At 41.6% G+C, this 72,089-nt stretch overlaps 1 protein-coding gene and 1 pseudogene across 3 annotated transcripts; one reads left to right on the forward strand and one right to left on the reverse strand.

The window, feature by feature from the left end:
• Window positions 1–17,813: 17,813 nt before the first annotated feature.
• Window positions 17,814–44,073, reverse strand: LOC128578045 (motile sperm domain-containing protein 1). 3 transcript variants are annotated; one of them, XM_053580461.1, is made up of 7 exons: window positions 43,938–44,034; window positions 31,564–31,625; window positions 31,159–31,412; window positions 30,968–31,043; window positions 29,277–29,494; window positions 22,129–22,290; window positions 17,814–19,609 (listed from the first exon to the last, which is right to left on the reverse strand). In XM_053580461.1, exons 3-7 carry the CDS (start codon window positions 31,310–31,312, stop codon window positions 19,578–19,580), a joined length of 642 nt encoding a protein of 213 aa, XP_053436436.1. In that variant the 5' UTR covers window positions 31,313–31,412; window positions 31,564–31,625; window positions 43,938–44,034; the 3' UTR covers window positions 17,814–19,577. The 3 variants fall into 3 exon arrangements, with proteins under 3 accessions (XP_053436436.1, XP_053436437.1, XP_053436438.1); XM_053580462.1 differs by lacking the exon at window positions 31,564–31,625 and having other exon boundaries at window positions 43,938–44,073; XM_053580463.1 differs by lacking the exons at window positions 17,814–19,609; window positions 22,129–22,290 and adding an exon at window positions 22,315–22,699 and having other exon boundaries at window positions 43,938–44,037.
• On the forward strand, window positions 22,711–24,771 carry LOC128578046 (60S ribosomal protein L27a-like; annotated as a pseudogene).
• Window positions 44,074–72,089: the final 28,016 nt, after the last annotated feature.

Below are 72,089 nucleotides of genomic sequence, written 5' to 3' on the forward strand. Positions count from 1 at the left end.
GGAGAGTGTTGTTAGTTAGCCTGAGAGAAAAAAAGTAATGTGGTGGGAGAGCTTGCCCAAAGGGCAAGAGGATGACCCTGGGGCCCAGGGCAAGAGAAAGCAAGAGGAGGTAACGCCAAGGGCATGAGTGGAAGAAGGAACCTGGAGAAGGAAGTGTCTCATTGCCATGAGGCTGGGGGTGGAAGGAGGTGCCCAGGCATGGGCCCCTGTGCAGAGAAGTGGGGAAGGCAAGGGGGAGAGGGGAAAATTGAGGGTGTTCTTGCTTAATAACCTATATCATTGAAATCCAAAACCAAGCCCTCTACTGAGGGGTCTGGAGCAAGGGTGGGGTAGGACATGTGAGGAGAGGGAGAGAATTTGGAACAATTGCTGAGAGACATTTGATATAGATATATAAAGGGATTGCCTCGCAGCCCCTGGGGCCCAGCTGAGGCTGGCAGGCCTGGTTTTGTAGAGGAGCCAACTTCATGACCTTCTCTGGCAAGAGCTAGCAGCTCAGGAGTGGGCGATGAAGAATGCATGGTGGGGTTCTCGCAGGGCTGGGGATTGGCAGAGCAGGTGCTGCTGAAGGTCACGAGGAGAGTAGGTCCAGGCAATCAACAGTAGCACAGCTAAAATGGCTGATGGTGGGGCCAACTGGAAAGGAGAAAGGGAAACTAGGGAAACTATGGTCTCTGGGAAAGGAGAGAGAAGGAAAGACTGACTGGTAGCTGGTAGCTGGTAGAGTGGCAGAGGGAGACCAATAGGAGGCCAGGGTTGGACTGGTGTTCCTGAGTTTGAGATGTTGAAGTGGTCCCTGACAGGACCCTGGAGTAAGTGGGAAGGAGCAGCAAGGAAACTGTGCATGGGGATGTTGATAGCATTCAAATAACTTTTACCTGATGGAGGGCCATTTGGTAATACCCATCAGAAGTACAAATGCACATTCCCTTCCAGCCAGCAATTCCACTTTGAAGAATTTTTCCTGCAGATACACTTACTAGCTTGTGTACAAGGTGAATGTGTAAAGTGAAGTCACTGCAGTGTTGTCTGTAGTGGCTAAAAGATCATCAGGAGTTATTGGATTAGTTGAATGCATTCTGTTTCATAAAACAGAATGCTAGGTAGCTGTAAAAAAGGAGGCTGCATGGGCGGCGCCTGTGGCGCAGTCAGTAAGGCACCGGCCCCATATACCGAGGGTGGTGGGTTCAAACTCGGCCCCGGATGAACTGCAACCAAAAACTAGCCAGGCGTTGTGGCGGGCGCCTGTAGTCCCAGCTACTCAGGAGGCTGAGGCAAGAGAATCGCTTAAGCCCAGGAGTTGGAGGTTGCTGTGAGCTCTGTGATGCCACGGCACTCTACCGAGGGCCATAAAGTGAGACTCTGTCTCTACAAAAAAAAAAAAAAAAAAAAAAAAAAAAAAGGAGGCTGCGGGAGGTGCCTGTAGCTCAAAGGAGTAGGGCATGGCTCCCTGCGCCGGAGGTGGTGGGTTCAAACCCAGCCCCTGGCCAAAAACTGCAAAAAAAAGAGGCTGCTCTTTACATACTGATGTAGAATAATCTCCAGAGTATATTGTTAAGTGGAAGAAACAAGATTCATTGTGAGTAGTTTGCGATCTCTTTATTGACATATGCATAAAACATTTCTACACAATTATTTAAAAACTATTAATATGGGTTGCCTCTGAGGAGAGAGAGCTGTTGGCAAGTGAGCAGGAGTTGGAAGGAGACTTTTTATTTGTCCTTTTTTGGGTACCTTTTGAATTGTGAACTATGTGTATATGTTACTTAAGAATATAAAATAATGTACAAATAATCAACACATTGAATCCCATAATGGCATAAATGTATTTATGATTTATGTACAAATGACTTAATACAAAATTTTTAAAAGGAATATAAAGTAATTAACTAGAATGTTATACATATAATTCGAATCTCTTAATTTGGATATTATAAATATGTAATTTAAATCTCTTTGGTAGATATTAAATCACTAAAACAGAAGCACAACAAAAACGTGACCAGAGATTTGCTTGAGACCAGCCAGGTTGCTGGGGTAAAGGGTGGGGATTTGGCTGAAATGAAATTGATCATGTGTCAATAGTTGCTGATGGACCTATGTACATGTGGGCTCATTTTTACTTATAACACGAAATTGCCATTTTTGTAGATCAAAAATGGGCAAATTTTGGCAATTTCGTGTTTTAAGCTAATGCTGTTTTCACTATTTTTGTAAATTTTTCACATCACAAAAGTTTAAAAAGAAAAAGAAGAACTCCCACTAGGCCCTTGCTAAGAACGTTGGTGTACTTTCTCATCCTGACTCTTATATCTCATAATTGAGTGGAAATTCCCATTCCCACATCAACTTCAGAAACAGCAGTACTGCCTTGCTGATTTCCCTTTATTAGGGGACCCAGTACTGTTCTCAGGATTTTTCCTATTAACGACAATCTCTGCCTATCCTGTTGTGTGTTAATTGGCTACTACCTGATCCTTATTGCTGGTAAAGTTCATCCTGTTCTCAAAAAAATTACTTCTTTAGTTTCTCATGATCACTTGATATTCTCTTCTTGCCTTGTAGTGTATTATTAGCAACTCTAACATGGGGCCGGGCCCTTATCCGGTTATTTGTACTTATCAATCTGGGGGCTGATGTCTCTGGGACATTTAGTATACATCACCACAAAGGTTGTTAGTAAACACACTTGTGTTCAGCCTTCAGCCTAGAGTTGTTTTGCTTATGCCTGTGCTTCTTATGTTACCTCAAAGGCTATAGTGACCTCAGCCTGTCCCCTGACACCTGCAAATCCATGCCTTGTTGTCTGTCCTTAGGAAGCAGGTGGCTTTCTGTTGTTGCTTACGGGGTTCAGACTTCTTCCCTGTGTCCCACAGTCTGTCAGCCATCTCTGCTTGCATGTCTCACTAGCACCCGACACTGAATAAGTTTTCCCAACTCTAAGCCTCCTCTTTACCTCCTCTGTAGAGAGCCCCTCCGACCCCCCCTCCTTTCCTGGGAATTCTGGGTTTGGCATACCTCTCATGTGTGCTCACGGCATGCTTTGTCACATGGAATCCAACTTGCCTCTTTATTTGTCCCTCTTGCCCTGGACTGTGTGCTAAAGATAGAGACCATGTTTTGCTCTTCCTTGAATACCTCACACCTAGCATAGCATTGGGTACTTAGTTAAATGTTCAAAATAATTTATTTTTAAAATTTTAATTTGATATCCCGAAGGTGGAGGGTTTGAGCCCGGCCCCAGCCAGACTGCAACAAAAAAGAAATAGCCGGGTGTTGCGGCGGGCGCCTGTAGTCCCAGCTACTTGGGAGGCTGAGGCAAGAGAATCGCCTAAGCCCAGATGCTGGAGGTTGCTGTGAGCTATGACGCTATGGCACTCTACCGAGGGTGACAAAGTGAGATTCGGTCTCTAAAAAAAAAAAAAAAAATTAATTTGAAATACTTTAATACTTTTAATTTACAGAAAATTGTATATAAAAAATAGTAAAAATTTTCACATGCCCTTTTTCGAGATTCATCTGTTGTGACTATCTTGTTATAGTTGGCTTTATAATTCTTCTTTCTCTTTCTACACACATGCACACACACAATTTCTTCTGAAACACTTGAGAAAAAGTTGCAGACATCATGTCTTTTTGCCCTTTAATACTTTAAAGTGCATTTTCTGGCTAGGCACAGTGGCTCACACCTGTAATCCTAGGACTCTGGGAGGCTGAAGCAGGAGGATGGCTTGAGCTGAGGAGTTCGAGACCAGCCTGAGCAAGACCGAGATCCCATCTCTGCTAGAAGAGAAAAACTAGCCAGGTGTTGTGGTGGGCACCTGTAGTCCCAGCTACTCGGGAGACTGAGGCAAGAGGATTGCTCAAGCCCAAGAGATTGAGGTTGCTGTGAGCTTTGATGCCATGGCACTCTACCGAGGGTGACAGAATAAGACTCTGTCTCAAAATGAAAAAAGTATGTTTTCTAAGAACAAAGACGTTGTGTTACATAAACACAGTAGAGTCACTGAATTCAGGAAAAATAATATGAATACAGTATATTATCATATAACCTACAGTTCATATTGAAATTTTAATTGTCCCAATAATGTCCTGCAAAGGTTTTTTTTAAAAAACTATGATCCGGGCGGCGCCTGTGGCTCAGCGAGTAGGGCGCCGGCCCCACATGCCGAGGGTGGCGGGTTCAAACCCAGCCCCGGTCAAACTGCAACAACAACAAAAAATAGCCGGGCGTTGTGGCCGGCGCCTGTAGTCCCAGCTACTAGGGAGGCTGAGGCAAGAGAATCGCGGAAGCCCAGGAGTTAGAGGTTGCTGTGAGCCGTGTGACGCCACGGCACTCTACCCGAGGGCGGTACAGTGAGACTCTGTCTCTACAAAAAAAAAAAAAAAAAAAACTATGATCCAGTCTGGTATCACACATTGTATTTTTGTCATGCCTTTTAATTCTCTTGTGTATCCTTAAATCTGGAATAGTCCTCAACTTTTCTTTACCTCTCATGACATCGACATTTTAGAAGAGTTCAGGACAATAGAATACCCCTCGGGTTGGGTTTGCTTGATTCGTCCTCGCAATGAAAGTCAGGATATGCATTTTCAGCAGGAGTGAAACATCAAAGGCACATGATGGTTGTTTGGTGACGTTAATGTTGATTACTTGGTCAAGATGAAGTCTGCCAGGTTTTTCAACTGTAAAGATACCATTTTCTTTTTGTATTTAATCACTAACATATGGGAGATACTTTGAGACTATGTGAAGATTATACTTCTCATAAAAATTGCATTTACTGGCTCAGCACCTGTGGCTCAAGGGGCTAAGGTGCCAGCCAAATACACCAGAGCTGGCGGGTTCAAATCCAGCCCTGGCCTGCCAAACAATGACAACTACAACCAAAAATGGCCGGGTGTTGTGGTGGGCACCTGTAGTCCCAGCTACTTGGGAGCTGAGGCAGGAGAATCACTTGAGCCCAGGAGTTGGAGGTTGCTGTGAGCTGTGATGCCACAGCACTCTACTCAGGGCCACAGCTTGAGGCTCTGTCTCAAAAAAAAAAATTTGCATTTACTAATTTTAGTATCCATTGATGACTCTTGCCTGAATCAGTTATTACTTTGGACATTGCCAAATAATATTTTTCAAAGTAATTCATATGTCATGCTTTGAAATGGGCTTGATGTGGGGAAAAAGTAATATGTATACACTGATTAAATGAATCACCTACGTGTCCTACAAAAGGGATGCCTTCTTTGCAAGGACAGCAGCCTGTGGTTGGCTACAGAGGCTGAGACAGGCTGGAAGCCCAATTGAAGCACATGATGCTTTATAGCTCTTGGAAACATTAGATGAGGCTGGTTCTCCCACAAGCCTTTATCAGGGTCCAGATGGACCCCACGACTTTCCCAAATTAAGTCTCCCTGCTGAGGGCTAGCAGCAGCTGTTGGCTCTGTAGGCTCCATGCCTGCCTGCCTTCTCTTGCTATTTTCCATCAAACTCGAGAGCAGAGAGGGTTAAGGGGACCCCTCTTGCCTTCCATTTTGACTTATTTGAAAATATTAAATATAACTCAGAATTGCACACAAGCTCTTCTGCCATTCTGGAGACCCACATTTTGAGGCGCGTGGGTCAAGGCATTGTTTTCATGTAGATTCATGTACAAAAAAAGAAAAAAGGAAAGGGCACCACGACCTCCTGGAGAGCGGAGGGAAATGCACAGCAAGGCTATTTCTTTTGGGAGACTGTATTAGTTTCCTGGGGCTGCCCTAAGATGGTACCCTAAACTGAGTGGCTCACAACAGAAGTCTATTCTCTCACAGTTTCAGAAGCTAGGAGTTTGAAATCAGGCTATCAGCAGGGCTGTCCTCCCACCAAAGCTTGTAGGGGAGGATCCTTCCTGCTTCTTCCACTTCTGGTAGTCCCAGGCATTCCTTAACTTGTGGCTGCACAACTCCAATCTCTGCCTCCATCTTCACATGACCCTATTCCCTCTGTGTCTGTCCATGTGTGTCGGCATCCAAACTTCCCTTTTCTTATAAGGACACCAGTCATATTGGGTTAGGGCCCACCCTAATGTTAGATCTCATCTTACTTTGATTACATCTGCAAAGACCCTATTTCTAAATAAGGTCACATTCACAAATACCAGAGGTTAGGGCTTCAGCATCTCTTTGGGGGCAATGTGATTCAGTCCATAATAGGGACCATATCTGAAATCGAGCCCACTTGAGTACACGAAGTGGAATGTTGTTCTCTGTAATGCTTAGCCCAGTATAGCAGAACTCTGTCCTGCTCACTTTGGTTTTGGGTGGCTTGTCAACATGTAAGAAAGGAAAATAATATAGGCAGAACATGCTCATCCCCCTTGAAATAGACTTAGGACATAATATTTTAGCGATCACAAGCTATTCATGTAACCATTACATAGATGACAATAGTAGAGAAGAAGCACAGTCTATAGAGCTCTTGCCCCTGCATTCCCTCATTTATTCTAATAATTGCTTTATGATATAAATATAGGAGTTAGCATTTGACAGATGGGGAGCAAGAGACCCAGAGAGGCAAAGTGACTTCCCATAAGTCACACAGCTACTGACTTAGTAAATTCCATGCAAGGCAGGATCATGTCTGGAGTACATAGAGCCTAGACCCATAATCGGCACTGAATAGATATTTGTTGGCTGAATAAGTGAGTGAACGACCTAATTTGGGACCACAGCTCTGGCCTTCGTTGCTTTTTCCACTGTACCTCACAAATAATGACAGATGGAGGTGTGGTCACAAGACAGTGATTGGGTTAAGGACCTTCTGAATTCTGTGGCAGTAAGCTCGTTAGTCTGTAATTGTTCCTTGCACCTGCTCCATACCCAATAAACTGATCAGAAAGCTATTTTGTCAAGATACTTAAACTATTGGCTTCCAATTTTACTTGAGCCACATAAGATTTGTCTAAAATTATGTCTGCACTAAAGGTGGGCCTTATCAGAAGAAGAGTTTTGCTATAACAATGTATCAAGGAAGTAAGTAAAGAATTCGGCGTGTCACCTTTGTATCTTTAAGATGGAATGTTGAGATTCCCTTATGCCCATCTCAGGTCCCTATCAGCATCACTGAGGCAGCCAGAGAAGCTCCGTTTAGCCTAGCCAGCAAGGACTCATTAACAAGCTGCTTGTGTGCCCCGCCTTAGGGGACACAGGGTACTAGGTGGGGGGAAAAGAAGAGAAAGAAGCTCTCTCAGGGAGCTGCCAGTCTGGTGTGTGACGTGCTCTCTGTATGGGAAACAATAAACAGAGCAAGTAGAAGGCTAACATCTGCTGAGCATCTGTTAGGTGCAGGTATTAAACCTTGTAAGGCAGGTATTAACACCCCCCCCATTTAGCATATGAGCAAACTGAAGGACAAAAAGGTTAAGATAATTTTCCCAAGATAATGTAGCCAGTAAATAGTAGAGTTGGGATTGAACTCAGGCCCCTGCAACTCCAGAGAGTACTGTGAGATAACTGATAGTCAAGTGCTAGGTTGCATGGGCCAGATGAGATGTACTGAAGAAGTTTCAGGGAGTTGCATGTAAATTATGAAGGCCAAAACGTGCCCCCTGAGAAACAGGGTATGTCAGGAATCTGACAGCCTGCTCCAGTGCTCCCATCCCAAATCCCTTTAATAACCTGCCTGTCAAAACCACCTGTTCTCACCGAAGGGCTCAGGTTTTGTCCATCTCCTCTTCTGATGCACTTGGGGAGGAGAGGAGGGGAAAGCTGGTTCAGATTTCTACATTCAACTCAAACTGCCCCTTCTGTGAGGCTAGCGAACTGTTAACTCTTTCAAATGTCTGACCTCCTAGGCCAATTTCTCCATATGTCTCAACCGCAAAAGCGCTTCTCCCTCTGAACTGAGAGAAGCCTCTCTGCTTTGTGTGGTAGCCTGGTGCCTCTCATTTCAGAACTGCAGGAGCCGCACCCTCCTGGCCGGCCCCTCCCTCCCTCCCTCCTACCCTGTGCTTCTATTCACATCCAAGGGGCAAATGGAATTTAACATGTTTCTGCTTTTCCTCTGTGGCAGGGAGAAGAGCTGGCTTAATCAGATATAGAAGCTTCTCAGTCTGCTCAAGTTATTACCAACAAAGTAGCTCCATCAGCATCATCGGTTCCATAGTTAAAATGAAAGAAATGTGCATACATTCTTTGATTTCTTTTTCCTTGTGGAGAAATTAAGATGTGAAAAGGACAAACTTGTTCCTAAGCCTGTTCTGGTTCTTAAGAGTCCAGGAGTTATGATATATGGGGCAGGAATGGGATAGATTTCTCTTGAGAGAAAAACTAGGTAAATGAAGGTTTTGTAAGGCCCTTAAAAGAAATGCAGGATTGTGGGCGGCGCCTGTGGCTCAGTGGGTAGGGTACTGGCCTTATATACCGAGAGTGGCGGGTTCGAACCCAGCCCCGGCCAAACTGCAACCAAAAAATAGCCGGGCGTTGTGGCGGGCACCTGTAGTCCCAGCTACGTGGAGGCTGAGGCAAGAGAATCGCCTAAGCCCAGGAGTCGGAGGTTGCTGTGAGCCGTGATGCCATGGCGCTCTACCGAGGACAATAAAGTAAGATTCTGTCTCTAAAAAAAGAAGAAAAGAAAAAGAAATGCAGGATTGTGATTGAGGGATTTAAAATATATTTTTATTTTGAAATACTTGTAAATTCACAGGAAGTTGCCCTTCCCTTAGTCTCCTCTAATGATTACATCTCCCATAATTATAGTATAATATAAAGGCCAGAAAATTTGACATAGTTACAATGCCATGTATCGGGTTCAATACCATTTTATTGCCTCTATAGATACGTGGCACTACCGCAATCAAGATACAAAACTCTTCCATCGCCACAAAGATCTCCCTCATGTACCCCTTTGTAGCCACCCCCCATCGTCCCTTGCCTTTGGTAACCATTAATTTGTTCTCCCTCTCTATAATTTTATACTTTAAAATGCACAGCTTCCTTAAGGAAATGGATCGTCGCCTCTTGTTTTTCACACAATCTCAGACTTGTAATCTGAGTATCATTTCCAGAGACTAAGATGCAGAGTTCCTAATGCCTGGTGATTGACATATCTAAGCTAGATGATTGGTTTAGGGCAGTGGTTCTGAACCTTCCTAATGTCACAATGTATTTTCATTGTTAAAAGCGTTGAGAACTGCTGGTCTAGGGGGTTGTCATATACGCTGCTTGACAACTATTATAAATTAGTGAAGCCAGGTGCAGTGGCTCATGCCTGTAATCCTAGCACTCTGGGAGAGGGAGGTGGGTGGATTGCTTGAGCTCAGGAGTTCAAGACCAGCCTGAGCAAACTCCAGACCCCATCTCTACTAGAATAGGAAAACTAGCTGGGCGTTGTGGCGGGCGCCTGTAGTCCCAGCTACTCAGGAGACTAAGGCAAGGGAATCATTCAAGCCCCAGAGTCTGAGGTTGCTGTGAGCTATGACATTATAGCACTCTACACAGGGCACAGAGTGAGACTCTGTTTCAAAAAAAAAAAAATTAGTGGAGCGGCGCCTGTGGCTCAAAGGAGTAGGGCCCTGGCCCCATTTGCTGCTAGTGGTGGGTTCAAACCCAGCCCCGGCCCCCCAAAAAAAAACTGCAAAAAGGAAAAAGAAATTAGTGAAAATGGATGATGCTCCCCTCTACTCCTTTTCCTATAAAATACTTGCTCTTTAACAATGATATAACCCTACTGGAGGAAGATAAACATATATTGTATTCCTTGGCAAAGGATGGCAGGTTAATTCACCTTCCTTTTCAGTTACTATGTTGAAAACCACGACAGAGAAATATATTATAGCTAAATGTTTTTCAGAGGTTTTAATTAATTCATTAGTTATTTGGACAGTGTAGTCAGTACACCCACTGCTGTAACAATTAATAATTGATGTAAGGCTCTTTTTTTACCATTATCCTAGAGAATTAAATGGGGATATAGTCTTTTAAAGTACCCGTTCATCTTCCAAATATTTTATAGTCAGCTTGTTTCAGCTTGTTTCCCCCCCCGCCATCACTTCTATGGATGTTAAATATGTACTTTTTGCTTTCTTTTTTCTAGGGATATTTTATTTCCTGATTTGCATGGTAGGTACAAATGTTTACCTGATAATTATCTCCTGAGATTTTTTTAATTGCGGTAAAAAAAACACATAAAATTTACCTTCTTAACCATTTTTCAGTTCAGTAATGTTAAGTATATTCACATGATTGGGCAATCAATCTCCAGAACTCTTCATCCTGCAAAATTGAAATGTTATGCCCATTAAACAATTTCCATTTCCCTCTTTCTTCAACCCCTGATAAATGCCCTTCTACTTGGCTGTTTCCGTAAATTGGGCTATTCTAGATAACTCACATAGTGGGAGCAGCTTCTCCATCTATGACTCATGTCCCATGCCCAAATTCCCTCCACCATGTCCCTGCCAAATGTCTGTCTACTCCCTTCCACATGCAAACCAGAACCTTCTCTGGGATTTTAGAAGTGTTGAAGAATTTGATAAAAACACATTTAGTGTAAAGATGTTGTTTCTTTCCATTAACTTACTCAGTAACTAACAAAACTCTTTACCTTTAGATGAACTATTACAACATGCCCTCTCACATGCCGATTCCCCCATCACACACTGTCCTGTCTCAGTGAAACATCTCCTTTTTCTGTTCCTTTGACCTACTGAGAGGGTGAGGTGTAGGAAGACTGGAAGGCTCACAGAAAATTCCAGAAATCCCTTTGTAACCACAGATTAGCAGTCTGGCCGCTAGCAATTGGGGCCTTTCAAATGAAAGTGGTTCATGTGTGGAATTTAGTTCCTGGGCTGCTTGTGAGTAGGTTATCTATGTGATATCTGCAAGGCTCATTCCACGAGATAATCCTGATTGAAGCCCAGCTTCCCAGGACTCCTTTGTGGATAAGAGAGCTTTGCTGGGCACTCTATAGCCCAGGTAATAACATCAGAAAGTAATGACTCGAAGTCATGCTAAGACTAGAAGTAAAGCCATGGGGATGCTGTGGCTAGGGTCAGTGGATTCCCTACTCTCCCCACCCCCCGCCCCAAACTGTTTTGACCTTTCCACTGTGCATGAGTGTCACTGTCTTCACAAAGAGAACAGTTCCCTCCTCAACCGGATAGCAGCATTTTCACAAAGCCTCGTTCAGGCCCATTAGGATGGTGCCCATTAAAAGAAGTGACTTCAAAGTAATGGCTCCCTCCACAACCAGTCCCAGAGGTAAAGACAGAAGCAGACATCTGCCTCTGAGCTGGGAGACACTGCAGTCTGGGCAATAGGGCCCCAGTACCCTGCCTTCCATGTAGGGAACCCTGCTTTCCAGAACACTCCTCATTTCCCCTCAGGTGAGAATAGGAACAATGAGGGAGGGTAGGAGGAGAGAAGGCAGCTCTCTCTGTGCTCCCTAAGCGCCGGTGCTCTGAGTCCACTTCACAGCCTACAACCAAAGGCTGTCGATAAGTATGATGAATACAGCTTCTCGTGTCTCAAGGTTTTCCTCCTCACCAAACAACCCATCAATGTCATGTGTAATTTCCAAAGTAAAAGATACTTTCAACTAATTGAATAATCTTGATAATCTTGTACTCAGCTGCCTTATTTTTTTTTTTTTTGAGACAGAGTCTCACTCTGTTGCCCTTCTTAAAGTGCCATCACATTATAGCTCACTGCAACCTCAAACTCCTGGGCTCAAGTGATCCTCCTGCCTCGGCCTCTCGAGTAGCTGGGACTATAAGTGCCCAGCACAATGCCCAGCTAGTTTTTTTATTTTTAGTAGAGACGGGGTCTCTCTCTCACTGAGGCTGGTCTCAAACTCCTGAGCTTAAGCAATCCATCCTCCTTTGCCTCCCAGAGTATTAGGATCACAGGCATGGGTCACCATGCCTGGCCTGCCTTATTTTTTTTAGGGGGTCGTTTCTGTGACTACCTTTGTACCATCTTTTTCTTCAGTCTATGGAAGTGGAAAGAACACAGAGCTAGTGCGCTGTCTGATGCTGGTCTTGGCTCTGCCTCTGACTTGCTGGGAGGCTTTCTTGCAGAGGGCAAGCAACTTCATCTCTCAGAGCCTCAGTTTCCTCAGCTGGAAAAGAGGGTTAAATAATAACTGCCCTTCTAATCTCACAGTGGCCATTGAGATAGAAAAGGGCTTAGAAAAATCTTTGTAGGGGAAATACAGTGATTAATACACTATTAAAAGACTATTAAAATACTGTGTTTTAAAATGTTCTTCAGGCCAGGCGTGGTGGCCTGTGCCTATAATCCTAGCACTCTGGAAGGAGTGGATAGGATAGGTAGGTGGATTGCTTGAGCTCAGGAGTTCAAGACCAGCCTGAGCTAGAAAGAGACCCCATCTCTAAAACTAGCCAGGTGTTGTAGCCAGCGCCTATAGTCCCAGCTACTCAGGAGGCTGAGGCAAGAGGATCTCTTGAGCCCAAGAGTTTGAGGTTGTTGTGAGCTATGACACCATGGGCACCCTACCCAGGGCAAAAGAGTGAGACTCTGTCTAAAAAAAAAAAAAATGTTCTTCAATGTTCAGAAAAACATTCTCAAAATAACTTTTAAAGCCTTATCTATTTTACCTTAGGTGTTTTTTGTTTTTGCTTATTTTGACTCAAATCTTAGTGTTGTTCATTACATTTTTTAGTATGAGGGCAAGGTTGGCCATAAAAAATTATTAAATCTATTAGAATGTGGGATACAGTGACCCAGATAATTATTTCCATGGCAGAAGAGATACACTAAGAATTTTACTTCATGCATAAAGACAGCTAGCTTTGTTGAACCAGTGGGTTTACTACAATTGCTGTTTCATAACAGCAAGTTGTGTTTAGATCATGTGGTTGTAAGGTAGAAAGTCAGTCTTAGCCCCTGTGGCAGCCTATCCCCAGGCCACCAGGCCAGTTTGCAAGACTTTCACCTGGTCTTTTTTTGTGAGGGCAGATTGTACTGAACTGGATCCCTGGGGCTTTGAGTTGAGAACTTCATCAGATTCCTGCTAGAGGCTAATTAATCATCAAATCAGCTCATTGCAAAACCAAGTAGCCATGCTGATCCATTAATGCAGGTCCCCGGTGTCATTAGGGCAGCAAAAGAGAAGGAAATGGCCTAATCCCCTCCCAGGATTAGAGGGGAGAAGTTCCCGAGATCTAATGAGTTCATGCTAAACCAGGGGTGTGCTCCAGGAGTTATGCTTTTTCTACCTTTTCCAGTAATATTCCTTTCAAAAAGCCACCGAGAAAACAAAAGGGCCTATTGTATTACCCAGCCATGCTCAAGCAAAGGCTTCCTTTTTGGTCTAAGCAACTCATGCAGAGCTACAAGTTTAGGCCGCCCAGTGAGTTGGAAAGTGAACTAGCAGTCAACTACTTGCCCTTCCTGCCTATTTGATGTCAAACTGGTCTGACTAATTTCTTCAAACGCATTTACCAGGTATTTTCATCTTGGCAAATCATCTCTTTGTTCTGGGAGAGCTTGTGATTTGCAATTTGGTTCATATTTGAGTTAATGGTTACTGTGAAAAGGGAGTAAATTTGTTGATTACTCCATTTTTCTCCCTGATTGCTCTGAAACATTTAGCTGTCCATATGATGTCATAGTAACTGGTTGAAAAGTGAAAAGGCCTTGGAGTGGAGCAAGTGATTGCTTGCATGATAGCCAACTATTTGATTTTCTACTGTTGTTGCTGAGATGTTTGGTTATTTTGTGTGGTGTATGCACATACAATGTCAGTTTCTTTATATTACTGAGTTTCCCACACAGTGAACACCCTAACTGGAAGGAAGCATGCTGTAAATCATAGCCAGATAGACCTAAGTTTATTAGCTGTGGAATCTTAGAAAGGACAATTAATATCTCTCCGCTGTAGTTAATCTGTAAATTGGGCATGGTGATATCTGCTTTGTGGTATTGTTGCAAGACTGTTAGGAGGTTACTGAGCCTCTACCCTATGCCGGGCAGTCAACACTTCTTCACTTTGAATACACATATAGAGCATCTGGGGATCTCGTTAAACAGCACACCCTGATTCATTTGGTTTGGTCATGCCATGTTTATGGGTCACACTTGGAGCACCAAGGGTCTATATATCATCTACAAAGTGCTTAGTACAGTTAGTGCTTAATACTAATACCCTGTCACTCCGGAACAATTTAATCACTCGTTTAAAAAATGAAAAGAAAGCCCTTTCCCACAAAAGTAATGCCAGTCTGCCAATAACTATGTTCCCATGGCCTTTACACAATTCATGTCATCATCACAATTGGCCATGGTTAGTAATTCTGAAGGCAGGTGATAGATGCATAGGAGGAGTATATTATACTGTTCTTTTGACTTTAAACATTTTATTAATGTTTAAAGTTTTCCATAACACAATCTTTAAGTTAAAAAAGAAAACCCCCAGCGGCGCCTGTGGCTCAGTCGGTAAGGCGCCGGCCCCATATACCGAGGGTGGTGGGTTCAAACCCGGCCCCGGCTGAACTGCAACCAAAAAATAGCCGGGCGTTGTGGTGGGCGCCTGTAGTCCCAGCTACTCGGGAGGCTGAGGCAGGAGAATCGCTTAAGCCCAGGAGTTGGAGGTTGCTGTGAGTGGTGTGATGCCACGGCACTCTACCGAGGGCCATAAAGTGAAACTCTGTCTCTACAAAAAAAAAAAAAAAAAGAAAAGAAAACCCCACCAGAGGATTTTTAGGGCAGTGAAATTACTGTGTATGCCACTGTCATGGCGGATACATGTCACCCTACATTTTTCCACACTGATAGAATGTACCAGGCCAAGAGCAAAACCTAATGGAAACTGGGCTTTGGGTGATAATGATGTGTCAGTGTAGGTTCACTGAGTGTAACAGATGTACCACTCCGGTGTGGGATGTTGATAGTGGGAGACACTGTCCGTGGGGCTGGGTTACAGAGAATAAATACATGGGAACTCTTTGTACCTTCTACACAATTTTACTGTGAATTCAAACTGCTCTCAGAAATCAAGTCTATTGTCCAGAAACCACAAACAGAAAACACCTGTTTCCTAACTGCCTGAGAACAGAGAGGTAACCTAGTACAGTGATAAGCTCTGAAAACATGTTCATTAGGAGAGTGAGTGCTTCTATTTAGATTCTCCAAATAGATCCATTCCTAATCTTGTCTCCCATGACTTATGGTTGTGCAAAGTACCTTACTGTGTGGCATGTGTGCACATGCATGCACGTTGTGCACATTTACCACATTTGCATTCTGCTTTCCATCCAGGGGTTAGCATACTTAAGATTAGCACAGCTCACACTTCATTTTGTCAAGATGGATTTTGCATTGTTTTTCTCTACCTTGGTGAGCTAAAAATCTGTCTACATCCTCATGACATAATTTCATTCTTCTTTTCACTTTCCCCACCTCTGGGATCACATTCTGAACTACCTAGCTCACGTGTTCATTATGTCAGGGTTCACAAAGCAATTGCCCAGCTAATTAGAAAATGCTCACTTAAGTGAGCTGCACATTCCCCACCATCATCCTCCTTGAACTGGGCTCAGTTTTTATAAGGTGCTGAAACTGACATAGCTCAAGGTAGGTGTCACTTTAATTTGAACATCTTTTGATTAACCAAGTGATGGGCAAATCACAGATAAACTAAATGAACAGAATAAAGGAATCAGCCAACTTGAGTTTAGTCCATCTGCATTTCTGCTCTTTGGTCATATAAAGCTTTTGTGAACCAGTGTCCTAATTTATTCCTCCTTTTTCCATCTCTCGCTTACTTTAAGGGTCTTTGATGTGACAACTGGACAAGACCTCATCTTAATGCCCAGTAGCTGGCTCAACCCTTTGTTATTGTGTTTGGTATTTAATCCTGGAGACTAATGTTCTGCTGTGGTATGTTGTTTATCACTTCAAGATTATAGGTGTAGCAAATATTTTCCTAATGAAATAATCACCAACTTGACATTCTGCTGCTGAGATGACAGATCAAGGCTACCTAGGTCCCTCCATTCGAATCTTATGATGTAGCTATATGGCCCTGGTTACCCCCACTTCCCAACTTCCTTTGGGTTTAAATTGTTCCTTTTAGGCACGCTTTCTCTAAATGTCAGGACTTTAGGTGCCATGTGCAATCTTAAAGCTCTTTCACAATAACAAAGTTTTGAAATCTTAGCATCTATTTCTGTGTGCATGTGGAAACCCTGTAGGTATCTCCTCAGCAGCTGCTGTAGCCTTTCCACTTATTTGTTCGGTGAATACCTAGGAGATATTTGTTTCCAGAATCCCTTCTAGAAACCCAAAACTTTACATGCTGACTTTATACAACTCCATTTGAAGTAAATTCGGGTGGCAGAACTGTGCTGGCTTAATGATTTTAAGGTAGCAGAAACACCTGCAGTGACAGATAATTACAGCTATTGCCATGTCTCTTGCTGTGTGTTTCCTGTTTGCTAGCTGCCTTCGGGATGAATCATATTTGTTTTCATGATGACAACTACTTCTTTACCTCTTCCCTGATAAAATTTTTTAAAACCTGTGGCCCTTTGGCTGGCTTCTTTGAGAGGCAGTGTTCATCCTTTTGAATCGTGGTAGTTTTCTTCACAGTAGGCAGGAAACAATGGCACACTCATCACAGTCTCAAATACCTCCCTAGATACTGCTGTGAAACTAACTCTACTCACCTCGTGGCACACTCATCCTTGCCTTTTGCTGTGAACACAACTCCTCCCTGTATGTGAATCAAAGTCACCCTTCCAGAGCCAGCTCAAGTCCCAGGCCTCTGACTACTCACAAAACATATATATATATATATATATATATATAGAGAGAGAGAGAGAGAGAGAGAGAGAGAGATAGATAGGTAGATATAATTTATATATTTTCATATATATTATATATATTTATATATATATAAAACTTTTATATAAAAGAAGTAAGTTGGCTGGGTACAGCTCACACCTGTAATCCCAGCACTCTGGGAGGCTGAAGTGGAAGAATCTCTTGAGCTCAGGAGTTGGAGACCAGCCTGAGCAAGAAGGAGACAATTAGCCGGGCGTTGTGGCGGGCACCTAGAGTCCCAGCTACTCGTGAGGCTGAGGCAAGAGGATTGCTTGAGCCGATGAGTCTGACCTTGCTGTGAGCTAGGCTGATGCCATGGCACTCTAGCCTGGTAACAGTGAGACCGTATCAAGAAATAGAAAGTACAATTTGAGCACCCCTATCCCCAAATCTGAAACTTTTTGAGCACCAGCATGCTGCTACAGGTGGAAATTCCAAATCTGACCTCATGTAATAGGTTGCAGTCAAAAGGCAGGTGCACAAGTTTACTCAGTGTTCTCAAGGGAAAAACTATTAGCTTCAGGCTATGTGTATAAGGTCTGAAGAATAAGTGAACTTTGTGTTCCCATCCCCAAGATAGTTCCTTACGCAAATCCGAAAATTTGAAACACTTCTGGCCCCAAGCATTTCGGATAAGGGATACTCAACTTGTTTGCGTCTTTGCATAAAGAAACAGTAGAGGTATATTTAAACTAATACAAGTGGTCACTTGTAAGGGGCTGAGTGGACAGGGATGGTGAGGAGTGATTTTTCACTGTAAACCTTTTTATGGTTTTTGATTTTTGAAGCATATACTTGTTATCTATTCAAAAAGTTAAATTTAAAAAAAAATTAATTCTCTTGGTAAATTAAGAAGACATATCTAGCTGCTGTATTTCACTGTTTTTTTTTTTTTTCCTACTTGAGTACAGGAAAATGAGACAACTTTAGGAAATAGAGCTAAAACTTTGAGCTCCTCAGAGGTAACCAAAAAAAAGTTGAAATCAGTGTGAAACGCAGGTCTCCATTTTCTTTTATTTTTTTAAAGTAATTTCTATTCTTTACAATGTGTTATCACACACATACACGTGTGTGTGTACTTACACACATGTGCAAACACAGAGAGGACTGGAGATGGATAGAGAAACAAAGAGAGCCTCCAAACATCATTTTTTACAAATTGAAAGATCACATTTATGTGCTTTTCAGACATTGCACAATGTACAGACATGATCCATTTAATGATTTATGCTCCCCAAGTGGTTAAAAAATGAGGATTTCCTATGAAAGACTCGACACACATTTTTAGAAGCAGAGTGCTGTTTCCTGCAAGAACCAACCTCAGGCTTACATTTATGTTTACATATATTCTTTGAGAACACTATGGTAGCAGTAGCAGTGCATAAGATCATTTTTGTAAAAAAGATCTGAATTATTTTCAAGAGACTCTTAATAATGCATTGTGCTTTTAGATAAAAATCCTAAGACAAAAGATCAGTTACTATGACAATAACAGTTAAAACTGCATGTATATGTTAGAGATCAGAAGAGGCTATAAAGAAATGTAAATAGTTGTGCTTAGGGGACATTTTTGGCAAAGTTTTAATAAAAAATAAAAACTTAAAAAAATGTCTTAGTGACTGATATAAAATAGATACTGCTATCAAGGGTTTCCTACACTTGGCTTATAGTTTAAAAGGTGAAAAGTCATCGCCACATAAATCACTTGGTATCTGGTAATCCCAAGTCACTTTTAGTCAGGCAGGCAAGGAGCTTGGTAGAAAAGATAAAGGAATTTCCCCCCTATTAACATAAAGCATCAACCAGAGGTAAAGCCTGGGGGAACCAACTAACTCAACAAATGCCTACCTTCCTTTAGAACTCTTAGACCAAATAGGCCACTCTACTTCTATTAGGTTTTTAATTTTTTTTTTTATTTTTTGCAGTTTTTGGCCGGGGCTGGGTTTGAACCCACCACCTCTGGTATATGGGGCCAGTGCCCTACTCCTCTGAGCCACAGGCACCTCCCTTATTTTTTAATTTTTTTTGCAGTTTTTGGCCGGGGCTGGGTTTGAACCCGCCACCTTCGGCATATGGGGTCAGCACCCTACTCCTTTGAGCCACAGGCACTGCCCTCTATTAGGTTTTTTAAAAAAACCCTATGCTTGGTGTCTGGACCACAACCCATTCTGTAGTTTACAAGATGAATTAAATATGTCTTGTCTTCTGTGCGATCCTAGGATAAGCATAATCCCTTAGTACCTTTTTTTGAATCCTCTACACATTAACTATAAAACTCCTATTTTAGAAACACCATGGCAACTGTTTATAATGATAGAGGGAAAGGTATAATTTTACATAGTAACATTGATGTTCTTAGGAAGTAAATATAATTTTATTCTTAGGCTGGTCAGTTTGTTCTTTTAGGCCTTTAACTTTGAAGAACACATGACCCTTAACAATCAAAGTAAATTGGAAAATGATGAGAAAATAACAAATGCTTTAATTAAAGTCTTTCATAGGACAGATACAGATAAAAAAGAATTTCTTCAAATAATTTCCTAGGTATCACTCAGAAGCATCCTTGCTGTCTGTAATACAATGTGCTGGAGTCCTTCAAATAAAATTATAGAGTAATTAAAAATATATTACACATTTGCAATCATTTGAAATCTTTTAATAGTTTGTAGCATGTTAATGGAGTGAAAGAGATTAAAGGCAGTCCACATTCATATTTTCAAGATAAATTTTCTTCAGAAGCCGGCTGAAATACTTGCTCATGTTCTAAGTATAGCCATTGTAATAAGACCTGAAAGAAGAAAAATGGAGAACAGTTGAAGAGATGCATTTTATATAAAATCTTCCATTCAATAAGCAATTGTTTGGACCTCAATGAACAAATGAAATGTAGCACATAGACACTCTACCAGGAACTCAAAGTCAATTTGAATTTACTTGATATTATGCAGAAGAAATCTAAGTTATAGCAATGGGCAGTCACTGGACAGATTTAACTAAATCACGAATATCTGGGCATACCTAATCTATCCATCAAACATACATCCTACTTTATCCAGTCACATCAGCTATAATAATAGCAGAAGTGCTGTTTAAAGTGTGTATAAAGCCAGCAGACTTTGTCAATAGAAACAAACACTGAGAGTCGATCTGTATCCCAGGGCCCTAGGGCCAAAGAGACAGGAGCATAGTATTACTGCTTCGCTTGTCTCTTTTGAAGATTCCATACAGAAAAACTAAAAAAAAAAAACTTAATGAAAGAATAGGCTCAGTCCTAAATGAAGGGTAAGAAAAGTGTGACAAAAAAGTACAGGGTAGGAGAATGATCATGGAGGGATGGAGAGGCCAGAAAAGTTTCCCTGAATGGTAGTAAATGCTGAGATAAGCCTTAGAAGATGGGCAGACATTTCAGGCGAAGGAATGGCATGAGCAAGGGTCTGGATGCAGGGGTCCTCAAACTTTTTATTTTTGAATTTTTTAATTTTTTTAAATTAAATCATAGCTGTGTACATTAATGCGATCATGGGGCACCATACACTGGTTTTATAGACCGTTTGACACATTTTCATCACACTGGTTAACATAGCCTTCCTGGCATTTTCTTAGTTATTCTGCTAAGGCATTTACATTCTACGTTTACTAAGTTTCACATATACCCTTGTAAGATGCACCGCAGGTGTGATCCCACCTATCACCCTCCCTCCGCCCACATCCCCCCTCCCTCCCCTCCCTTTCCCCCTTCCCCCTATTCTTGGGTTATAACTGGGTTATAGCTTTCATGTGAAAGCCTAAATTAGTTTCATAGTAGGGCTGAGTACACTGGATACTTTTTCTTCTTCAAACTTTTTTAAACAGTGGGCCAGTTCCCTGTCCCTCAGACCGTTGGAGGGCCAGACTATAGTTTTAAAAAAAAACTATTACAAATTCCTATGCACACTGCACATATCTTATTTTGAAGTAAAAAAACAAAATGGGAACAAATACAATCACACCGCCTCATGTGGCTCATGGGCCGTAGTTTGAGGACCCCTGGTTCTGGAAGAAGGACCAGGACTGTAGAAGAGCTTTTCTGGAATTAACAAATAAACTAATAGGCTCCGTACAAGGATTCATAGAGAGGAGCAGCTAGCCAAGATGAGCTCAAGAGAGATCTCAGACAGATTGTGAAGACTCTCAAATGCCAAACTAGGTATCGAGTTACACTTCATCCTGTGGACTGTGAGGAACCTCTGATGGCTTTTGAGTAGGAGCTGGTTGTGAAACCAACACGGAATGGGAATCAGTACCAGGGGTCCTCAAACTGCGGCCTGCAGGCCACATGAGGCAGTGTGATTGTATTTGTTCCCGTTTTGTTTTTTTTACTTCAAAATAAGATATGTGCAGTGTGCATAGGAATTTGTTCATAGTTTTTTTTTTTTTTTTTAAACTATAGTCCGGCCCTCCAACGGTCTGAGGGACAGTGAACTGGCCCCCTGTTTAAAAAGTTTGAGGACCCCTGACTGTCTGACAGTAATGTGATGGATGGTTTGGGGGAAAAATGGTAGGAAGAAGTAGTGAGAGAAGGCATACAGAAAGTAGGTAAACAATTTAGGAGACAATTTTAAAATAGAAGAGACAGTGAGTGTGCGAGAGGGAATACTGAAAAAAAGTTGGCATCTAAGCAGAGGTGAAAGGAAAATAGGAGAAAAGTCATTCATCACCAGAACCCTAATCCTTAAAACATGGAAGGTACTGAATAATTGTTTGTCCAGGTGCAATAATTAACTATAATATTTCAAGCCAGGATGACTGAAAGAATGATTGAACAGGAAATAAGGTAACTGGCTTAGAGAGGTAAGTTCATGATATTCAACAAGGCATCATTCTTCATCATCATCACTATATCCACTTTGCCTAAGTGTTTTCCCTAGAAGCAATTCCTAAAAGTAGAAATGCTGTATCACAGAATATACACTTTTTCAAGACATGATTGCAAGAGGGACTTTACCTAACAAATGCAATCAGTGTAACCTGGCTTATTGTACCCTCAATGAATCCCCAACAATAAAAAATATATATATATACATTTTTTATATTTTACACGTTATAAACCATTTTAAGTCAGCAAAGGAAAATAATTGAATACAGTATTCAGTAATAGACAAACTGAAAAGAACTAAACGTGAGCCAAAAATTAAACCTTCCTGTGTACCTGACCTTAACAAGCTCTTGAAGCAATCCATCTGTTCTTCCTAAAACAAACAAACGAACAAAAACACCCTCCCATAAAGCCCTATCCACATGCCCCAAAGGCATCTTTAAAACCCTTACCTAAGATATAAGCAGCCACCAATTTTTGATTCACACTTAATTGGAGGTAGAGAGGCACCAGCGATTCCACATCCCCCAGTGTAGGCAGCATCAGGGCTGCAATGCACACCACTCCCAGGAAGACGGTTAGTAAACTCGGTCCTGAGGAGACAGCTCTGTTCTCTGTAAAGACCAAAATTGCAGCGTTAGCTTCTAAAACGCTTTAAGACGAAGATTCCTTACAAATAATCAACACACTGAAATGGGCATAAATGTATTTACGATCTATGTACAAAGGACTTAATAAAAAAAAAAAAAAGAAAACACAAAGATTCCTTTGCACAAATTGGCCACCACTCACCAGGATTCTGATTTTGTCTAAATTCTCTGAGTCTTCCCCCATCGATCCCATTCCTTCGGAAATTAACTACCCGGCTAATCTGGAATCCCATGATTTAACTTCTCCGGAGACCGAGTCGTTACCGAGTCGTTACCGCGTGGAACGCCGCGAGGGCTTTGTGACGGCTTTGTGACGTAGCCAAGTTCTCGGTGAAAAGGAAAGTGGTCACCGCCTCCCACCTCCCACCGTGATCTGTGGGAAGTATTGAGCATGTATCATCAGTGCCTGTATAGTTATAAATTATGTGAGTTCTATACTATTATGTTTTAAAACATACAAATAGCATTTTTGTAAAATGTGCCAAAATAAATATAAAGTTCAGATTTTTTTTTTTCTTGAGACAGAGTCTTATGTCGCCCTTGGTAGAGTGCCGTAGCGTCACAGTTCACAGCAACCTCCAACTCTTGGGCTTAAGCAATTCTCTTGCCTCAGCCTCCCAAGTAGCTGGGATTACAGGCGCCCGCCACAACGCCCAGCTATTTTTTTGTTGCAGTTGTCATTGTTGTTTAATGCCCAGCCGGGTTCGAATCTGCCAGCCTCAGTGTATGTGGCTGGCGCCTTAACCACTGTGCTACGGGTGCCGAGCAGAGTCAAAAACATCTGATATTTTCTTCCTGTACCCCAATGGGTTGCTTCTGTGAATTCCATTTGAGCCCACCTGACTACAGTTCCACTGCCTCCTGGAAATATCTTAGGGAAGTCTCTAGATTGGTTTGGTCCTAATAACTTCAGTATTCTGCTACCAACTTTGAAAATGTTAGGAAACCAAAACAGCACTACTGGAACATTACAAAGCTGCCTCTGAAAAGTGTTTGCCCTCTGCTCTCTCATTTATAGCAAAGAGGAAAACGGCAGAAACAGTATCTGGCAAATATGCTAAGGGAAATAAGCCAGTCGCATGAGAACGAATAACTATGTGATCTCATTGATACGTGCTCTCCAAAATCATCAAACTCACAGAACCACATTAAAATGGTGGTGGCCAAGGGCTAGGGCAAGAGGCTAATGCATGTTGCTAATCATGGGCATAAGTCTCAATTACTCAAGATGAATAAGTTCTAGAGACCTGCTCTACAATAATGTCCCTGTAATTAACCAATACTGCATTGAACACTTAAACATTTGAGAGGATAGATCTCATGTTAAGTGTTCCTATAATAAAATGCAACTTTAAAAGCTTTAAAATAAAATAAAATATTGGCTCGGCACCCATAGCTCAGTGGTTAGGGAGCCCGCCACATGTTTTGGGGCTGGTGGTTTTGAACCCTGCCCGGGCCTGCTTAAAAAAAAAAAAAAATAGCCGGGCGTTGTTGGAGGCACCTGTATTTCCAGCTACTTGGGAGACTGAGGCAAGAGAATCGCTTGAGCCCAAGAGTTTAAGGTTGTTGTGAGCTATGACACTACAGCACTATACCGAAGGTGACAAAGTAAGACTCTTGCCTCAATTAAAAAAAAAATAGGCTTAGGTGGCCCCTGTGGCTCAAAGGAGTAGGGCGCCAGCCCCTTATGCCGGAGGTAGTGGGTTCAAACCCAGCCCTGGCCAAAAACTGAAAAAAATATAAATAAATAAATAAATAAAATAAATAAATAAAAAAGGCTCCTCCCCCTGTGTTCGATATCTCGCGATACTTCGCAGAGGCCATGGACTGGCTATCCAGAAGGAGGAAGACCCCGAAGCTTCCGGGCCACGTGAGCCACATCGGCAAGCACGGGAAGCACCCAGGAGGCCGAGGTAACGTTGGTGGCTTGCGTCATCACAAGATGAATTTCGACAAATACTGCCCAGGTTACTTTGGGAAAGTTGATTATGAGGCATTACCGCTTAAAGAGGAACCAGAGCTATTATTGCCCAGGTGTCAACCTTCACAAATTGTGGACATTGGTCAGTGAGCAGACACGGGTAAATGCTGCTAGAAACAAGAGTGGAGTTGCTCCCATCACTGATGTGGTTCGATCAGGCTACTACAAAGTTCTGGGGAAGGGAAAACTCCCAAAGCAGCCAGTCATTGTGAAGGCCACATTCTTCGGCAGACGAGCTGAATAAGGGTGTTGGAGGGGCTTGTGTCCTGGTGGCTTGAAGCCACATGGAGGGGAGGTTCATTAAGTGCTTTTACCTTGTGGAAAACAATAAATAAATAAATAAAATAAAATGTTGTCAGGCCTGCTATCCTGCAGTTCTGACTTATGTACGTGTACCATATACATCCCCATATTTTTAAGAAATACTTTTTCTCATGGGCGGCGCCTGTGGCTCAAGGAGTAGGGCGCCGGTCCCATATGCCGGAGGTGGCGGGTTCAAACCCAGCCCTGGCCAAAAACCAAAAAAAAAAAAAAAGAAATACTTTTTCTCTCATATAGCTTTCCCCACCACCCTTCCTTTCATTAAAAGGAATAGCCAACAGCAACACAATCTTTGTGTTTTATTAATGAAATAATGCTGTTCATTCTATTATTAAATGGAGCTTTTCTAAATTATTAATACCTTAACTGTTGTATGGAGTTCAATTGAACTTCACCAAAGCCAGATAAGTGAAAACAAATTCAGATTTTATAGTGATTATTGCTTGAGATGAAATAATAGCATAAATACCAAGAAAAACCCAAGTCTTAGTTAATAAATTAAATAACCTTATATTTATATATATTGTAAGGATGAATTTGAGGAAAACATTTATGACAACTATACTGTTCACTGTAAACCCACAATAAAGATAATTTCAAATAATTTTTAGTATTTAGAGAAATTTCAAAAACATTTGCATAAATGTTTAAAAGTTTTCAAAATTGAAAGGCCTTTTTTCTCCTGGTACTAGATGATTGTTGTAAAAAACATGTTAAACAGCAATAGAAAACATAAAGGTTCTTCTCTAATCCATCCTCTTAGAGACAACATTGTTAACAGCTTGGTATATATCCTTTCAGATTTTATAAATGCCCATAACATGTAAAAGAATTATTTTCATAAATGAGGCCATTTTGTACATATTGTTATATAACTATTTTTTCCCCTCACTTGGAAATATGTTTGAAGCTCTATGACAGTATATAAACATCCATCATTCTATTAGATGCTTGTAAATGCCTGCCTGGCATGCCATCTTATAAATATTTATATTTTAATCCATTCCCAGTTGATGGACTTTTAGGTCATTTTCAATTTTTTATTATTATAAACAATAATGAAGAGCATAATTTTCTTAAGCCAGAAGGCACAGATTCAAACATAGCACAGACATAGCAGTTTGTTAATAATGTAATTAACAAAGATTCAGCTGTATCTTTTAAAATGTCTTTTTTAATAACCTAGGCTCTAATATTTTATGAAAGTACACTTTGTGGGTTTCTCTTAGACTTCTGTTAAATGAAAAAAATCCACAAAATGTAAGACTGTATTTATGCATATACACAAGGTCTGGAAAGTGACATAGAACACTTATATAAGATCTGTTAAGTGCGTGGGATTATAGGTGCCTTTTAAAAAATGTTACTACTACATGTATTTTGTATAATCAACTTAGGAAAATATTTCTCGTTTTTACTGACTTTCACTATACTTTAAAGTCCAAAATTTTCACAATGTAGTCATCAGCCATTTTCTAGCTAACAGTGAGTCTCACAAAACTGTTGCATTTCTAATACTTGTAATAACATAATTTTTTTGAAATGTTTTCTACACTAAACTTGCAAAAACATTGGTATTTGAAAGCCTCCTAGAAAACAATCTCAATTTATTTCAACATTTTATTTCAGAGAAACTTAATGAAAAACCTGAGTATTCTACATACTGGAGACCACACACAAATTACTATAAATGTAATGGACAGGAGAAGTTAAAAATATTACTTTGTCAACAGAGACTAAAGCTGTCATCATTATACTCTTGTAAAGAAGAAAACTTTACTGAATGTACTGCCAGATTATTATTATATACTCTGGGGTAGGTACCCATAAACAGGACATGTCAGCCAGGACTGTGAGTCGGGCTCTCCTTCCTCTACAGAGAGGTGATGGCCATGGAAACCTTGGTAAGCCTAAGAAAACCAATCCCCAAGACTGCTACCAGACACGCAGTCTGGCCTTCCTAACTCAGCTCATTCACACATTTGCTGTGTAACTTACTGTGTGCCAGGTGCCAGGGACACAATGGTGCCTGCCTTCATTGAGCTTCCTGATAGTAATGGCTTAGAGATTGCCCTCTCCCTCAACACACACACACAAAATAAACCAGGCCAGGTGTGGTGGCACCCCCCTGTAATCCTAGCACTCTGGGAGGCCGAGGCGGTGGATTGCTTGAGTTCAGGAGTTTGAGCCCAGTCTGAGCAAGACCCCACCTCTACTAAAAATAGAAAAACTAGCCAGGCACAGTGGTAGGCGCCTATAGTACCAGCTATTTGGGAGGCTGAGGCAGGAGAATTGCTCAAGCCCAAGAGTTTGAGGTTGCTGTGAGCTATGACACCACAGCACTCTACCCAGGGTGATAGCGTAATATTCTGTCCAAAAAAAATAAAAAACAGAGACCACTATGTGTTATGCCAATGTTACCTATCCTCATTCATTTACCTAGTCCAATTTTATAATTAAAAGAAATCCCTAATATAGGCTTGGCACCTGTAGCTCAGCGGCTAGGGTGCCAGCCACATATACTGGGGCTGCCAGGTTCGAACCCAGCCTGGGCCTGCCAAACAACAACTACTAAAAAAAAAAAAAAAAAATAGTGAGGTGGTTGTGGCAGGCACCTGTAGTCCCAGCTACTTGGGAGGCTGAGGCAAAAGAATTGCTTAAGCCCAAGAGTTTGAGTTTGCTGCGAGCTGTGATGCCACGGTACTCTGCCAAGAATGACAGTCTCAAAATAATAATAATAATAAAAAGAAATCCTTACTGTACTTTAGGTACCAAGGTTCATTATAAAAATAAGACAATAAATGCATATTTAATGATTTAGGATTTTTACCTGAATTCTAATAAGTTTAAAACATAAAAGGAATAAATTTCTCCTTACATATACATACACACGTAGACACACACCCCTAAACTTTAATCCTTACTATTTTGGCTCTTATACCAGTCTGTTACATATAAAACTGAGCTCCAATGACCACTTTAAGAATTTAACATCGGGGCGGCGCCTGTGGCTCAAGGAGTAGGGCGCTGGTCCCATATGCCAGAGGTGGTGGTTTCAAACCCAGCCCCAGCCAAAAACCACACACACAAAAAAAAGAATTTAACATCAGAAAACAAATACTCATTAAATGGCCTTTCTGGTTCTAAAGGCAGCATTTTAAAAGGGGAATCTTGTATTTCATAAATAAGTCAACTTCATATTATTGACCTACAAGGTGGCATTTGAAAGAGGTTCTCTTTCAGTTTCAGAAGATGAAAAGCTGGTCCTATCAGTTAATAATAGTTGCTAAGAAGGCTAGGAATGGTGGCTCGTGCCTATAATCCTAGCAATATGGGAGGCCAAAGCGGGTGGATCACTTGAGGTCAGGAGTTTGAGATCAGCCTGAGCAAGAGTGAGACCTTGCCTCTACTAAGAATAAAAAAATTAGGTGGGCATGGTGGCGGGTGCCTGTAATCCCAGCTAATTGGGAGGTTGAGGCAAAGGATTCCTTGAACCAAGGAGTTTGAAGTTGCTGTGTGCTAGGATGAGGCCATGGCACTCTAGCCCAGTCTCCAAAAAAAAAAAAAAAAAAAAAAAAAAAGTTGCTGAAGAAAAGAGTATTACGTACTAGCTACTGTCTGGTTTAGAGTCCTGCTATCATCAGAAAATCCAGGCACTTTCTACATGGCCTGAGAAGAGACACTTGGCTACAGTAAATTAAAGAGGCACTACTTCCTGTCTTATTGAGATAAACATTCCATCCTAGCAAACATTTAGGAGGTTAAAAATAAATCAAAGAAATAAACATTCTGAAGTGAACAAATTGATACGGATCTATAAATTAATATAATCAGAAGTAGATTTTTTAAAGAAATCTCTTATATCTCACGTTTCAATTTCAAGGACAGCTGTTAATCACATTCACATATCACTATGAAAAAGTTTCTGTTTTTCTATGGAAAATTTTATCTTCCTCCTCTTATAACAGGTTTGGGAAGAGATAATGAGAAGTTAAAAGGAAAGGGGAATAACGTCCAAAGAGTTGAATATGAGAATAGTATCAATGTTGAAAGAACATATCGTAACACTTCTGAATATCTAAGCTGGAAGGAAATGAGGACTGGAGAGGGATTCAATTAATAGCCCACAGGGGATATTATAATCTACTTAGTTTAATTAACTTCAACTTTAATGAGATTTTTTTCCAAAATAATATGAACAGTGCACTAAGCTTGGCCTATTGCCAAACACAATCTCTCTTCTCCTTTGAACTAATTAAATGAGAAAGGATATAGGAAAGTCATAGAAATAAAAGTATAGAGTCGCCAAATTGCACTAGCATGGTAAAGTAAAGCGCCTACAGTCTCAGATTTATATTTACATATGTAAATACAGACATATTTAAATAGCTACAGCCACATTTGCCCTGTTCTTGCAGCCTAGTCCAGTGAGGGGTATTTTCTACTCTGAAAGTCCACTTCTAGGCTTCTTGCTCTATTTTGAGTACCCAATTCTCCAGGTTCAGTCCTGAAGTAGTTAACTAGGTTTAAAACATTAGGTTATTTTTCTAATAATTATTCTTAGACCCCTGATTTAAAATAATTCTTATAAAGAAATAGTTAAAATGTGTACAACCTCAAAAGGGCTTTAAAAACAATCCCAAACTACCTGGTTGAAACGGCTGCTCAAAAAATAAACTTTCACTTAAATGTTCCTTTATTCTTTTTTCCTCTTCTTCCTTTTGTTGTTCTTTTGCAGATGGGAGGAGAGTAGCAACCACCTCTTTCCTTCCCAAAGCTTTCCTCTGGCTTTGCTCAGAAACTTGGAGGCGGAATTTGTCTACTACACCATAGTGACAGGATCGAACATCTCTATGACGAATCACACTGAAAATAGCAAAAAATAGCAAATGCTGTTTAGGTTTCTGGGGGCCTGTCAAACAGAATGCAGCAGGATATTTCAATACAGTAAAACAATATTAACTGACTACAACCATATACTCAAAAACAGGAATTTGCTAAGATGCTAAAAAAAAGAAAGCACAGGATAACCCCAAAAGAAATAGGTAATTCTGAAATATCTGATGAAGGCACATACTCAAAAATATAGAATAAAAGTCTTAAGTAGAATAATGATGGGTAAAGAAAAGTCTGTTTAGCTATGAATTTTTTCTGGATATCTGTATGCAGCAATATTTATTAAATAGAAATATATAATATTGTTTCTTCCCCACAAACATCTCATGAATTTCTATTGCTGCTTATTTATTGTTCAAGTAACAAACTTCACCTGAGACTTAAAATTGAATTCCATGCATGCTGATAAAAACAAGCAATTGAATAAGTAAATAATCTACCCATGATCAATGCAATGTAAGGCTAACAATACACCTCTGTATTTCTCTAAAGAGAAAAAGTATAAAGCATTGTAAATTTTATGATTTTTTTTTGTTGCAATTCCATTTATTTCACTTTGTTCTTACTAGGGAACACAAAACAGGTCAAAGGGAACACGTTTATTTGGCAAGAGACTACATTTCTTTGTAATAGACCTTGCTTATTATTGTGTACTGAATGAAAATCAAAAGAAATGTGCAAAGACACATCCTCAAAGATACATCATTTCATGTCTTTGAGCTGATGAAAATATATTCACAGAAAGGATTCTGTTTCTCATTTTCACAGATGATTTTAACACATACGGTATATTTGGTAGCTGAAATTAAGAGCTGCTCAATGAATCCATCTGGTCACCACTAGTTCTAACATGAAAATTAAATAGGAACAGCTTGAACAAACAATCATTTTTCTGATACTCTAAAATGAAATTATCTGGTAGAGCTCAGATAACCTTTAACAGATGAGTAGTTACACACTTGTTTCCTGTTTATATAGATTAACTTCGAGGCTTATTAGCGGAATCTTTTCAGATGAACTTATATTATTATCATTCTTAGACTATAGTACTATTAATTTTCCAAATGTCACTATAATAGCAAGATGCTCCAAAGAAAACTAAATTACCTAATTATAGCTGGAAAAATTTAAAGGACTAAATCAGAACTTTACCTTCATAAACATCCTGCCACGACTAAAACCACAACAAGGAGAAAATGTTCACTAAACTAACACATGCTTTCGCTCTAACATAATGAAATATTATTAAATATTTGCTTGAACTGTTCAGACTCTCAGAAACTGATTTAAAAAGCCTTTTGATAGACAAGCTTTCAGCAAAAATTCAAAATATAATAAATGCCTATGTGGAAACAGCTTCAATAAAAACATCCTTTTCTGCAAGTTAAAAACATATATATTAACACACTTAAAACATGTTACTAGGAAGTAATCTTGACTTACATATCCACACAACACTGAGGCTTTACTGCACCTGCAGCATCAACGACAACATACTTATTTGGAGTAGTACACAAAACTGAAAGAAAAAGTCACAATGGCCATTAGTATTTTTAAAAAAAAAATTAGTTTCTACAAATAAAAAGTTAGTAGGGACCATTTAAAAATCCATAAGATGGACCTGGGAGACTCACCTTTGAACTTTAAGGCAAACTCGTAGGGATTATACAGAGTCAACACTTGCTTATGTGTTGACTGATCATCTGCATAAAATATTAGCTCCGTGGGAAACACGAAAACAGGAAGATTTCCTTCCACTAACTCTGGTTGTCTTTTTTGTTGATGCATTGGCACTGAATCCCCCTTGCTGCAGCTTCTGTTTTTACAGTCTCCAATCTATTTTGGACTTTTCTTAGTTTCAGTTAAAAACTCCAAACATTTTGGCAATCTAGAAATAGAAAAAGAGAAAGAGAAAACGAAACGATATCAATTTTTATTAACCTACAGTCATAGTCCCTTCACCAAAAGCATGTTTAACATGCATTAAAATCTATCCCCAAATTGTTTAAACATGCTTTTTGACTTTTCCTCTTACTTACATAGTTTTACCAAATTATCCAAAGATGTGTATACTTGTTCCTTTCACATTCAGGATCTCAGCCTATGATAAATTAGATAAATACTAAAAGGAATAAAGAAGTCTTTCTCAAATTAATGATCCCCTTTCAAAGAGATGGGATCAAACGGATATCAGTCTTTTTAAACCCCAGATTTTTTTTTGGGGGGGGGAGACAAAAGTCTTCTGTCACCTAGGCTAGAGTCAGTGACATCATCATAGCTCACAGCAACCTCAAACTCATGGGCTCAAATGATCCTGCCTCAGCCTCTCAAGTAGCTGGATTACAGAAGCATACCATCACACCCTGCTAATTTTTCTAGTTTTCATAGAGATGAAGGTCTTTCTATTGCTCAGGCTGGTCTCAAATTCCTTCCTTCAAGCAGTCCTCTCACCCCAGCCTCCCAAAGTGCTATTACAGATGTGAGCCACTGAACCTGGCCAGAATTTTTTTTAAGAACCAGGGTCTCTCTTGCCCAAGTTGGAGTACAGAGGTGTCATCATAGCTCACTGCAACTTCCAACTCCTGGGCTCAAATGATCCTCCTGCCTCAGCTTTCCCAATAAGTGGGACTACAGGCATGTGCTATCATGCCCAACTGATCTTTAAAAATTTTAAGACAGGGTCTCGCTATGTTGCCTAAGCTGGTCTCAAACTCCTGGGGTCAAGGGATGGTCCTGCCTTGGCCTCTCAAAGTGCTGAGATTACAGGTGTATGCCACCGTGCCTGGCCAAATCTCAGATTTTTTTTTAAAAAGTAGAATAAATAAGTATCACCACAACTGATTGTACATGAGCTGATTACAATTCTTAGAGACTAAAAAATAAAACACAAAGTTGGCTCGGTGCCTGTAGCTCAGTGAGTAGGGCGCCAGCCACATACACAGGGGCTGGCAGGTTTGAGCCTGACCCAGGCCTGCTAAAGAACAATGACAACTGCAACCAAAAAATAGCCGGGCGTTGTGGCAGGCGCCTGTAGTCCCAGCTACGTGGGAGGCTGAGGCAAGAGAATCGCTGAAGTTCAAGAATTTGAGGTTGCTGTGAGCTGTGATACTACTGTACTCTACCCAGAGTGACATAGGAAGACTGTGTCTCAAAAACAAAACAAAACAAAGTTTAAGTTTCCATGATTTCTGGAAGAAAAACATGAGAATCATTTTTATACTCATGTCAACAATGCTTTATTTAGTGCCATCTTGGCAATATGAGTGGGAGAGTTCTCTTAATTGTTTTTTCTACTGAAACACGAGACAAGCTAAAATGTCCTGAAAAGAAGCTGAATAGCCACACTTGCTAAGCAGTCCTTGGAATTTTCTATGAAATTTCAAAGTAAAGTAGTAAGTAGGCTTTGGCATACAGTGGCAATGTGCCTCCCCTCCTACATCAAGTTCACATGTTTTGTGAAAGATATTTTCTTCTAACTTTAGAAGCCTTTCTGGATTCCCTCTGGGGTTCTTTAATATGTTCCATGTAATTGTAGCTGACGTAAGTCTGTCTGATAAGCATGTTTCTGTATTTCCCAATCTCATTTTAATCAATATTCTTATTTAGCAAGCACCGTGTGTCTTTTAAAAACAAAATGCAGGGCGGCGCCTGTGGCTCAGTGAGCAGCGTGCCAGCCCCACATACCGATGGTGGAGGGTTCAAAGCCATCCCCAGCCAAACTGCAACAACAACAAAAAATAGCCGGGTGTTGTGGCGGGCACCTGTAGTCCCAGCTACTGGGGAGGCTGAGGCAAGAGAATCGCCTAAACCCAGGAGTTGGAGGTTGCTGTGAGCTGTGATGTCATAGCACTCTACCAAGGGTGATAAAGTGAGACTGTCTCTTAAAAAACCAAACAAAACAAAATGCAAAAGCTGAAACATACAATTAGAGAAAATGTCTGATTTTCACCCTAGAGATCACACCTTTAAAATAGGCTGTAAACTGAATACTTTGAGGTTCAGGTTCTCATACATTCAAAAAGAATAAAACAAATGAATAAATTATTGATTTGGTTTTGCCAGCTTTCAGGGCTCATATGCTCCGATTCTGTTAGTGGCCTTTCCAACTTCTGTCAAATGGGATCTGTATAATCATGTATGCAAATGTTTATTCTTTTCTTTCAGCTGGACATCTATTATATGCCAGGAACTACGTCAGAAACTGAGTAGAGACACAAAGATGAATAGTACAGGCCTTACCCTCAAGAAGATCAAGTATAAATGATGAGGCAACCTCTATTATAATGCATACCATGGCATATGAAGTGCTAGGGAATCAGACTACATAAATAATTCTACGTGGGAGAGAGGCCAGATGACATTTGAGCTTGTCTTTAAAGAAAAGGGTACATGCTTATGTGTTGGGGGCGGGCATTCAGACCAAGGGAATAGCATATGCAAGGTACAGAATTGTGAAGGTGAAAAGCAAAGCACTTAGTCCACCGGCTGTCTCAGATAATCACTTGGCTTTAGAGCCATTCTTTACAGCATGCACGTAATTCGTAATAGGGTTGGATTTTTGATTCATAATAGGGTTGGGTTTTTTTTTTTTTTTTGACTGAGCTGAAAGGGCCTATCAACGTTTTTATTAGTAATGATATCTAACATTTGTGTAATTCATAACAAATGACAAACTTTTTATTAATTATATAGTCTGAATGGATTAGTATAGTATATGTAAAGCTCTTAGATAGCACTTTCTATAAGCCAGGCAATGGTCCAAGTGTTTGTTATTATTATTTAATTATAAAGAGACCAGACAGATAAAAAAAAACAAGGTCAGAAGGCCTCCTGCCTCCTAGTCCAGTATTCTTTAGACTATCCATTTTAATAAAATACAACTAAGATTTTGAAAAGCATCTGATTAAATAATTCTAATTTTGTGTTTTTAATTTCTTTCCTTCGCTCAAAGCCATACACGTTTCTATTTGGATAATGTACTCTCAGAAGTTTGGCATATCTTTTTTTTTTTTTTTTTTCAAAAGAAAATAATAACCTCTCTAATTGCCTTCTTAGGAAGTTTGGCTATTAGGAAACAAAGCCAAATTTGATATCACTAAATAATATACACCATCTCATTCTAAAATTATCAAGATGGGAATTTAGGTTGGATAAAAGGTAGCATCTCTGATTTGTGGGGGCTAGATTAATCAATAAATGCTGGTTAAACCAGGTATCCATCTAGAAAAGAAATAAAGTTGGACTTACCCTTTACTCTTTGTGTCAGGATAAATTCCAAACAGATCAAAGCTTTAAATATAAAAAAAAAGCCATAAAAGCACTAGAAACCACAGGAATCTTTCAACTAGAACCAAAAAATATCAATGAACCCCAGCTACTTGGGAGGCTGAGGCAAGAGTATCGCCTAAGCCCAGGAATTGGAGGTTGCTGTGAGCTGTGATGTTACAGCACTCTACTAAGGGCAATAAAGTAAGACTGTCTCTAAAAAATAATAATAAATAATAAAAATAAATAAAAAATAAAAAATATCTAAACTTTTAAAATTCTGCATGGCAAAAATATTTTATGAGGAAAGCAAAAGAACAATTTGCAAATCACATCACAGGCAATGTCTAATTTCCCTACTAGATAGAGGGCCTCCAAATTAAGAACAAGACAACTCAATTTAGAAGTATATACAATTATTATCAAAAAGTAAAACTTAAAACTATAATATGTCATAGAAAAAAACATAAAAATTGTTCTTAAACTCATAAGAGGATGTTTAACCTTATTCACCAAAGAAGTGCAAACTAAAGCCATAGTGCAATACAATTTTTTCCCTATCAGATTAGTAGAAATCAAAGTTTTGAAAGCACATGGTGGGAGGAATCGGGCACATTCTTTATTTTATTTTATTTTATTTTTTTGCAGTTTTTGGCCGGGGCTGGGTTTGAACCCGCCACCTCCGGCACGTGGGGCCAGCACCCTACTCCTTTGAGCCACAGGCGCCACCTGAGGAATCAGGCACATTCTTATATTATGAGTGGGGATGTGAACTGGCATATCCACTACACCTGCCAAAATCAAACACCCATATCAGACCCAGACATTCTGCTTCTAGTATACGTATTCCCCTATGTGAAGTCATGTATGTGAAAGGGTTTCTTTATAGCACTGAGGCTTAAATAAAACGATTTATATGAAGCACACAGAACAGAGGTTGGCACTCAATAAGAGCGAGTTGTTGTTAGCAGCAAAAGACTGGAAACAGTCCAACTGTCCATTAACAGGGGATTCATTAAATCAAGTGTGGCCTATCCATTTGCTGGGATACCAGATATCTGTCAAAAAGAAAGACAAAGCTCTTTGTGTAGTTGGACATGGACTGCTGTTCAAGACGTGGTGTTAACTGAGAAAAGCAAGGAGCAGCGCAGTGTGTAGCATATGCTACCATTTGTATGAAAAAGGGAGATAAAAGAACATGTAAACCTATTGTCCTGTGTGTGGATGAAATCTTTGCAAGGATACCCATGTTTGCCCCTGAGTGGCTAGGAACAGGGGAAGGAGGAAGTTTTCTCTAGATACCTTTTTGGGTCTTTTGAATTCCGAACCCTGTGAATGAATACTTACAAAAAAATAGAAAAGATCAAATTAAACAACAACTCTACTAGGGCCTAATTTGTTTGAAAAAAGTACCAATTTTGAAACAATAGAGAATTTAGAAACAATATGTGGAAAATCTGTTATTGCATTTTCTAACTTATGATTCTTTAATTACATATTGACAACATTAAAGTTCGTTAAATAGAATAATTTCAATTATTTAAAATAATTGAACACACAACAGAAACTTATTATAATCACAAAAGATTTATTTTAAGATGACCTGCAAACTTAAGAACATGTACAACTCTAATACAAAACTATCTGCTATAAAAGAGTGTGAGATGGTTCATTAATCTGACTGGGTAGTCAAAATTAACCAGACAAGTACTAAAATCTTGGTTCTAACTTTAAGAAGTTCACTGGCATAGGTCAGAGTAGAAATTTTGCTAACTCCGAATAATGGCATAGAAATTCTTATTCTTTTAATTTTTAAGCTCTTTTGAGTTGAATATGTACACAAATTCCCATGAATCACGAATAAGCTATCTCCTTATCACTTTTTAAGACAGTGTCTCACTCTGTCACCCAGACTGGAGTGCAGTGGCACCATCATAGTTCACCAGAACCTCAAATTCCTGGGCTCCAGGGATCCCAAGTAGCTAGGACTATGGGTATGCACCATCTCACCTTGCTAATTTTTATTATTTTGTTTTAAGAGACAGGGTCTCACTATATTGTCCAGGCTGGTGGTCTTGAACCCACAGCCTCAAGTTATAGTCCTCCCAAAGTACTGGGATTACAGGTGTGAGCCACCGTGCCCAGCACCTTATCACCATTAAACAAGTGTTTAATCATTTTTGAGCACTTTTTTTTTTATCACTTCCATATCCTTGTTCCCACTTATCTCTTATCTTGCCTAAAATAAGTTTGTTGCCTCCTAAACTCCAACCAGTGAAAATTAGGGAAGAATTAGCACCAGAGAAATATTAGCAGCTCTGCCAACAAACATAATGAAGCATAACACCTGCCTTTAATTGATGGGCTTTAACACTTTCTCTTTGGTCCAAGTCCATATTACAGAATGATAAAATGAAAAAATCCTAGGGAGAGATTATATACTAAGCTGATAAAACCTTACTGCAAATTGGTTTATGAAGTTGCTTTCCAAAAGTCAAGTGCATGCCAAGTCAAAGAATGTTAGCTCTCAATCTTTCTCATTTGACAGATGAGGAAAGTGTCATGGCAGGGTGGTTAAGAGACTTAGCCAAGGTTGCACAGGGTATTAGTGTAAAAACTCTGGTGCCCAGGCTTCCTTGTACAATCATCATCTCCTCTGTTTCAGTTCAAAAGTCCTGCCCCCCTAATGCTGACTTCCACATCATCTCTAGAAAGTTTTTCTGCTTTTCAAGATCAGAGTTCTCAAAGGATGATCCAAACTTCAAATTACAACCAAGTCTTTGTTTCCTTGTAAAATTTCCTTTCCAGTTTTGTAAAGAAAAATCGAGACGATTTCACTTACTGAGTTGCACACATTTTGTTTTCCTGATTATGAAACAGCTGTGGCTGTCAGTAACTATTCATGAAGGCATTAATAACCATGGTTTGCCCCATTCTTCCTCTCTGGACAGAATCTTATTTTACTCATTCTTCAAAGCCTCATTCAAACTCCCCCTCCCTGCAGTGTTCCTCTACTACTTTGACCCACATGCATCTCACCAATTTTATGATATTTTAAATATACTTACTATACAGACTGAATATTTTGACATTTGTTTTGTTTGCACTGACACCTCAATCAGATTTCAGGTCTAATGCCATTTTGGTTTTTATGGAGTAGTTTTGTCTGGTTTTGTAACCCTCATAGACCCAAGATCAGTGCTAGTCACTTAGCAGATAGGAAGCTTATCAGTTATCCTACAGGTGTCTACTAATAACTATTTCCTCCAACACGGAACATGCCCCCCCAGTAGCTGAACACATTTTGTCCATAAAAGACAGGCAAAGGATTCTAATTAGAGGAACAGTAAATCTTAGGTGGCTGCTTGCCATGGGTTGGGGTAAGAGGAGAGCAGAAGGAATCAGCATTACTAGCTGCCTCTCCTCCCCGCCTCCTCCTATTTCCCTCTCATTTCCCCTGGCTCTTCAGAGCTGCGCCAGTTTAGAAATCCAAGGCTCCAACATACCCCTGACCTTACAGGCAGACAGTGTAGCAGGGAGTGGTGATACAGGAAACTGCCTTGGCCTCCTCCCTTGTACCAAAGGCACACAAAGAAAAGCAATCCTGAATGAAATTTGAAAGAAAACCTTGTGTGTGTACACCACCTTGTGACCACTTTGCAAACTACTCTCCCAGAAAAGCAGCATAAACACTGAAATCTTCATGGACCCTTTCCACCATCAGTCCATAGAGACCAGTACCCCAAAGTGTTGGGATTATTTTCTGTTTTCCTCACTTTGCATTGATCAGAGGAAGGGGAAAAAAAGACTTTCAGATAAACAGGGGAGTTTCAATTTTATCAATTCTTTTTTGTCGCCATAGATTCAAAACTTGGAGACTATGAAGGGCCACAAAAATCACTTTCACAGCCTATTTCCATTTGCACCCCTCCCCACCATTTTTGGAAAGAGGAGGCTACAAGAAGAATCAAATGAAATGGTCTTTGGGAATTCTTGTATTGAAGTGGTTCAAAGTTTGAAAACAGCTAAGGATGAATCAAAGTAGAAACTTCTCCAGAAACTAGTGACCCATGTGCTTGGCCTCAACGTACCAAGCTACTTAACTACCTGTCTCTGGCTCTTACTGTTTACTCTGATTAGGCTTCCCAGCTCCACCTTCAGGCCAGCTCCCTTTTATCTGGGCTCAGGGACTATCTCCTTCCACCATACTTGGTGCAGTCCTTGCCAAAGGCCAACTAAATTCTAAATAGTTAAGAACAATAAATTATTTTCCATTAGTCTTACTAGTATTAAAACCTCTTTTCCTATTTTATAAAATCAGCTCTCTTCCTCTTTGAATTTGCAGTATTACCTATTAGGGTTGTTAATGGCTGGTATGTTCTTAAAGTCATTACAAAGATGTTATAATGTTAATTTTATATTCTAATGTGCATTGATCAATAATAGGCAATTTCTTTTTATACATATCCTAGGATTTTGGTATCATTTGGTATTTTACTAATGAGATTGACTGCTATCTATAAATGATATGTAGTGATAGGCTATTCAATATTTGAGATGTAAAAGTTTAGTGTATGTTTTAAGATGAAAAAAAAGAATATCCTACCATAATGTCTAAAAAAAACTTCATTTTTTAAAAATGTTATTTCCAACCTGATTATAATCAATTTTATTTCCATGTTAAAACATCCCAATATGTCTTCAGTTATTTCAAAGTGTGCAATTGTCAAAGCAAAATCCATTTTGATTCATTATATGAAATATGCACATTGCAACATGTAGCACTCAGAAATTTTACAATCACAAATTCATTCAACAAACGTTTATTGAGCACTTATTATATACCGGGCACTGTGCTAGGGAATATGGAGAAAAGATGAAAACGTTCTCAGCCCTCCAAAAACTCAGTCTAGCAGGAAAAACAGATATGCAACAGTAATTAGGAGACCTGAGAGTTGTTAAACTACTGATACATTCAAGCACTCTGGGAGCATAAAGAAAGTTATCTGCCTTAACAAATAGAATCTATAGTAGGAATGGAGGGGATAAATTCCAGGAAGAACATGTGCAAGAGGCATGAAAGGCATGCTTAAAATGAGCTTTGGCTTTTCATGTGGTTAAGATATAGCAAGTATGGAGGGAGTGGCAAGAGATGAGGCTGGAAAGGTGAGTTCCTGGCAGATTGTGAAAGATTTTCTAAGCCAACTTTGGGGGTTTAAACTTGATTCTCCATGCTGGTCGTTCTCAAAGAGCAGGGCAGGGGCGGCTTTATCTAGGAGCAAATGCAAATTATTGGTTCTAAGCAGAGATGTACTGAATCAGAAATTCTGGTATTGGAACACAGCCGTCTGTTTTTTTTTTTTTTGTTTGTTTGTTTGTTTTTGGGACAGAGTATCACTATGTCACCCTCGATAGAGTGCGGTGGCGTCGCAGCTCACAGCAACCTCAAACTCTTGGGCTTAAGTGATTCTCTTGCCTCAGCCTCCCAAGTAGCTGGGACTACAGGTGCCCGCCACAACACCTGGCATTTTAGCTGGTCCAGCCCAGGTTCAAACCTGCCACCCTTGGTGTATGTGGCCAGTGCCCTGCCGACTGAGCTACTGGCGCCCTCACCAGCTGTGTTTTAACAAGTCCTCCAGGTGATTCTGATCCACACTAAATTTTGTAAGCTGCTGCAGGAATGGGAACCCTTTGAAGGATTTTAAGCAGGGAAGTGACACAGTAAGATTTGAACTAGCAGAGTGGTTGCCATTGACTAATCAAGCACCTCAACACCCGATGCCTGCATGGTTACGATAAAAAATGAATAACTGTTGGATGGATGTGGCATGAAGAGATGATGAAAGCTTAGGTTCAGGCAATAGGAATAGAGAGGAAACAGATTTTAGAGATGTTTTAGAGGTGACCTAAGTTCAATCAGGTGACTAAGATATACCCACGCAAAGATGTGACTGAAAAGGTTTTTACATAAAAGAAAGTTGTAATCTTGTCAAATATATATATATATATATCTCAACTTCTAGGTTTAAAGTAGTCTGCAGGGACTCTAGAAAAGGGGAATTTCAAGAGCAAGTTCTATTGTTTCCATATAGTCAAGAGCCTTGGTTCATATATGAATCTCCTGGTTTGGTTGGCAATACTACTTCTCACCGTAAGTTAGTCAACTGTCACTCATACCATGAGTTTGGTTAGTGTGAATCAATGCCTTAGAGTGACTGATGATTTCTGGACGTGAAGACAAAATTAAATTTTGAACCTGGACAGGAGGAAAATGAGACATTTGTTCTGGTAATCTAACCAATCTAACTGCTGAAGTGAGACACTGCTACAGACTTCCTTTTTTATTCTAATTTCATCACTGATCACATAGTCTGTTTAGTTTAGGGAAAAGCTAGAGTGAGTGAAAAAAATGAGACTTTGTACTATGCCCTGAAGGTCAAGAAAGTCAAGTTGAGCTGTTATTTCTAATTTTGGAGGTAGGATTTAGCTGAGGCCATCTTCAGTTTCCTTATGAAGAGAGATGGGGGTACAGGTCAACCTATATAGTTAATTTACCTAATGAGAATTTTAAACAGTGATTAATCCCTATTTCTATTACAACTCCAGATATCTAGACTTATTTGACCAACTTATTTTGTCCAAGAGTAGTTTTGAATAAAAAATTGTACACTTCTAAGGAACCTGAACTTTATAGGGAACCCTGGAGAATAAAACAAAAACTTCAGGGTGGTGCCTGTGGCTCCAAACCCGGCCCCAGCCAAAAACTGCAAAAAAAAAAAAAGAAAAGAGCCCTCACTGGTGCCAGGGTCTTATAAAAAAAAAAAAAAAACTTCGTATTACAGAAGAAGAAATTAAAGGCCTCAAGGAGTAAATAAATTAAAACATTTATTGTAGGGCAAGATTCTCCAGAATTCTACAAGGTAGCAATACAAAATAAGGAGCAACAACAGTCATTTGCTCCTTTGTTAAATTTTAAGCAAAATTTAAAATGTCTCTCCCATTGTAAGGTCCAGTCTACAATCAATCAAACAACAGAATGTCTCTATTTTATCTTAGACTTCTTTAAGAACAAAGAACAGTAGCAAATTATTCACTAGGCTATTAAGAATGGGTATCTTTTCTTGTATTTCTTGTTTTATGTTTTCAGAAAATGGAGTGAAATGTAAAAGCCCTCTGACAAAAAACAAATTAAAAACAAAACATTTGGGGACCAGTCCTGCCTGTAATCCCAGCACTCTGGGAGGCCAAGGTGGGAGGATCACTTGAGGTCAGAGTTCAGGACCAGCTTGAGCAAGAGCAAGACCATGTTTACTAAAAACAAAAATTCGCTAGGCCTTGTGGTGGACGCCTATAGCCCCAGCTACTTGGGAGACTGAGGCAAGTGGATCACTTGAATCCAGGCGTTTGAGGTTGCAGTGAGCTAGGCTGGCACCACTGCACTCTACCCTGGGCAACAGAGCAAAACTGTCTCAAATCAAAACAAAACAAAAAAACATTTGGGAGGAAAATGTGTATGAACAATTTAAGAAACATGTTATTTTATAAACTATTCGTTCTATTTTCTCTCTTTGCCTATAAAGAGATAACTTTCCACTGGATACTGTCCATTACATTTAATTACAGTATATATTACATGTATAGGGAATTTATTGCAACTACCCCTCAAATTTGAAAAATTCCTAAAAGTTCAAATATCCTGATATTTGACTAAACCTCTGTTGTTTTGAGAGTTCTAGCAATGCTTCAGAAACTAGTTTAATTTTGCATCCTGTTTGGGTATGCAGATATGAAAAACTTGAAAGACACATTTGGCCCTGTTTCCCGTTTTCCAAACTTCCCACTGCTTTATACCAAATATATGTGTAATGTAAAAGTTGGTGTCTCCCTCCCTATTTAGTACCCTGTATATAATATTTTCTATGCAAAAAAACATTTTCCAGTATTCAGGGAAGTGTGGACAAGATCATCACCAAGAATGTATTAAATCCCAAGTGTGCCTTGCCTGAAAAAGTTGACTTTCCCCCTTCTGTCTAGAATTCACATTAAAAACCCAATCCCTTCTGAAAGAACAGGACTGCTTTTTAGGCAAGATCCAAGAGACCCTATTTTTCAAGTTTGTGTCCTCTTCTCATTTCCCTCAAAGGTCAAAACTCCAGGACCAGTTTCACTAAATATTTTCCCTCTGTTCCCCGACGTAAGTTCTCTTCAATTCTACTGGGGCAGAAATGCTACTTCAGTCTGGAGTGGGCAAATGTCAGTTACTTTCCCAAAAGGAGAAACCGCAGAACATTGATTAAGGGCTTAAAGGCTGAAGGGCTAAAGGGCGGGAGGGCCGGAGAGCTGGGGAGGGAGTATGAAATCGTCTGTCCTAGGACTTCAGCTCCACCTGATCGGGGCCCAGCCTTTCCAACCCCCGTCCCCACACCGGGCGGCCCCATGTGAAACCGGTCATGTGAGCCTGTTTACAGCCGCAGCTGGTGCAACCATCAGGATCCCTGCGGAGGTCCAGGGAGGTGGAAGGATTCAGGCCACGTACCCCCTGCTCCCTCCCCCCTTATTCCAGGAAGGCGTTCGCGCTCCCTCCCTGCCTCTCCACCCACTTTCATCTCCCTCCAGGCAAACAGAGCAAAGCTGAAGCCATCCCGGGACGCTTCGCTCCAGCTCAACTGATTTCCTTCCAGTTGATCGCCAGTGGGACCGACTGAGCTGGAGGAAGGACGAGGACGGTGTCACCCCAAATAGGGAGGCAATTTCCCTCCCCCAGCCCTCCTCGCTACGTCCGCCGAAGAGTTGTCCCAGGAGCCGCATCCCTGGGGCAACCGAACTCCGCCGCGCAGGCACCGGGAGGCTCCCGAGCCTGCCTTCGCCCGGGCAAGAGTGAGCCACACACCGGCCGGCCAGACCCCGGGGCTGGCAATCGCTGGCAATGGAGCCACTGACAGTCAAGAGATGGGGTAGAAAGGAACCCCTTCGCCTCCTCCCAGCCGCCCACCCGCACCCCGGCGCCGCGCAGCCCGGCTGTCAGTCACAGAGCCAAGCTCCAGCTGTCAGTATGGGTCTTTCTTTCAGCTGGGGCGCTCGGCCACGTAACTTCCACGTTTTCTCAAAGTCAGAGGAAGTGGGTGACGGGACGGTGGGGGACTCTCACCTCGGCAACACCGGCTCCTCGGAAAGCAGCTGCGACTGCTCCTCCGCTCCTTTGTCAGCGTCTCTAGGCTGCACTGCCTGCTGGGATACCGGAGGACTCAACTGCCACCTCTCTCCGCCCTGGAGGATGAGCCGCGGCTGGGCGGGAGGGGAAAGGGAGAAGAGGTGGAGCCTGGGGCGGAGCCGGCGCCAGGGGCGGGGCTTCGGAAGCGCCACCTGGCTTCTTGGGGCTCCTTCCTTCGAGCTCCAAACTTCTCCCTTCTTTGGCTTCAGACTTTTCCCTCCTTTCCCGCCGCCCCTTAAGGAGACTGGAGACTCACAGAAGGCCATCTCTCAGCACCTGTTAGTCACCCTTGCCTCAATCCCTTACACACACACGGACCCAATGATGTACCCAGGGCTGGTTGATACCACTTTTTTTTTTTTTTTTTTTTGGCCAGGGCCGGGTTTGAACCCGCCACCCCTGGTATATGGGGCCGGCGCCCTACTCCTTGAGCCACAGGCGCCGCCCGATATACCACTTCTGAGATGTCTTAGTGACCACCTCTTTCTCCACTCTATCCTCAGCAGTACAGTCACTGTACATGTCCCATGATTTTTGGCTCATACCTCTGAAGTAGCCTCCTGTTTGGACTCTCTTCTTCCACTCTTAACCCTGTCTAACCATCTCCCAGACAGCAGCCATAGGGATCTATCTAAGAACTATATGTGATACCTTCTTCAAACCTTTTAGTCTCAGCGACACCCCCCCCCCCAGTATGATGTACAAGGTCCTCTGGGCCTGCCTGATGTCTCACACCTCTAATCCCAGCAAAGGAGGCCAGTGGGAAGATTTCTTGAGCACAGGGATTCAGGATTAACGTGGGCAAGATAGGGATATCCCATCTCTACAAAAATTTAAAAGGTTAGCTGGGTGTGGTGGTGCACGCCTATAATCTCAGTTACTTGGTACATAATCCCAGCTACTCTAGAGGCTGAGGCAGGAGGATTGCTTAAGGAGGAGTTGGAGGTTTTGGCGGGCTATGATCAAACCACTGCACTCTAGTCTGGACAAAAGAGCTAGACTCCATCTCTTAAAAAGTCTTCTGCTGGGCAGTGCCTGTGGCTCAGCGGGTAGGGCGCCGGTCCCATATGCCGGAGGTGGCGGGTTCAAACCCAGCCCCGGCCAAATTAAAAAAAAAAAAAAAAGTCTTCTGCTATCTTTTTATTAATTGATGAATAATATTTGTACATATTTTCCAGATTTTTGTCATATTTTGACACATTCATATAATCTGTAATGATCAAATCAGGATAGTTGGGGTATCCATCACCTTACACATTTACTATTTTTCTTTATGCTGGGAACATTTCAATCTTCTCTTCCAGATATTTTGAAATATACAACAAATTCCAAGCACTCTCCAGGTTATGGACAACATGACTTATGGCATTCTGTATTTATGAAGGGGCTCCCAAGGCTCCCCACAAGGATAATTTATAATTCAATAATTAAATTAATCATTCAGGAACTAGTTTCTTCCATGCACATAAACAAACCCATGTGGCATTGGCACTTCGCTGGCTCAGCACCTTTACACTAGCAGTTAGTCTCATTGGTAGACAGAGAAGCATCTGATAAAAACACAAGAACGTGAATCAGAAAATCCAGAGCAAAGAAAGTTTACAATAGAATTAGTTGAAACCGGGCGGCGCCTGTGGCTCAGTCGGTAAGGCGCCGGCCCCATATACCGAGGGTGGCGGGTTCAAGCCCAGCCCCGGCCAAAATGCAACCAAAAAACAGCCGGGCGTTGTGGCAGGCGCCTGTAGTCCCAGCTGCTCGGGAGGCTGAGGCAAGAGAATCGCTTAAGCCCAGGAGTTGGAGATTGCTGTGAGCTGTGTGAGGCCACGGCACTCTACCGAGGGCCATAAAGTGAGACTCTGTCTCTACAAAAAAAAAAAAAAAAAAAAAAAAAAAGAATTAGTTGAAACCTTACATCTCGTTGAGGCAGGATTTGCTAAGTTTGAGAAGCAAGATACTAACCTGGAGTAGTTTACAAAGGTTTAGCGTGCAGTTAGTGAGAATGTCAGCTGCTACAAGACCGTTTATGATGAAAAAAGAAAAAGGCTGTGCAAACAACCCTAGATACCTTTTTCAAGAAGCTGACTGCAGTGATAAGCTCCCCTCCTCCAGCAACAGAACCAAATCCTGACTCTCCAGCACCCACTGCATCCTCTCAGCACCATCTCCATCATCAGCTTCCAATGAAAGTCAGCCTACCTTGCCTCAAAAATGTCCCTGCTAGTGAGCAAAACATTGATGTAACATTAGGTGTTAACCTTTAATATTCTGTTTTGAAATTTCTGCTATCTCCTATCTAAACATTTTATATGAGTTTGTTTTTATGTTCTGTTTGTTTGAATTACAAGAAAGAGCACAATAGTTTCTATAACTTATTACCGTGGTACATGGGTATTATTTTTACAGTGTTATACCATATTATTATTATTACCACATATAAGCCATTATAGTATTATTATTATTATTACTGTATATGTGCTGTTCATCAGGGATCTGAGTTACATACAAATCCAACTTAAAGACATTCTCAGGAACATATCTCGTCCATAACCTGGGGACCACCTGTAACACGTATTATTAACTACAATCCCCTACTGAACAGTAGATCTTATTCTTTTTTTTTTTACATGGTAGCTGTCAGATCTTCATTGTTTCTTCTATTTAACCATATTTTTGTGCCCATTAATCACTCTCTTCATTCTCCCTTTGCCTCTACCCTTCCAGCCTATGGTAACCACCAATCTACTTTCTATCTTCTTGAGGTCCGCTTTGGTAGCTCCCACATATGAGTGAGAACATTTGATATTTGTCATTCTATCCCTGTCTTATTTCACTTAACATAATGACCTTCAGTCCATCCATGTTGCTGCAAATATGATTTCATTATCTTCTTATGGTTGAATATTCCATTGTGTGTATGTGTAGATATACTCACATACCACCAGTTCATTATATATTTATCTGTAGATGGGCACTTAGGTTGATTCCATATTTTGGCAGTTGTCAATAAACATAGGAGTACAGAGATCTCTTCAATATATTGATTTCCTTTCTTTGGGGTATATACCCAGTAGTGGGATGGCTGGATCATATGGCTTATCTATTTTTATTTTTTAAGGAGCTTTCATACTGCTTTCCATAATGGCCATACTGATTTATATGCCCATGAACAAAGAATGACTGTTTCCCTTTCTTTGCATCCTTGCCAGCCTCTGTTAAATTTTTGTATTTTTGATAAAGAGCCATTTTTATCAGTGTGAGATTACACCTTGTTGTGGTTTTGATTTACATTTCTTGGGTGACTAATGATGTTTAGCAATTTTCTTATACCTCGTGTCCATCTGTATGTCTTCTTTTGAGAAATGTCTTTTCATATCTTTTACCTATTTTTCAATTGGATTATTATTTTTTTTGCTATTGTGATAAGTTCCTTATATATTCTTCTTATTAATCTCCTATGAGATGGATGGTATGCAACTATTTTGTCTCATTCTGTAAGATGTCTCTTCACTTTTTTGTTTCCTCTTCTGTGCTGAAGCTATTCAGCTTGATATAAACCCATTAGTCTATTTTTTTTTTTTTTTTGTAGAGACAGAGTCTCACTGTACCGTCCTCGGTAGAGTGCCGTGGTGTCACACGGCTCACAGCAACCTCTAACTCTTGGGCTTACGCGATTCTCTTGCCTCAGCCTCCCGAGTAGCTGGGACTACAGGCGCCTGCCACAACGCCCGGCTATTTTTTTGTTGCAGTTTGGCCGGGGCTGGGTTTGAACCCTCCACCCTCGGCATATGGGGCCGGCGCCCTACTCACTGAGCCACAGGCGCCGCCCGCATTAGTATATTTTTGCTTTTGTTGCCTTTGCTTTTGAGATCTTACCAAAAAATTCTTTGCCCAGATGTTCCAAAGCATTTCCTCAATGGTTTTTTTCTCTCCATTTCCACCAGTATCAACTCAATGTTTTCTTTTCTTTCTTTTTTTTGACTAACTCAATGTTTTCTTTTAGTAGTTTCATAGTTTCAGGTCTTGAATTTAAGTCTTTAATCCATTTTGATTTTACTTTTTTGTGTACAGTGAGACATAGGAGTCTAGCTTCATTTTTCTGCATATGGCTATCTGGTTTTCCCAGGACCATTTATTAAGGAGATTGTCCCTTCCCTAATGTATCTTGGCACCTATTTTGAAAATCAAGTGGATGTAAATGCTTGGATTTATTTCTGGCCTCTCTATTCTGTTCCTTTTGACCTACGTGTATGTTTTTATGTTAGTACCATGCTCTTTTGGTTACTATGGCTACTTGTAGTATGCTACATATTTTGAACTCAGATAGTGTGATGCCTCCAGCTTGGTTCTCTTTGCTCAGGATCTCTGCAGTCCTCTTCTTTTTTTATTGTTGGGGATTCATTGAGGGTACACAGAACCAGGTTACATTGATTGCTTTTGTTAGATAAGGAACCTCTTATAATTGTCTCCCGCCCCCAAAAGATGGACCACACCCCTTGTTCCCCCACCCCTTTTTCCAGCTCTCCCCATCCCCCACCCCCTCCACTGAGTACTAGGACTTTAATTGTCCTCATATCAGAATTGAGTACATAGGATTCTAAACTTTTTTTTTTTTTTTTTTTTTTTATTTTTGGCTGGGGCTGGGCTTGAACCCGCCACCTCCGGCATATGGGACCGGCGCCCTACCCGTTGAGCCACAGGCGATTCTTGTGATGCTTTACTAAGAATAATGTGTTCCACATCCATCCAGGTTAATACAAAAGATGTAAAGACAGACAAATGGCTAACAAACATGAAAAATTGCTCAGTGTCCCTAATTATTAGAGGAATGAAAATCAAAACCACCCTGAGATATCACCTAACCCCAGTGAGAATGGCCCACATCACAAAATCTCAAAACTGCAGATGCTGGCGTGGATGTGGAGAGAAGGGAACACTTTTACACTGCTGGTGGGACTACAAATTAATATAACCTTTTTGGAAGGCATATGGCTTCTTGTTACCAAAAGATTCTTTGCCCAGATGTTCCAAAGTTCTTTGAGAACCCTCAAAGCACTCAAGCTAGACCTCCTATTTGATCCTGCAATCCCATTGCTGGGCATCAACCCAGAAGAAAAAAAATTATTTTACCACAGGGACACTTGCACCAGACTATTTATTGCAGCTCAATTTACAATCACCAAAATGTGGAAACAAGCTAAATGCCCACCAACCCAGGAGTGGATTAACAAGCTGTGGTATATGTATGCCATAGAATACAGCCACTCTGAAGTCCTCTTCTGATGCACCCAGTATAGCTGAATAAACTTGGCCATCCATGGAAGACATCAGGCCCTGGAACAACTCAATCGGCACTGGTTGCCTCAAATACTCCCACTTGAAAGGAAGACACACTGTGTCTTCTTGAAATATAATGAAAGAAAGAATTTTCAAAATTAAATTTTAATAATGTTCAGGAAGGAAGAGTAAGGTGCAATGGCCATGGATCCCCTCTCCGTAAGGAAAAGGCCCAAAGAATTCTCCCCAGTTGCCTCACCCCAGCAATGGGCTGCCAGTAGATCTCTCTTAGATTCAGGCCTCTGATATCTTTGCTGACAGATTCCTTCAGTTTATAATGCCCTTCTCTGTCTTTGGAATACCTGCCTATCAAAGCCCACTGACCTTCCAGGATCTTCCACAGGAACTATTAACTGGTGCTCTATCACCGTAGAACATCACTTATTCCACCTTGCTCTTCTTTTTTTTTTTTTTTTTTTGTAGAGACAGAGTCTCACTTTATGGCCCTCACATGGCTCACAGCAACCTCCAACTCCTGGGCTTAAGCGATTCTCTTGCCTCAGCCTCCCAAGTAGCTGGGACTACAGGCACCCGCCACAACGCCCGGCTATTTTTTGGTTGCAGTTTGGCTGGGGCCGGGTTTGAACCCGCCACCCTGGGCATATGGGGCCGGCGCCCTACTGACTGAGCCACAGGCGCCGCCCTCTACCTTGCTCTTCTTGACTTCAGCAATCACTAGTCATGTGTATTTTTCCTTTCTTGCCTACCTAGGTTATGAATTTCTCAGAGACAGCACACAGCTACTAGCATAGTGCCTGATCCAGAAAAGACATTAGTACAATCTGATGAAGAGAAGTCCTCTGCCTCCACTGGATCTGAAGCCCTGTGTGAGCCCAGAAAAGATCCTAGGCAAGGCCTCGTACAATAACCATCTTCCCTTTAACAGGACATCTCCATCCTGACCTGGCCACGTGTCACTTTTGCAAACATAAACTGGTTAGGCAGCAGAGCATTGCAAGAGGCCCAAGTGCTTCCCTTGCAGGTCAGACTGGTTTGTGGGAAATGTAACTGGTACAGCTCATATGAGAAGCCAGTATAGAAAATTGTACGGTGCCATAAAAAATGGCTGAGTTTCCAAATGCAGACACATCTCCTAGCTTTGGGAGGCTTCCAACTCCTATTTGCTTCAGGCTTCCCATGGGATCCACATCCGTTCAGCCCTTATAAATTGTCTGTGTTATAAGGTATTCTTTTTGTGGAAGTTGGCATCTTGCTTTGTGGTGTTCTTGCATCATTTAGGATCCGTTTGCTTTCTCTCCAATTATATCACAAGCCACACTCTGGCAGGGTTTTCTCATTCTTTTTTTTTTGTAGAGACAGAGTCTTACTTTATAGCCCTCGGTAGAGTGCCGTGGCCACACACAGCTCACAGCAACCTCCAACTCCTGGGCTTCAGCGATTCTCTTGCCTCAGCCTCCCGAGTAGCTGTGGGACTACAGGCGCCCGCCACAACGCCCGGCTATTTTTTGGTTGCAGTTCAGCCGGGGCTGGGTTTGAACCCTCCACCCTCGGTATATGGGGCTGGCTCCTTACCGACTGAGCCACAGGCGCCGCCCGGTTTTCTCATTCTTCAAATGGGGGAAAGGATCCTTGGCCTAGCCAGTTTGCCAGGCTCTTAGGAGATTCTAATGTGGCAGAATGTATAGAACATGATAATGTAAACTATAAGGATTTCCTCAAACATAAGGTCTATTTCATTACTGTGTTTTTAAAAATTCTTTTTTTTTTTTTTTTTTGTAGAGACAGAGTCTCACTTTATGGCCCTCGGTAGAGTGCCGTGGCGTCACACGGCTCAGAGCAACCTCCAACTCCAGGGCCCAGGCGATTCTCCTGCCTCAGCCTCCAGAGTAGCTGGGACTACAGGCGCCTGCCACAACGCCCGGCTATTTTTTTGTTGCAGTTTGGCTGGGGCTGGGTTTGAACCCACCACCCTCGGTATATGGGGCCGGCGCCCTACCGACTGAGCCACAGGCGCTGCCCTTTTAAAAATTCTTGACACTCCGCTATTTCTTTCTTTCTTTTTAAATTGAGACAGAGTCTCACTTTGTCACCCTCAATAGAGTGCTATAACATCACAGCTCACAGCAACCTCCAACTCTTGGGCTTAAGCGATTCTCTTGCCTCAGGCTCCCTAGTAGCTGGGACTATAGGCACCTGCCACAACGCCTGGCTTTTTTTTTTTGGTTTAGCTGTCCAGGGCCAGGTTCAAAACCACCAGCCCCGGAGCATGTGGCCGGCACCCTAACCACTGAGTTATGGGCACCCCCCAACACGTTACTATTTCAAGCAGGGCCACATGTGGCCCTTCAGATCCCCAAGGGCAGCTCCTCACCCAAATCCAAATTTCACAGAACAAATAAAAGGATTTGCTGACAGAGAAATGCAAAGGACTTTTAGATAAGGAGGGTCCTGATCTAACAAAAGCAATCTAATAAAAGGATGTGATCTGTGAAATTTGGATTCAGCCAAAAGGCCTCACTCTAAGATCCAGAAGGCCAAATGTGGCTCTGAGGCCACAGGTTCCCCCCCCCAAGTGGTCTCCCCAATTCACCTGACAATGAGAATTACCTGGAGCCCTTATTCAAAACAAATCCCCAGACCCTACCCCAGACTTACTAAATACAAATTTCCAGGAGAAAGATCAATAGTGTAATTAGGAATGAGACCAGGTGATTCTTATCTTCAGGAAAGTCTGGGAAACACTGCTATTACCAGTTATTCACATGCCAGAATGGATTAGTTTAGTATGCTTTCTAGATAAGGCCTTTCAGATAAGGAACAATCAAAACTGTGGAGCAGAGCTTGGAAGGAAGCTCTGGCAGGGCAGACAAACCAGTCACAATTGTGCCTACAGCTAGTACAGACAAAACCTTCCTCTCAAATGTCCTTCTCCTTGCCCCAAGCTCTTAGAATCTGGCTTGAGAGGCTATGTGACTTGTAGCTAATCATATAGACCAGCTGAAGCCAAAGTGTTAAACAGGGACCTTTACTGCCTCAACTAATTGATGATGTTCCAGAATTTTCTTAGTGCCACAGTGACCAAGTAAATGCTCCCATTAGATCCCTCTTGCCCAAGTTCTCCCAGCTCCCTGGGCAGCATCTCTTTCACAGCAGTTAAACACCGTACTGTCACTGCTTTCCTTTTTGTCTCTCAGCTGGTCAGGGCTGGACTTGGTCTTATCTGTCTTCGTGTCCCCTGAGCCTTACATTGTGCCAGATATATGACGATAGTTATGCTGAACTTCCCTGTGAAAGTGTCTGTTTACTGTTTGCCTCGCCCAGTTGATTGGGCATGCATGGTTCAACTCTGTATCCTCACGTCTTAGCCATGCCACGCACAGAGCCATCAGTCAGGAAGTAACTTGTCGAAGAGTGAACAGTCTCCCTGTTGATAATGCCTATGTTAGCTACTTCAGGAAAGATGCAGAGTCCTCAAGGCAATGGCACTGAAAATTTTGGGATTGGCACTCTCAAGTGAGAGCCTATTGCCCATAGCCTTTATATAAGGGTGCTACTTTTGAGCTGAGGTTAGTTTCTGGGCCTTATGAAAGGAGTGGAGAATATTGCCTAGTTCTCCTGCTACCTTGAGGCTGGGGACCAGAGATGTGGCTAAAACAGAGTTGAACTGCAACAGGGCTCCAGCTGTGTTCTCATCCACCGGCAATCCCGACACGTGGTCAATCCAACCATATAAAGGTATTACAGGCCATACTTTTAATTCTAATTGTTCAGACACGTTGCTTTGCTAGTCCATTTTGGTAGACTTTGCCCAGAGCTCTCCTGCTCATTCCTGCCATAAGTCATTTTCGAAAAATTAAGAAATACGCTCAGCACCTGTGGCTCAAGTGGCTAAGGCATCAGCCACATACACCTGAGCTGGAGGGTTCGAATCCAGCCTGGGCCCGCCAAACAACAATGACGCTGCAACTAAAAAATAGCCAGGCATTGTGGTGGGCGCCTGTAGTCCCAGCTACTTGGGAGGTGGAGGCAGGAGAATCGCTTGAGCCCAGGAGTTGGAGGTTGCTGTGAGCTGTGATGCCACGGCACTCTACCCAGGGGGACAGCTTGAGGCTCTGTCTCAAAAAAAAAAAAAACAGAAAGAAAGAAAGAAAAGAAAAGAAGAAAAATTAAGAAATAGGAATCATAACTGCAGTCATTTGGTAGCAGAGCAGAGAATAATGACTTTTAATTGCCTAGAGCAGTAGAGCAGCAGTTCTCAACCTGTGGGTAGTGACCCCTTTGTAACAAATACATCCTGCATATCAGATATTTACATTATGATTCATAACAGTAGCAAAATTACAGTTATGAAGTGGCAACGAAAGTAATTTTATGGTTGGGGGTCACCACAACACGAGGAACTGTATTAAAGGGTCGCAGTATTAGGAGGCATTGGGAAGGTTGAGAACCATTGGCCTAGAGTATTATTTGCAAAAACAGAAACTGATTTCCATTCCGGCTCTAACTATCTGTAAGACCTCAAACAAATCTTTTCTTCTCCCCAGCCCTCAAATTTCCCTTTGTACAATGAGGTTGCTGGGCTAGAATGAATCTGTGGCAGGCCTGGCCCAAAATTTCTGTTCACATTCCTGGAACTAGACTTTCTCCTGTCCTGATTCCTTGTTCAAACTTACAGAATTGAATTACAGAGAAACTGATCTGTATTTCTCATCCCCTCCACCCTAGGACCCACATTAATTAAATAAAAATTACTAAATTACCATTTAGTCACATATATACATTGAATCACTTGCTAGATGTCAACACTCAATGTGAATAATTTTGTTTTATTCTTTAAATAGTGGGAGCATTTTCCATGCTTCAGAAACTTGGGGACACCATGAAGGGCCTATGACTTAGTGAGCCCATAGGGAGAGCCAAAGATGGTTTTTTTAACCTTTCTGTTGTGGCAATCAGGGCAAGTGCATTCTTTGCACCTGTCATGTTACAACACTATTACACAGGGTTCTCTATTACAACAGGCTAAGGAAGGTTGACCAAGACAAGGAGTAGTCAGTCGTAGGCATAGTGTTAAGGAAAAAGAAACAAAAGTTAGGGGTTCTTTGCAAATATAGAAGATGAGTGTGGAACGAGGCGTGTGAGGCAGTGTGGTTTGCTGGCAGAAGCAGAGTCATAAGCTATGGAAACTGGAGTAAGTTCCTTAAAATTTCTGAACTCAGATCCTTCATCTGATCCTTTTAAGATGATCCTTCAACTTAAAACCTTTGTTCACAGGGTGGTCTGAGTAGAGAAAATAATGCATGTTTGCAAAGAAACTAGAACATAGAGGGCATTCAGTTGATGTTAATGTTATGAAGAATCTGGGACTTGATGGAGAGAGAAAGGTCACAGCTTAGGATATCTTTGTACTTTTCTCTCAGTTTCGCTGTGAGTCTAAAACTGCTCTAAAACAATAAGCTTTTTAAGCCAAAAAATCAAAGGGAGTCCATGTTACCTAATTTTAGTTCCTATCTTAGCACCCTCCAGGAATTTTCAGGGTGTACTTGGTGTCTCCATGTTCCTGGACAACCAAGCATGTCATTCTTGTTCTGTCCTCCATCAAATCCTAGGGAGTTTTGCTATTTTCCACAAGAAATCCACAACCCACTTAGCATTTTCTAAATTGGGTAACTTTACTGCAATTTAAAAGGTTGTGGGGGAGGTCCCACATCATGCATGGCGTCACTTTCTACCATATTACTGTCTCTTCCTTTCGCTTCTGTTCCTTTCCAAAGTTTTTTACTTCCTGTGACCCTGCCCTGCATACTTAGCCCCTTGACTTCTCTCATAAATGGCAGGCCCACCATCCCCATCTGGAATTTTCTATCTAGTAATCTGGTACATGTTCAATAAAATATATTTACAAGGTGTCCCAAAGATCATCCCTAAAGTCACCATGCATAGGGAAAATGGGAAATCGTAGCAAAATGTACCTTTATTTACAAAATATTCATTATGAAATTTTTCAAAATATTTTCTTTGTGTTGGGCTCCTTCTAAAATTTCATAATGAATATTTTGTAAATAAAAGTACATTTTGGGCTTAGCGCCTGTACCTCAAGTGGCTAAGGTGCCAGCCACATACACCAGAGCTGGAGGGTTCGAATCTGGTCTGGGCCTGCCAAACAACAATGACAACTACAACCAAAAAATAGCTGGGCATTGTGGCAGGCACCTGTAGTCCCAGCTACTTGGGAGGCTGAGGCAAGAGAATCGCTTGACACCAAGAATTTGAGGTTGCTGTGAGCTGTGAAGACACAGCCCTCTACCAAGGGCAACATAGTGAGAGTCTGTCTCAAAAAAAGAAAAAGTACATTTTGCTACCATTTCCCATTTTCCCTGTGCATGGCAACTTTAGGGATGACTTTGGGACACTCTGTATATTTAAAGCTTAAAACTGCACTAAGACTTTTGGAATACTTTGTTGCAAAGGAAAATGACAAAGGGCAGCACTAAAATTTCACTAAGCATTTAACACACTGCTGACAGGTCATGAGTCACTCAGCAACTGGATAGTTTCTGCATAAAATTGCCAGTCAACAAAGTGTTAAGATGTTAGAGGCGCTAAGTAATTCTACATTATAGGCAGCTGAGAGATGAGTTGGGGGGTGAAAGAATAAAAGAGGCTGAATTTGGGGCAACTGGGAATTGATACAGGGAGAAATGCATCAGGGAACAGCTGCTATGTTAACGCATTGTTGACCAGCAATTTTAAGCAGAAACTCTCCATGTTACTGGGTAACTAGTGACTGGTTAGCAATGTGTTAAGATGTATAAGTTAGCACACTCATCTACTTATCTACTTTCTTCATGGGCAAACTTGGAAGGCAGATATTGCTAACAACCTGTGAAAAACCCATGTTTTTAAGGTAAGCATATACACCACAGTACATCTGGGACTGTGTCCTCACTGAGGCCCAGATGGTTTCAGTGATGGGGATGAGTAAGCCATGGCAGGGAGATGCAATAACACATACTTAAGAGGTAGCTTGTATATAATTATACTCCACTTTAGCCCATGTGATTTTGTACTTCAAAAGTGACCAGCTCTATGATCCAGTTGTAAGGATTTTCCCAATGTCCACTGCAACAGGCAGGTGTATTCTGGAGTGCAGTGGTTAAGAGCATAGATAAGAGGCATTCAGATTTCACTTAAAAGCTCAACTTTGACATTTACTGTGTGTGACCCTGGGCAAGTTTGCCTCTTATAGCCCCAGTTTTTTAATTTGAAAAATAGAGATAACTATATAAATGTTGAGGTTCTCTGTGTAACTCCACAAAACACATTTTTAATGTTGGCATTTGGAATAAAATCAGAGTCTAGATGTATATTTAGAATCAGTAACTCTACTATGTAAATGAAATCTAACATTTAAAATACCTAAACTACATTTTAAGAAGCCAGTTCTAGTTTAATCTGGTTACATCATGCCCAAACAAACTCCTAGTCTTTGAAGAAAAAAGAAAAACATATTTAACCAATAAAAACCAAGTTACAAATGTTTATGTCACCACGAAAATGTACTTAATATGCTTAACTTTGCTTAACTGTATATCTCAGCAGTGATGGACAGCCCGTGATTGCCTGTCCCCTTGTGACTATAAAGGACCAATGACACTTTTGTGGATACATTAGCTATGGCAGTTTACCTGTCAGCAACTCAGACCACTTCCTCACTTTAGTCATTTTTTACAGCTGTAGCATTTTAGGTAAAGTTGGCTACAAGAGAGGCCATATTGCCAAAAAAACACAGCATAACAAACAAGTAAAACCATAGAGATGATTTAGGTATAGGTAACAAATCTCTTACTTTGGTTGGAGAAGTATCTTAAACCAAGATTTAGACCAAAGACAATTCTGGCTCTTCTTGGTCTTATTGATAATAACAACCCAGTAGCCTTCTTTTTTAATTAAATTTTTGTTTTGTTTATAGCACTTAATGTGGCGCATCCTCTGAGTCACAGGTGCCCCCCACCATCCTCCCTTTTTATGAGACTGAGTCTCACTCTGTCGCCTAGGGTACAATGCTTTGGCATCCCCTTAGCTCACAGCAACCTCAAACTCCTGGGTTCAAGTGGTTCTTCTGCGCCAGCCACCCAAGTAGCTGGGATTTGCCATAACAGTCCTACACTTTTTCTTTTTTGCAGTTTTTGGCCGGGGCTGGGTTTGAACCCACCACCTCCGGCATATGGGGCTGGCGCCCTACCCCTTTGAGCCACAGGCACCGCCCAGTCCTACAATTTTAAATCATTCAAATCTGATCGTTAGAAACTGGACAAGTTCATTTCAAAGCTGCATTTTCTATCTCTTAAGAGGTGTGGATTTGCACACCTCTTTAAGGCAGATGTTCCTTTGGTCTGAAAAATATATATACCTGAGTGTCCTGTAGTCTAGGAAAATAAAAGACCATCAACTCCCACCACCCCACTCCATCCCCAGTATCCTCAGGACGTGATAATCTCATGGCCTTTCCCCCTCACCCCAACCTTAGCTGAATTCTGGAGGACTGAGTCTGTTCCTCCCAGAGGTAGTCAGGACTAAATTGAGCTTAAGCCCCTCTAGTTAAGTATTACTCACTTCTATCTCCTAATTATGCTTCTTGCCCTAATACTCTGCTTCTCCTTTTACTCAAAGCTTCACGCTTCTCTCAGCAACCAAACACTCCCATCATGCCTTTTCTGTCCCAAGTGGCTGCTATATAACTATCACTTTTTACATCCTCAATAGCTTTTCTGGGCATATTTTCTCACCTCCTTACATTGAATGGACATCTGATTTTCCTCCAAGAACACCATTTCCTTTTACAGCTATGTTCAGTGGCGGCTACTTAGTTTCTCAACAACCCACAGCCCATAGTCTGAGAGGTGGGGTTGGTATCCTCCACTTTGGGGAACAACACTTTCAAGTCTTGACTCTCTCCTTGGAACTCCATACTATTAGGCTGTGCTATCACTTCCCCATTGTTGTCTACTGGACTCCTCCTGGCCCCTCTTCTGAATTCACTGTAGACTTTAGCAACTGTCTATTACTTAGTCTTCCTCTCTAAGCAAGCCCTGCTACCATCATTCTGGGGGACATCAGTGTCCTTCATGATCAACCCATCTATTACCCTGAGCATTCTATGTCTTGATCCCCTTATTTCCAATGACTTTCTCATCTCCTGTTTTACCATCCTCCTTTTTTTTTGCAGTTTTAGGCCGGGGCTGGGTTTGAACCTGTCACCTCCAGTATACGGGGCTGGCACCCTACTCCTTTGAGCCACAGGCAACGCCCAAAAAAACATTTTTTTTTTTTTGTGCAGTTTTTGGCTGGGGTCAAAGTTGAACCCGCCACCTCCAGTATATGGGGCCAACACCCTACTCCTCTGAGCCACAGGTGCCCCCACCGCCATCTTCCCTTTTTATGAGACTGAGTCTCACTCTGTCGCCTAGGGTAGAGTGCTGTGGCATCCCCCTAGCTCACAGCAACCTCAAACACCTGGGTTCAAGTGATTCTTCTGTGTCAGCCTCCCAAGTAGCTGGGAGTACTGGTGCCTGCCACAACGCCCCTGTAATTTTTCTATTTTTAGTAGAGTTAGGGTCTCGCTCTTATCTTGCTCAGGCTGGTCTCGAACACCTAAGATCAAGGACTCCTCCCACCTCAGCCTCTCAGAGTGCTAGGATTACAGGCAGGTGTGAGCCACAACGCCCAGCTCATTTTTCCCACTTAATTACCCCACTACATCTGTTTTTTGTTTTTCAACAAAGAGAATTTGGCAGGCTATCATCACTGATTCTGTTCATCTTTGATGCTAACAGATCCCTGTTTTGGTCCACTATCCATCTTTCAGGGAATGTGACTCTATTCACTAGCTTTGGAATAAATCCTGATTAGTCTAAAAAGATGATTTTCAAATTGCTGTCCATGGAAGTCCCTTTCCAAGGTTCTACATAGTCAAAACTATCTGCATAATAATGGTCATTATTTGCCTTTTTTGTTTTGTTCTTTTACTATGTGGACATTTTTAATGATAGTGCAAAAGCAGTGATGGGTAAAACTGCTGGTGCGCTGGCACACACACACATGCAGTGGCATCAGACTGTCTTTCCATCACCACACATTTGAGGAAAGAAAGAAAATCCAATTTTTCCCTGATGAAGCAGTAAAAACATGTTGATCTTATTAAATCTCAACCCTTAGAAGACAGGTCTTATTAATATTTTGTGTGACAAAATAAGTATGCACAAAGCATTCTGCGCGCAAAAGTATGATGGTCATCTCAAAACTTTTTTTCATGAAACTGCATTTTTGCTTGAAAGAATAAGATGGACAGATAATGGTTATTCAGCCTCCAGTATTTGGCAGATTTTTTTTTTTCATAAACAAATGACGTGTGATTGTCACTTTAAGAGAACAACCTTTGTTCTTCCCTGTTGTCATCTGTTACAAATGCTCCTGAGTTATCAGGGAAGATAAAAATCGACACAATTCCCATTAGATTTAGAGACATGAAGGTCCTGATGACTTTCTTGAAAGATTTCAGTGGAATGGTGGGGGTGGAATACAGATTAAGATGGATTGGGAAACGAGTGGGAAGTGAAAAAATAGAGGCAGTAAGAAAAGACAACGCTGGGGAGAAGTTTTACAATGAAGGGGGAAAAGATAGAATGATAGCTGGAGGGAAAGTGGGAGCAGGGAAAATTGTCCTTAAGATGTAAGAGACTCAAACATCTATAAATGATGGTGGGGTAGAGAAAGTTAAGGAGAGAGTGACTGAAGGGAGAAAATAATGGGCAGCATTCAGAAGAGGTTATGATCTGGGGCTCGGTTGGTGATGATGCTGATGGTGGTGGTGGTCATGGTGTGTGTGGGTGTTGGTTGGGCAGAGGTGGTAGAAATTTGGGGGAGGGTGAAATGGGTGTGAAATTGTCACTGAGAGAGCAGACAGACCAGAGAAACAGAGTGGTCTTGCCAGACAATGCTGATGGCATCCACTCCCTTTGCTTCTGCCATCAATAGGTTGCTGGTTCCCAGATCTATATCTCAAGCCCTTCATGTCTAAGTGGCCTTTGGCTAGCTCTGCTTTGGTGTCACACATGCATTTCACTCACCACATCCAAAATAAAACTCATGATCTTCTCTCCCAAACCAGGTCCTCTCTTAGCCAGTTCCTTATCCCAGTGAATGACACCATCATCCACTTTTTTATGCAAGACAGGACCCTAGGACTCATCCTTGTTTTGACGATTTTCCTTCCCTCTATATTAAATCACCAAATCCTATTGATTCAATTTCCTTAACATATCTTAGACTGATCCACATCATGCCATCCCCTACCTACTGCTCTAGTTCAAGCCAGTATTATCTTTCATCTGGACTATCGCTAATCTTCCTATCTGACTCTCCCACCCTCTAGGCCAGCAGTTGCGACCCACAGGAACTGTATTAAAGGGCCACGTCACTAGGAAGGTTGAGAACCACTGCTTTATTCTATTTTCTATAAGCAGTCTGAGTGATCTTTTTCAAAAGCAAATACATCACACCTCTGTTTAAATCGCACCCATAGCTTTTCATTGCTGTTAGGATGGAGCGAAATCCGCAGCTCTTTCCCTTTCCTTCCATCTCCAACCTCAGCCCCTGTCACACAGCTCATATTCCCAACCCCCACATCCTACCCTCCATTTTCTTTCTTCCATAACAGTTATCACCTTCGAACAGTTTATATACTTTATTCTGACTATTGTTTATTGTCTGTCTCCTTCCTCTAGAGTATAAACTCCAATCTTTTGGAATCTTTTCTTTTTTTTTTTTTTGTGGTTTTTGGCCGGGGCTGGGTTTGAACTTGCCACCTCTGGCGTATGGGACAGGCGCCCTACTCCTTGAGCCACAGGCGCCGCCCGGAATCTTTTCTTTTCTTTTTTTTTTTGTAGAGATGGAGTCTTGCTATGTTAGCCCAGGCTCATCTCAAACTCCTGGCCTCAAGCGATCCTCCTCAGACTCCCTAAGTGCTGGGATTACAGGCATGAGTCACCTCACCTGGCCTGGACCTTGGATTTTTGTTTTGTACCCAGCTATATTCCCATTTGGGGCTGAATTGTGCCCCTTCCCCCCAATACCAAAATTCATATGTTTAAGTCCTAACCCCCAGCGCCCCAGAATGTGACTGTGTTTGACATAGGGTCTTAAGAGAGGTAATGAAGGTAAGATGAAGTCATATGGGTGGGTCCTAATCCAATCTGACTGGTATCCTTGTAAGAAGAGGAGATTAAGTTGCAGGTACACATAGAGGGGCGGCCATGTGAAGACGCGGAGAAGGTGGCCATCTGCAAGGCAAGGAGAGAGGCCTCAGAAGGAACCAACTCTGCTAACACCTCGATCTCAGAATTGTAGCCTCCAGGACTGTGAGCAATACATTTCTGTTGTTTAGGCCACAACAAGTCCGTGGTACCTTGTTGTTGGGCAGCCCTGGCAAATGAATATAATCGCAAACAGCTCCTAGTACATGGTAAACACTCAGCAAATATTTGAAAAAAAAAAAAAACTAGGTGACTGTGAGGCCCTGCTTGATCTGGGCCCCCTGCTAACCTCTCTGACCTCCTCCTCTGCAACTTTCCCCTTTGATCTCTCTACTCTTTCCAAACAGAGCTGACCCTCTTTCCCCACTCAGGACCTTTGCACACCATGTTCTCTGCCCAGAACATTTTTCCCCCAATGCCATCACGCCGCCTCCACACCAGCATCATAGCTTCCCACTATTCATCTTTGATGTTTCAAATTTAATTGAAATATTTTTTCAAACAGATTAATTGCAGTATAATGGGCATAAAACAAACTGCTCATGTTTAAAGTATAAAATTTGGTAAGTTTTGACATATGTCTATACCCGTGAAACCATTCCTACAATCAAGAAAGTGAACATATCCATCAGCCCAAAGGTTTCCTGGTGCCACTTTGTCACCCCTTCCATTGGCAGCCAGGCAAATGCTGATCTGCTTTTAGTGACTGTTGATTAGTTTGCATCTCTTAGAATTTTATGTTAGTGTAATCATGTACTATGTCCTTTTTATTCTAGACTGGCTCCTTTGACTCAACATAATAATTATTATTTTTTTAATAATAAATACTCAAGCTGTTGCCCTGGGTAGAGTGCCCTCGCATCACAGCTCACAGCAACCTCCAAATCCTAGGCTTAAGCGATTCTCTTGCCTCAGCCTCCCAAGTAGCTGGGACTACAGGTGCCTGCCATGATGCCTGGCTATGTTTTGGTTGTAGTTGTCATTGTTGTTTGGCGGGCCCGGGATGGATTCGAACCTGCCAGCTCTGATTGTATGTGGCTGGCGCCTTAGCTGTTTGAGCTACAGGCGCTGAGCCTATTATTATTTTTGAGACAGAGTCTCAATATGTTGCCCTCGGTAGAGTGCTGTGGCATCACAGCTCACAGCAACCTCAAACTCTTGGGCTTAAGTGATTCTCTTGCCTCAGCCTCCCAAGTGGCTAGGACTACAGGCGTCTGCCACAACGCCCAGCTATTTTTTGTTGCAGTTGTCGTTGTTGTTTTAACTGGCCCGGGCCGGGTTCAAACCTACCAGCCTTGGTGTATGTGGCTGGAGCTGTAACCACTGTGCTACAGGCGCCGAGCCTCAACATAGTTGTTTTGACGTTCATCTACATTGTGTATATCAATAGTTCATTCCCTTTTCTTACTGAGTACTAGTCCATTGTAGAGCTATACCACAGTTTGTTTACCCATTTACCAGCTGATGGACATTTGACCAGTTTGCAGCTATTACAAATAAAACTGCTGTGAGGCTGGGCACAGTGGCTCATGCCTATAATCCCAGCACTTTGGGAGGCCAAGGCAGGAGGATTTCTCAATGCCAGGAGTTTAGGACCAGACTGGCCAATATAGTGAGACCCTATTTCTAAGGGGAAAAAAATGTATAAAATAGCCTTGTGTGGTGGTGCACACCTAGCTACTCCCAGGCTGAGGTAGGAGGATCATCTGAGCCCAGGAGTTCAAGGCTGCAGTGAGCTATGATCACACCACTGTACTCCACTCCTGAGTGACAGAGTGAGACCCTGTCACTGAAAAAAAAAAAAGAAAAAGAAAATAAACTGCTACCAGCATTTATGTATAATTAGCTTGAATCTTATTATTTTTTCAGGGAAATGTTTTCTGGCCCAGATTAGGTTAGGTCCTCCCATTTTGCTCTGTCTCTCTCTCTCTCCCCTCCCCTCTTGGCACCCTGTGTGTGTATGTGTGTGTGTACGCTTAGAAGGAATGTTGTGTTACAGAGGTCCTCAAACTTTTTAAACAGGGGGCCAGTTCACTGTCCCTCAGACCGTTGGAGGGCCGGACTATAGTTTAAAAAAAAAAACAAAAAAAAACTATGAACAAATTGCTATGCACACTGCACATATATTATTTTGAAGTAAAAAAACAAAACAGGAACAAATACAATCACACCGCCTCATGTGGCCCGCGGGCCGCAGTTTGAGGACCCCTGGGCCTTAGAAGAATGACTTTGATAAATCATTGGAAGAAAGTAAGACCCATAGTGAGACAATGAGAAGAATTAATTTTTCTTTTGAGTGGGATGGAGATAAGAGGAAGGACAGAACAAAAGCTTTGCATTTGTCTGTTATAATTTGACAAATACTTGGTATTTGGACAATTTCAAGTGCATTGAATTTTTATTGAGAGATTGATAGGAAAATAATATCAGTTTTAACTACACTTTTTTAAAAAAAGAGTCTAGTGCTGTGATTTTTGCTTGTTGTGGAGTCCTCTGTTTATGTAATTTTCCTACATCCTTTAACCCAGTATTCAGTAGCTACAGCCTTCTACTCACCCCATTCTTGCTGTACTTAGCCTCCTCCCCCAAACAAACACCACCCGTCTGCCCCTCTCCCAGGTCTCTCCCTTCTATGACTGGCTGCTGAATTGGATCCAGCAGCCCAGCACCTAACAACCCAGTGGAGGTGAGAGACCCACCCAGCAGTCTGGCTCAAGTTCCAGGCATACAGAGCCCTGTTTCCAATCCTGCTGGTCCTAAAAATATACCAACCATTGGCAGGTGGCTGGGCTATTTTCAACCTTGGGGGCCTCAGGAACCAAGGGATTCATGCCAAGCCAGGAAGCAAAAAAACAAGCTTTTATGGGTGGGCTTCAGAAAAAAACAGCATGCCTCGTGGCATGGGTTCAACTGATTCTCAATTGTCTATTTATTGGCATCGCTGTTCTATGTGTACTCTTTCCCTTTTTAAGTTCAATCGCATTTTCTAGGTCCACCCTAAAATATGAACCTGAGACAGCATGTACAAATATTGGGAGGTCAGGGAAACTTCTTTTTTCAACTTGCCCCACTCCATATATTGGATTTACAGAGGAACTCTGAAGTACCAGCAAGTGACTTTTAGCTTCTCAACAGTTTTAGACTTAATCATGATGTATGTCTAGAAAGTGATCATGCTGCCTATTTCTGCTGGCAAAATTAAAGTACTATTATTATCATCCCTATTTTATAGAAGAAAACCTGAGGAACGTGGAGGTTAAATATTAATAACTTGTCCAGGCTCAGACATCTAGAAAGTGGCAAAGCCAGAGTCAGGACACAAGCTCAGATCTTGCAGATCCCAAAGGTTATGCATTTAATCACCAGTGTTTCTCAAACTCTGGTCCTCTAGTTGCCTCCCAGAATTGTGTTAGGTGAACAATCACCTTATAACCAAGTTCTGTCACATAATTTCAGCACCAGAATTTGCATTTCTGGTGGAAGGAAATCTACTACACAGTACTCCTCTGTTTTAGATGCAAGCAAAAAGAACAGAGGAAGACCTACTGTATAAATGATGTATTTGCTCCCAAGCAGGGAAGATGATGTCAAAGTTAATTCAGAGGAAGTGTTTTAATAATGCACACGCTAATATTCACAGTGGGGAAAGTGATTTCATTTCAGCAAAATAACGTCATCCATTGTATCAATCTAATATGAGTGATTTTTGGTTATATTGATCTTTTAGTTTTGCATTTAATATGCAAAATCATTCTACTTTTATGGTTGTATAAATGCTATAAGGATAAAGAATTTATGTTTTATTTTATGTTATCGTATATTTATGTAATATAATGAAAGATCTACAGAGAGGGTCTGAAAGGAGTGTTCACATTGAGAAACTGCTGTACAGGGCATTGCTGTAAAGAGCTCTACGACCTTCCTGGGATTCTTGTTGGAATTTTGTTTTCGTTGCTGTTATCACCTTGGAGACACTGTAAGGATTTACGGTGACCCTGGCCTCCTTCCAACCACTGGTGCATGTATGCAATAAAACTATGAGTCTTTGGCATTTCTTGACTATTCAGTCTAGTTACGGTATCATAGTAATTTGTATCTTAAACTATTCCTTAAAGATCAGACCATTTTCTTCATCGTTTCTCCAAGCAAAAATGATGCAGTGGCAGGACTTAAGGTGAGGAAAAAAGTATAGTTCCTATTTTCTGTCACTTCCTCTAAATGGCATGTGACTTCCTTTCGGTCTACTTGTATCTCTTTTCAAACCTGGATGTGTTCTGAAATCGGGCGGAAAGTGGTTCAGAGTGATTGTCCACCTACGACTCTCCCCAAAAGGAAAGAAATGGAATGAAATCAAAGCTCCTTGCTTCATCCCAAGAGTGAATGCAGACTGGGACTCTAATTCAGGCTTTGCAATTTATAAGCTCAGTTTCCTTACATACAAAATGAGGACGATAATATTTCCAACCCCATAAAGCTGTAGTGAAGATTAATGTCATGGAGATAATGTATGTATATCGTCTAGACAGCGCCTATCACAAAGGAGGTGCTCAAGAAACAGTCATTATTATCATCTTCAAATCTCTCCCCCAGCAGTCCTGCACAAATGTTTTAACTTACTAATTCACTCTGACCACGGAGCTTATTTTATTTTTCTGTCCACATCCTTTCAAGGTAGACACATGGAAATATGGTTAAGCTATAAATAATGTTAAGCCAAAAAGGAAAAATAAAAAAGGTGGGGGAAATAAAAGCACACATACATAGTGCTTATAATCAGGGCTGGGTTAGGGTTATCCAGTCCTTAGAACAATGAGTGCCACTTGGTACATGATACAATTTCATTAACACTTGTGGAATGAATGAACGTACTGTGGAAAAATCTGGAAGCAGTTAAACCAGGACCAAAGGCTACATCCAGGAGTGAAAAATACTGGGATTGGATCAGAGCGAAGACTTTTGTTGTGTGTGTGTGTGTGTGTGTGGCTTTTTGGCCGGGGCTGGGTTTGAACCCGCCATCTCCTGCATATGGGACAGGCGCCCTACTCCTTGAGCCACAGGCGCCACCCCAGAGTGAAGACTTATAAATGACTCACTCTGTCTTCTTCTTTCTTTCATTCTTTCTTTTCTTTCCTTCTACCATATTTCCCTCCCTTCCTTACTTCTCTATTTCTAAAACATTTTGTTCTTATAATATATTCACGATTAAAACCTGGGAAAATAAACATATTCTGTTTGCCTTACAGGAAAAAATGCACATTAAATATTTCAGTCAGGCAGACCAAAGGAGGCACAATGTGTTATTAAATTATAATCCTGTATTAAGCAGGCTTTACTGGGAATGTTCCTTGGTCCTTTTATTGCACTGTAAGGAGGAAATATTCAGAACACTTTGAGGCATTCATGCTTGTCAAATAAACATAATAGAAAGGGGTGACTTGGCAATGGATGAAATGTCATGCAGGCTTCAACATGTGAACCTAACAGAGCTGTTGTAAAGGGCTAGATAAGTCAATTAGAATTTGTTCTTGAAATAATTTATTTTATCTTTTAGTATATAAACAAAGGACCACACCCTACACTTTTGTATGTAGACTCTTGAAGTTTTGGATGTACCCTGAAAAAGTTCAACCTTCTAATTTTACAGATGAGAAAACTAGCCCCACTTAGGGGATGTGACTTGCCTGAGGCCACATCTGTATTTCTATTCCTCAACATCCTCATCTTGATCATTCTCCACACTTGCATAGGGCTTGAGTTCTCTAAGTGCTTTGACACACCTCCTAGGGTCTCAAGTTCTCCATGTGAAAACTGGGAATACTTATGGAAATTACTTTATTCAAGAGTGTTGATGGGGGCAGCACCTGTGGCTCAGGGGGCAGCACCTGTGGCTCAAGGAGTAGGGCACCAGTCCCATATGCCAGAGGTGGCAGGTTCAGAACCTAGCCCAGGCCAAAAAAAAAAAAAAAGAGTGTTGTGGCTCGGTGCCCATAGCTCAGGGGTTAGGGTGCCAGCCACATACCCTGGGGCTGGTGGGTTCGAGCCTGGCCTGGGCCTGCTAAACAACAATGACAACTACAACAACAAATAGCCAAGCGTTATGGTGGGCACCTGTAGTCCCAGCTACTTGGGAGGCTGAGGCAAGAGAATCGCTTAAGCCCAAGAGTTTGAGGTTGCTGTGAGCTGTGACGCCATAGCACTCTACCGAGGGCGACATAGTGAGACACTGTCTCAATAAAAAAAAAAAAAAAGAATGTTGTATGAGTTAAAGAGATAACCTGTTTTTTGGTAAGAATTAGCTATTATTATAGGGTGGCACCTGTGGCTCAAGGAGTAGGGTGCCGGTCCCATATGCCAGAGGTGGCGGGTTCAAACCCAGCCCCAGCCAAAAAAAAAAAAAAAAAAAAGAATTAGCTATTATTACTTTCTTCTTAAATAAAAATTATGGGAGGTCATTGTTTTGGACTGAGCTTCTGCACAAGGCCCAACTAAGCAAACCAAGGCAGAAGGGAGGCACTAGTGCTAGGCGTCATGTTGTCAAACTGGACTTCATGGACTTGTAATCCCAGCTACTTGGGAAGCTGGGGCAGGAGGATCACTTGTGCCTAGGAGTTTGAGGCCAGCCTGCAGTGACAGAGAGACCCAATCTCTATTAAAAAAAAATTAAAAGAAAATGGACTAGTTTTCAAAAAAACTGAGAGATTCACATCAACCAATCAGAAGAGGCCCAGTTTACCTGATCTGGCATAATAAGGAAGGCCCTTCTGTTGTAATACTATAAGGAAAGTACCATATTCTGCTGTGTCTAATGCACACTTTGCTCACATTTTTAAGGGAAGAATAAAGATGCACATTATACATGGGTAGTACTAATTCCATATCTATATAAGTGTTTTTAATTCTTTTATTATGCTGATGGATTAAAAGTTGAACTCAAGACAACAGTAGTGATTCTATATGCAAAACGATCCCCTAGAATATAGTATTCGCAGCCCCCCTCACAGGCAGGTATCACTGGTGCGGGAACCTCCAGCCCTCCTGGCTAATCACACTACCGGACACCCCCACAACTGTCGTCTTGGTGTGGGCACACCACAGACAGTGATGTGACAGCATACCTCAGGGAAAGCAAGTGGAAGTGGCCATGTAGTGGCACGTCCTTCTCTCACAGCAGGCATGAGCCGTGGAGCTCACTGCTGTAGAGAAGCTAGGAGTGAGCCCAGGTGGCAGGTGAGATGACCTGTGCACTTGACCTCCCCCTCTGTGACCTCCCAGGCAACCCTCATCCCCACATCCTCTCATTTCCTATTTCCCGCCCAGGTCTGTCTGTGGGAACATGGCCACAGCCCCTCCACTGAGAACCCTGGTAGATTTATTTCCTAGAAAGCTGGTGTGGGGAGCTGGCCCTACCTGCCCCAGGCTCCTGACAGCAGATTCTGCCCTCTCCAGGTTGCCTCATTTCACGCAGCTGGCCCCATTCAGAGGCCACCGGGACACTACACTAAGGAGGAAGATCCTTGAGGTCTGGGAGACCTGGGATCTAAGACCTGGTTTTATTAGTAGCCTGCTGTTGTGACCTTGGGCGTCAGTCCCCAAGAAGTTTCTTTCTACAAGAGTACTTGGCAGTGATGCATAAAAGCTTGCAGGGTACCTGAGCCTACAAGTTATAATTTCGAGCCTGTGAGTTATATATGAACCCCCAAACTGTTGAGTTGGTATAATTTCCCAAACTTGCCAGTAGGAAGAATCACCTAAGATGCTTGTTAATGGAACAGATATCCAGGTCTTTCTCCTGGAAGGTTGATTCAGTGTATTTGGGTGTGGTTCAGTCCCAAATTTGGGAAAGGCTGGTGTCATTCATTCTGATGTTACTGAGTGCTCAAGGTCTGGATGGCTCAAGGAGGTCACCGTCTAGTCACTAAACAGAAATGTAAACGCTGAGTACTTTGCTAGGGTGTTATCAGGAAGGCTTCCTACTCAGTACAGTGTCCTAGGGGCCGCAGAATGGGGCCAGCTGTGTGACAGATGAGGCAGCCCAGAAAAGGTGGGCTCTACTGTCAGGAGCCTAGTCCCTCACACTAGCTTCCTGGGAAATAAGCCCCGGGTTCCCAGCAGAGCAGCTGTGGCCGCATTCCCACTGACAGAAAAGGATGGAAATAGGAAATGAGAGGATGTGGGGACAAGGGTGGGCTGGGAGGGGACAGTGGGGGAGGCCAGGCACTCAGGTTGTTAGGACTGCCCTTACCTGCTAGCTGAGCTGGCTTCTGGCTTACCTGCAGCAGTCAGCTCTGTGCCTCACACCTCTAGTGAGAGGCGGAGATGCCGCTGTGCGGCCACCTCTGGCCTCCTTTAAAAAATTAAAAGATAAAAAGTATCCAATGTACTCAGCCCTACTATGAAACTAATTAATGGCTTTCACATGTAAGCTATAACCCAGTTATAACCTAAGAATAGGGGGAAGGGGGAGAGGGAGGGGAAGGAGGGGGAGGATGGGCGGAGGGAGGGTGATTGGTGGGATTACACCTGTGGTGCATCTTACCAGGGTACATGTGAAACTTAGTAAATGTAGAATATAAATGTCTTAACACAATAACTAAGAAAATGCCAGGAAGGCTATTTTAACCAGTATGATGAAAATGTGTCAAACGGTCTATAAAACCAGTGTATGGTGCCCCATGATCGCATTAATGTACACAGCTAGGATTTAATAATAAAAAAAAAGAAAAAAAGTTAAAAGATTTTTTTCCTGCAAGTTTGGGCCACAAACTTAGGTACACATTATACATGGGAGCACATTATACATGACAAAATACGGATAAGCTTGAAGTGAACAATCTGATTTTGTTCCCTATTTCGGCTTCTTCAGCAGTTTTCCTCCTAAAAAGCCAACCTCTTCTGCTCAGCTCTTTAGAACGCCCTCTATTTTTTCTTTTTATTATTATTGTTGGGATTCCTTGATGGTACAAAGAACCAGGATACACTAATTGCATTTGTCAGGCAAAGTCCCTCTTATAAATGTGTTCCTCCCCTAAGAGATGTGCCAAACACCGTGACCCCTGACCCCCTCCCTCCTTCCCTCTCTCTGCACCCCCTTTCCCCACCCCTACCATGTACTAGGTCGTCAATTGTCCTCATATCAAAATTGAGTACATCGGATTCTTGCTTCTCCATTCTTGTGATGCTTTAGTAAGAAGAATGTGTTCCACCTCACCTCCACCCAAGTTAGTACAAAAGATGTAAATTCTCCATCTTTTTTAGTGGCTAAATAATATCCATGGTATACATATACCATGGCTTGGTAATCCATTCCTGGATTGGTGGGCATTTAGGTTGTTTCCACATTTTGGCGATTGTAAATTGAGCTGTGATAAACAGTCTCGTGCAAACTCCTCTATTTTCTGGACCAGATGCTAACCATTTCATGAATTGCTAATAAAAGCTACTTAGGGCTCAGCACCTGTAGCTCAAAGGTTAGGGCGCCAGCCACATACACTTAGGCAGGGGGGTTCGAACCCAGCCCGGGCGTGCTAAGCAACAATAACAACTGCAACAACAACAAAAAATAGCCGGGTGTTTTGGCGGGCTCCTGTAGTCCCAGCTACTTGGGAAGCTGAGGCAAAAGAATCACTGAAGCCTAAGAGTCTGAGGTTACTCTACTAAGGGCAACATAGTGAGACTCTGTCTCAAAAAAAAAAAAAAAAAAAAGCTATTTAGATTATTAAAACTCAATGTTTTGAAATTTTGTTTCTAACATCTTTATTATAGTAATTACTACTTCCTGGAATCTTCTGTATAGCCTTAGAAGCCAGGCAGCACAGATCTTCCCATCACTTTACCTGTGAGCATATGAAAGGCAGAGGGATTAAGTGGCTCCCCTTGCTTGTAAGTAACACAGTCACATCTGGAACTCGGATAGTCTACCACCCAGTGTGTTGGTCAACACCTTCGAGATCCTTTCCGACTCTAAAATTCTGTGGTTTCTATATGAAGGCATCTCACGGTCACCCTTTTAAAAACTTTCAGTCATTTGTTTTGGAGAACAAGAGAAGTATCAAAGGGTTGGATCACACTAGATGACACCAGATGAAGGGATCCAGGTCCCTAATACACTTATCCACAGGGATTGGTTACAGGACACTTGTGAATACCCAAATCCTTGGATGCTCAAATCCCTGACATAAAATGACACATTATTTGCATCTAACCTCTGTATACTTTAAATCATCTCTAGATTACTTGTAGTACTTAATACAATGTAAATGCTATATAAATAGTAGTTATATGGTATTGTTTAGGAAATAATGACAAGAAAAAAGTCTTTACATGTTCAGTACACGTGAAAATTTTCAAATACTTTTGGTTTGTGGTTGGTTGAATCCATGTTTGCAGAACCCACAGATACAACGGTGTCCCAACCACTACATTTAATTTACGTTAATTTAACTGTGAATGCATGTCCTCCCCAACAGAGAAAAATAAAAGA

The sequence above is a fragment of the Nycticebus coucang genome, chromosome X (genome assembly GCF_027406575.1).
Source record: "Nycticebus coucang isolate mNycCou1 chromosome X, mNycCou1.pri, whole genome shotgun sequence".
In the NCBI taxonomy this organism is placed as follows: Eukaryota; Metazoa; Chordata; class Mammalia; order Primates; family Lorisidae; genus Nycticebus; species Nycticebus coucang.

Bases quoted from the DNA above. Each gene is read 5' to 3' on its own strand.
- LOC128578045 (XM_053580462.1), bottom strand. From the start codon at position 31,312: ATGCATCAACAAAAAAGACAACCAGAGTTAGTGGAAGGAAATCTTCCT. The intron at 29,495-30,967 runs GTAAGTCAAGAT...TGCTATTTTCAG, and splicing joins CCTCAGTGTTGTGTGGATAT to TGTGATTCGTCATAGAGATG. The intron at 19,610-22,128 runs GTAAGGGTTTTA...TTCTTCTTTCAG, and splicing joins GGTGGCTGCTTATATCTTAG to GTCTTATTACAATGGCTATA.